The sequence below is a fragment of the Equus quagga genome, chromosome 10, assembly GCF_021613505.1.
Source record: "Equus quagga isolate Etosha38 chromosome 10, UCLA_HA_Equagga_1.0, whole genome shotgun sequence".
NCBI lineage: Eukaryota > Metazoa > Chordata > Mammalia > Perissodactyla > Equidae > Equus > Equus quagga.
Window position 1 is genome coordinate 72,897,127 of NC_060276.1, and position 72,089 is coordinate 72,969,215.

General features: G+C 40.1%; 1 protein-coding gene across 1 annotated transcript; it reads left to right on the forward strand.

Annotated features, from left to right (window-relative positions):
• The first annotated feature begins 23,220 nt into the window (after positions 1-23,220).
• EDA2R (ectodysplasin A2 receptor) lies at positions 23,221-51,734 on the forward strand. The gene is given in 10 exon segments (XM_046672869.1): positions 23,221-23,482; positions 23,979-24,045; positions 25,032-25,128; positions 46,071-46,249; positions 46,800-46,885; positions 48,375-48,537; positions 51,118-51,176; positions 51,349-51,413; positions 51,415-51,660; positions 51,663-51,734. Coding segments are annotated over 10 exon segments (1,296 nt in total).
• The last annotated feature ends 20,355 nt before the right edge of the window (positions 51,735-72,089 follow it).

The following is a 72,089-nucleotide window of genomic DNA, read 5'->3' on the forward strand; positions in this document are numbered from 1 at the left end:
ATCTCAAGATTAAATTAGTCTCTATCTGCTCTTCTATTAAGTGGAAGATATAAGGGCCAGAAAAAAAATCTATTTGAAGCCAGTGTCACACATTGAAGGTGTCTGAAGTAGAGCTCTTCATAGCTATTGTAATGTTAGCTACTCTCAGAAGGCACAATTACAGTATTATTATTTCACAAAATTGCAGGGGCAAAGTCGTGTTAACAAGGAATACATGCTTTTCTTATGTAGGACTAGACTCTGGCCTGGGAAAAATTAATGCTCTATTTGGCAAGGTGTCCTTACTTCTTAGGTAATTAATGATGAAACTGTCCGTGACTTTCACTGGTAGTGTAAATGAATTGGAATCATAAGACCCACCACTCATGCACAGGACCAGAGCATGCCCCTTTTCTTTCAGGGTGGACACAAGTCAGAAAGTAGTTTTCATTATCAACCAGCCAAAGCCTGAGGTCCTAGAATTTGCAAAACAAAACAAGGGAAGGAGATGTGGAAGAGATGGGACACCAGAACTAAGGGTATTGAAAAAGAAGACTCTAAGAGCAATAGTAGGATGAAAGGTGAAAAGAAACTGAGGTCAGAAGAGAAGGAAGGAGCATTTGCTTGGGGAATGTGCCTGAAGACCTAAGTGGTAAGGTTTCCTCTCACTGAGTGGTGCAAGGAAACTAGAAAGTTGTTCAATAAAAGCACACTATAGCCCTTCTACACTATGTGGAATCCAGTGAATTTATGTCCTTCATTGTCAAGTGTATGTTTGGTCAAGGGAAAATGGGCAAGGCAGGAGGTATTGGGGGTGAGGATTGTTCTAGGCATTCAGGCCATACTCAGGAGTATTAGGTGGCCTTACTACTAGCTGTGGAGGGGCCTGTGGAGCAGCAGCTGTAGAAAAACAACTGACCAAGTGATGACTAATCTCTACCCACCTGCCACCCCCACCAAAAAGCTCATGTATAAGGTAGCAAGGAGCGTCTCTAAGAGATCTAAAAGAAGGGACACCACTTCATCCAATAAAAAAGATATGAGGTAGAATGATGATAGACTGACAGATATTAACAATTATTGAGCACTTACAAACACATTTGATTATCACACAATCTCAAGAAACTTAGTATTTCTAACATATTTCAGATGAAGAACCTTGATCAAAGTCACACAGTAGATGGGCAATTCAGGGTTTGAACTCAAGACTCTCTTCACTAAAACCCATGTCCTTTCTACTATATTTTAATCCCACTTCACTATTGACTGATAACAGCCAAGATGGTGTACTTGAGAGCAAAGGATTTTCAATCAGAAACACCTGATTCCAAACTTTCTGTACTTTCTAGCTTAATGACCTTAGATCTGTCACTTCTCAAGTCTTAGTTGTGTCATCCATGAAACAAGAATATGGGATCTGTCTCACAGTTTTGTTGTATTAAATAATGCATGGAAAGGGCACATATCAAGTCTTTCATAAGTGGCAGCTAGTCTTACTGCTATTTTCAAAATGTGCCTGGCATAATACATAGTAGATATTATAGCACGTGTCATCGAGTTGATTTCAACTCCTAGTGACCCTGTATAGAGCAGAGCGAGTTCTGCCCAGTCTTTCTATGTCATTCTTTCACTTTCCAGCACTATACAGTGCTATATCAGACACTGCCCCACCGCTATTCATAGGGTTTTCTTAGCCCATTTTTTCAGAAGTGGGTACCCAGGTCCTTTTTCCAAGTCTATATAATCTGGAAGCTCCGCCGAAACCTGTCCACCATAGATGACTCTGCTGATATTTGAAATACTGGTGGCATAGCTTTCAACATTACAACAACACGCAGCCACCACAGTAATAACAACTGACAGATGGGTGGTGTGGTTCCCTGACCTGTAAATGAACCTGGGCAGTGGTGGTAAGAGAACAAAATCTTAACCAATTGACCAGCAGGGATGGCTATAGTACATATTAGACAGTGATTTAATAGTAGTTAATGTTATTAAGGGGTTTATTGTCAGAACAGAGGGTATGTTTAAACTTGATGTTGCTACTCCCTAACTCCATATCTTTAGATAAGTCGCTTAAACTCTCAGAGCCTCAATTTGATTACTTTTAAATAGACCTGTGGATAGGTGTACCTCAAGATTCCCTTGGAGCTCAGATAATTCAGGTAAAGTACTTAACATAGTCCTAGATACTCAATTTATGCACAAAGTTATAGCTGTTGCTATTATTGCCAGGATAATGAATTAAAAGACTTCAGAGTTTATGCCATATGCAGTAGGAAGCTGCCATGCAAGTTCTTGGGGATGGTGATGGTAAAGGAAGTGGACGAATGCTTATTCTCAGTTCTTAAGTGTAGAGGCTCCTCAGGAGGGCTGACATGACAACTAGTGGTGTTTTGGTGTTGAAGAGTGGTTTCTAGGTGGATTTAGTTGGGGGACCTCTGAGCTTAGTGAGGCAGGTTTTCCATAGGTAGATAGCTGGGTGGAGGGAGATGAGTTTGTCAGAAGGAACTGGCTGGGTGAAGGTATGCATGGGGTGATTGCTGGAGAATCTTAAGATCTTTGTAAATAAACCCAGAGGCACAGTAATTCCAGAAGGAATCAAAGTAGAAGGAAGAGTTTCCACCTCACTCTGTGGGAGGAATTTGAATATGTTTGTGAGTAGAGGAGCTGAACACAAGAGGGAAGGTGACTAATAAAAGTCCCAGTGAAAGAGAGACTAAAAATAAAGGATGATCCCTAGGGGTCAGGGGAGGGGGAAGAGGTTCATACTCTCCTCCAAGAGGAAAGGTCAGGATGGGTGGGGAGGGACAGAACCTTACAGGTATAAGGGAAAGAGATGAAAGGACTTCATGCCTAATAACATCTGTTTTCTTGATGATAAGGAGAGGGGTCCATTTTTCTGGAATGATAACTAAGTGTTAAAGTAGGGACTTTAGGGAAAAGGTAGAAGTGTAGAATACCTGTACAGGGAGGATGGGAAGAACCTGTGATTGGGAAGGAGAGAAAAGATTTTTGAAATCTGGTGGCATAGAGGCTTGTTAAAACATAGGTTTCTGGGCCTACCCCTGGAAATTTGATTCATTAGGTCTGAGGTGGGACTAGAGAATTCACATTTCAAAGAAATTTCCAGGCAATGATGATTCTGCTAGTCAAAGACCTGAGTGAGATTTCTTGAATCCTTTGCTGCTTTTTGGCTGTATGACCATGAACAACCTCCTTGCCCTCTCTGTATCTTGGTTTCTCATCTGAAAGATAAGGATGATAATCCAAGTACCTATCTCATAAGGCTGTTGTGAAAATTAAATTAGTTAAGACACATAAAGACATGAAGCACTTAAAAAGGGCCTGATGGTAGCTTGGCAGCGATGTTGAGGACTCAGAGTAGTTGGAAATTCATCAAGAGTGGGTACTCATTTTTTTTCTGGCAACCTCTCCTCTCTGCCCTACCCCTATCTCTAAGTACAAGCCCTAAGACTGCCTTCACCTCACTCCTAGGTGCTGACTGGTTTCTAGGGATATCACTGGAGAGACTCACTCCCTGAGGCTCAGTAGTAACTGCCTGTAGCTTCTTAACTTAAGCTTGCATCCACTCCCTCCTTAGATCATCCATTAGAATGGCTTCAAAGCAGACTGTAAGAGCCCCAACCTGCCTGGTTAACCTTGAGCTTTCCCATGAGGGGCCAACTTGCCCCTCACTGAGTGGAGACACAGCCAAGGCCTGCAAAGCCCTACTGGGGAGAGGTGTTGATAGGTGACTAGAGGGGCATCTTAGGTCTAAACTCTCCCTTGGAGAAATCACTCTAAATCCAGACAGGCTGGAGGCAGACACTGAGGAGAATGACCCTGGCTGCCTGACTCCAGACTGGTAACATTATATTAGTGAAGATAAATGGAAGAGACTATTATTTGGAGGCCTGGAGACTCATCTGACCCTTCACTGTGATTATTGGAAAACCATTTCTTATATTGAGCACAAATCTGTCTGCCAGTACATTCCACCCACAAGTCCTCACTTTGCCCCCTTAAGCTATAGAAATCTCATCTGTTCTTTCTATCTACCCTGTGACAGCCCATCAAATGTTAACAGAAAGTGGCCAAATCCTCCTGAGTCTTCTCAAAGGAAACACAGTGGTAGGGGGTGGCCGTGCAATGACTGTCTGGATGTCTTACCAGTAAGGAGAATAAGAATTTTAGAAGCTGCCCTGTGGACACTAGATAAATCTCTTATATTATTATGGATCTTTTATTTTTTTATTTTTATTTTTTTTAAAGATTGACCCTGAACTAACATCTGTTGCCAATCTTCCTCTTTTTTTTCTTCTCCCCATATCCCCCCAGTACATAGTTGTATAGTCTAGTTGTAGGTTCTTCTACTTCTGCTGATTATGAATCTTTTAAATAGTTACATATCCCTTAATGTTGCCACTCATCACAATAATTTTTATTCTTTCTTTCTCACATTTATTTATTTATTATTTATTTTTGTGCCAGGCATATCATGCTGCAGATTCCTTTTGAAATTGAAGTGAGCTAAACATCCTAAGATTTTGCAGAAATGCTGCTGCAAAGCCATATGGCCCTCATCCTGTAAGTAGAGATTTCAAGTGAAGTATCTAAACCTTTCTTTGCAGCCCCAGTGATAGTTTTCTATCCCCACAAGGCTATCTGTAGGTGAGAAGTAGCATGGTACAGTGAAAAGAGCTTTGGGGTTGACCTTAGAAAATTTGAGTTCAAATCTTAACACTTCTACTTAGCAACTGTGTGTTCATTTGGATGTCACTTAATATTTTATATATTCTTTTTTTTTTCATTTTTAAAATGGAGCTAATAATCCAGAGGAGCAAGTTCTGAGATAAGAGACAAGGATACACTTGAAGGTGGAAAAGTAAGTAGTTTAGAGGGTTCTAGCCTGGTGCTCTTTTATGATCTCAGTGAAACTAGAGGCGAAGTCATCTACTAGGAGTTTGGGGTAAGATGTATTAGTGTTGGGCACTTGAATAAGAGGAGTGAGTTTGAAAGAGCCATCTTTGGCAGGTGGAAAGAAAGATAATTAGAGAAAAGACTGTTGAACTATGCTAGGATCCAACTGAAGTTTGAAGAATCCCAGGGTTTGGAGTAACTCTTTCTTGTACCCCAGCTTTCTAATCCAGAAGATCCAAGCCTGTATATGCCATTGCTTCAGACATCTATGGCCAAGGTTATCTACACACATCCCACTGGCTGACTAAAGGGTGCCAGGAGCTAACCTTGGTATTCAGGGACATCTCCAAAGATAGTGGAGTCCATAGGGACTGCCCAACAGGCCTCAATATCCCCTGGTGCCTTCGGTCTCTGCTTGTGCTTTCTGTTCCAAGCCTCCAGAGGAGCTTTAAGGGCCTCGGTCTGCCTGGATAATCATGAGGCTGTCCCGTGAGAGGTCATTCCGTCTATATTGAGCCCTGGAACTAGAGGCTGTTCAGACTTCTCCAAGACATAGTCAAGGTGAATGTTCCTCTGAGTGACCCTAGGTGACCTCTGAGAGAGAGCTGAGAGTGGCATCAGGGAGCCCTGAATCTCTCACTCCATAAGAACATCTCTGACTTGAGAGATATGCAGGGGGAAGACAGGCTAGTCCTGTCTATCCTTGCTATCAAGTCAGACTGATTCTAGTGGTGAAGTGCAATCAGAGAAACTCTTTACCTGGGAGTACTTGGCTTGAATTCACGAAGTGACTCTTGCCCATCTTAAGAGGAGGGCACGGGGAGACCTCCTAAGAAATGAGCTGACCCAACCTCATTTCTACTGTCTAGGCACATGGGGCCAGAGTGACTCCCCCATAGAGGACAGAGCTGAGAGCTTAACTCTACCATCCTCCACATTGCACCTAAGGCCCTTGGAGCTGGTGCTGAGGAAAGTCCAAAAGGCACTGGCAATCCTGTTACCTTATATTAGATAAGGTGTTTAGGAAAGTCCTCTCTGATAAGGTAAAATTTGAGCAGAGACCTGGAGGAAGTGATGGAAGGAGCCATGCAGATATCTGGGGGAAGAGTTGTCCAGGTGATGGAACAGCAAGTGCAAAGACTGAGTCTAGAGAAAGCTTTGAATGTTGTAAGAAACAGTAAGGAGACCAGTGTGGTTGGATATGGTGTTCAAAGGGCAGTAGTAGGAGATGACGTTAGAGATATAGGAGTAGGGTGGTAGGCATGGGATGCAGTAGGGCAGACTTCAGACTATTGTAGATCCTTGTTAAGGACTTTAGCTTTTACTCTGAATAAGAAGCTAGCCATTAGAATAGTTTGGACAAATTTGGGCTGATTTAAATTTTCAAAGGATCACTCTGGCTGCTGTGCTGAGATTGAGTAGAATGGAGTAAGGACATGAGCAAGGAGACCCATTGGAGTCTATGGCAATAATCCAGGTGAAAGGTGAAAGTGGCTTACAACAGAGTAGTTGCAGTGAAAGTACTGAGGAGTTATGGGAGTCATAGTTTTTTTGAAGGCAGAGCTGATCAGTTGTGCTACTGGATTGGATTTGAGATGTGAGAAAAAGAAGAGGCAAGAATTACTCCAATGTTTTTGGCTTCACGGGGTTTTTGTGAGGATGAGATGAATTAATCCATGCAAAACATTTGGAACAGTGCCTAACAAGTGCTTGATGAGGCTTAGCCACTATGATAGTATTATTGGACAAGTTATGGTGGAGGGCAGTAGTTTCATGTTTGCTGCTTAAGATCGTTTTCCAAATAATGAAACAACAGCGTGTGGACCCTGAAGTTTCCCTGGTATCTTTATCTCAGGCTTCCTCTTATCTTCCAGGAAGCATCATGGACTACAACGAGCCTCTCCATCTGTAAAGTGGGAATAGTAATCCCTATCTCGTAAAACTTGTAAGCTATGAAGAGGCACATTTGCATGAATTCTGATGATGCTGTCCCCTAGCCAATGCATCAGCAAATGTCCTTCTACTTCAATTCACTGAGGTGAGCGTTGTCAGTGGTCTAGACTGGCTCCCTGTCCTTGCACTCAGTGTGCTGAGCAGAATCAAAACAGCAGTATATCTGAGAGCACAAAGGTTGGGTGAACACTTGAGAGTTGGGTTGTCAAAAGGCCCCTAATTCTGGATTTATACCAGGGACACAGGAATGGTTCAACATTCACAAGTGAATCAACGTGATACACTGCATTAACAAAATGAGAAACAAAAAACACATGATCATCTCAGTATATGCAGAGAAAGCATTCGACAAGATCCAACATCATTTATGATAAAAACTTTCAATAAAATGGGTATAGAAGGAAAGTATCTCAACATAATAAAGGTCATATATGACAAAGTCACACCCAACATCATACTCAATGGGCAAAAACTGAAAGCCATCCCTCAGAGAACAGGAACAAGATAGGTGTCCACTCTCACCATTCTTATTCAACATAGTACTGGAGGTTTTGGTCAGAGTAATCTGGCAGGAAAAAGAAATAAAAGGAATTCAAATAGGCAATGAAGAAGTGAAACTCTCGCTGTTTGCAGATGACATGATCTTATATATAGAAAACCCCAAAGAATCCATTGGAAAATTATTAACAATAATCAACAATTACAGCAAAGTTGCAGGGTATAAAATCAACATACATTAATCAGTGGCATTTCCATACTTTAACAATGAACTGACAGAAAAAGAACTCAAGAACACAATCCCATTCACAATTACAACAAAAAGAATAAAATACCTTGGGTAAATTTGACCAAGGAAGTGAAAAACCTATACAATGAAAACTACAAGACTTTCTTGAAAGAAATTGATGACGACATAAAGAGATGGAAAGACACATGAAAACGTGTTCATCATCACTAATCATCAGCGAAATGCAAATCAAAACTACACTAAGATATCACCTTACTGTTAGAATGGCAAAAATAACCAAAGGAAAAAGTGACAAATGTTGGAGAGGTTGTGGAGAAAAAGAAACCCTTCATATACTGTTGGTGGGAACGCAAACTGGTGCAGCCACTATGGAAAACAGTATGGAGATTTCTCAAAAAATTAAAAATAGAAATGCCATATGACCCAGCCATCCCACTACTGGGTATCTATCCAAAGAACTTGAAATCAACAATTCCAAAAGTCCCATACACCCCTATGTTTGTTGCAGCATTATTCACAATACGCAAGATGTGGAAGCAACCTAAGTGCCCATCACCTGATGATTGGATAAAGAAGATATGGTATATATATATATACACAATGGAATACTACTCAGCCATAAAAAGGATAAAATTGTCCCATTTACAACAACATGGATGGACCTTGAGTGTATTATGTTAAGTGAAGTAAGCCAGATAGAGAAAGACAAACTCTGTATGACTCCACTCACAGGTGGAAATTACACATGTAGACAAAGAGAACTGATTTGTGGTTATCAGTGGAAAGGGGGGGTGAGGGGTGGGCACAAAGGGTGAAGTGGTGCACCTACAACATGACTGACAGTAATATACAACTGAAATTTCACAAGGTTGTAAACTATCATAATCTTAATAAAAAGTAAAAAAAAAAAAAAAAGGCCCGTAATTCTGGCCTTCAAAGATGTTCCCATCTTAGCGGGAAGGGACTTGTGTTAAAAATAAAAGACAGAACAAAAAAAACAGTAAAGAGAGTTTTCAGGCTAATGGAAAATAATTCCATGTGGAGATATATAACTCCAGGAGTGAACATCAGCAGGAAACAAAATGTGAAGTAACTATAAATGAATATTGACAATATAAAATAACCCTGCAAGTTTTTTTTTTAAATTTTATTTTTCCTTTTTCTCCTCAAAGCCTCCCCCCCAGTACATAGTTGCATATTTTTTCTTTTTAGTTGTGAGTCCTTCTAGTTGTGGCATGTGGGATGCCGCCTCAGCATGGCTTGACAAGCGGTGCCATGTCGGCACCCGGAATCCAAATCTGCGAAACCCTGGGCCGCCAAAGCGGAGCACCCAAACTTAACCACTTGGCCACAGGGCTGGCCCCAACCCTGCAAGTTTTGCAACTTTTATTTAAGTGTAAACTTTTTCAAAATAAAATGCTTTAAAAACGCTAATAAATTAATTAAATTAAAAAATAAAAGGCAGTGTACTTGCGTCAGGTGGGAGAGTGTCCCCAGGCTAAAGGACCCTTCTTGCTCCCAGCTTACATTTCTTCATTTGTGAGACATTTCAACAAAGAGAGCTCCTTAGCACCTCATGTTCAACATATTCAAATCTTTCTGACCTCTCCCATTTTGTCCTTCGCACCCTGGTCCCCTTGTTAATTTGTTTATTCCTTCTGCTGTGTACTGGACTCCTTCCCAGTCCTGCCACTTACTAGCTATTTGACATAGCAACTCAAGTTGTGCCTCAGTTATCTCTAAACTGTGAGTAATACTAGGGTGGTTATAAGGATTACATGAGTTAATAGATGCAAAATATTGAGAAGAGTGCCTGGCAGATAGCAAGTGTTCTGTAAGTTCTAGTTATTAAGTATTAGCTCATGATGCTTACCCATTAGTGGAATGGAAAAAACACACATTAAACAAGTAAGCAAATTAATTAATTTAATGATTACAAATTGTAATTCAGTGCCAGTAAGGAAGTAAACAGGGTGCAGGGAACAAGGAGAGAACTGGACAAGTGAGCTTATATGAAGAAGCGACACTCTGCCATGAAGACTCAAATCCTCCATTCACACCACAGATCTTAACTTCAGTTCCACAGTCTTGCCTGCTTCCATTCCCTCCTTTTATCACCATAGAGCATAGTTTGGTCCCAGCTCTAACCAGCAGCCATATTTGGAGTTCATTCAGGACCTATTCAAAGTCACCTCAAGGCCTAGTTAGCCCTTTTTTCCACCAAAGTCTTTGCACCCCGTATACTGAGACCTCACCCTAAACTCCTAGCATATAGCCTCTACCCACACCAGGTGAGGCCCCTCAGAGTCTGATTATGGCACATTGCTTGGTCCCCTCCCTCATGCCTTTGTTCAAGCTTTCCTTTCCCTCTACCCATAATGCTATTTGCTCTTCCATGTTTTTTAAATCCCTCAATCTATTGAAGAGCATTTGCCATCCCTGGTGCACTCTCTCTCTCTCTCTCTCTCTTTTTTCTTCTCCCTGCTTCCTTGCTGCCCTTCTAGCCTGTACCCCATAGTTTGACCCTTCATTCTATACTGTATGCTTTTCTCTGACTGTGTCCAGTCTGTCTTATCTCCCCAACTCTTCTGCAAGTTCTTCAAGGTCAGGGACTAGTAACATTCCAGGGCTTCTCCACTGCTGCCTCTGAGATCATAAACATAAATTCCTATAATGTCATTGCTGGAAGAGCTCTTAGACACTATCTAGTCCAATCCCTTCTTTGTACAGAGACTCTGGGGCCCAGCGTAGGTGATTCCACAATTCAATTCAATTCTCCCTGATTTTTAATGACCTTTCCCTTGCTTTATGTCTCCTCTCTTCCTCCTGTCCAAATCGTATCTACCCTTAGAAACAGAGGAGTGTAAAAAAAAAAAAAAGCAGGGCCAGAGTTGGGAAGTGCCTTTTCCATGTGTCTGAAAAATCAGTACTTTTCCAAAACTAATTTTCCCTGTCAAACTACAGGCTTGCTAACACTCTGAGGAACTTTGAGGACCTGAGTTGCATCCTACTGTGAAATAGTCAAAAGAAATGGAATCTGCATGATGCTTCCAACAACTTGACCCTCCCTCTGTTCCCACAGACAAGGCAGGACCCAACTCCCTGCCCATCCACCATCTCACTCTGCTTCAGTCCCTGGAGCTTTTTGGTTCCTGCTGTAGGAGTGGCTTGGTCACTGTTTAACCCTCCTTCACTGTCCACCCCACCCCGGACCCCACACAGTGTCCCTCTCAGGGGTGGGATTTCTTTGCATAGCCACACCTAGACACTGGAGTAGTCCAATAGGTGCCTCAGGAACCTCATGGATATGGAGAAGTAAGGGTAACATGAAAGGAAAAGAGGATGGGTTGGGGCTGTTGTTGCTATACGTGGAGTGGATGTGAAATGAGTCACTGGGGAGCTTTGATTGGAACAGATTTTGTCTACTGTGAGTGTGGTATGCAAACTGGGGGTTGAAGGGTTGGAGCTTGGTGGGATGTCTGGCCTGCACTGAGGTATGTTTGTCCAGGAATTCCATTGCTGGAACAATATCCGTCCATCCATCCATTTACAAGGTAAGTGTGAGAGCACCCCCTGGCATGGCATGGTGGCTCAGACCTGTGGGCCATAAGGATGGAAATTCAGGATCAGATTGGGATGACCTTGCTAAGGTGCTACAAAGTCAGAATGGCTGGGAAGGTGTCCCATGGCTATCTGTCTGTCTACCTATCTGTATCCAGAGAGCACTGTCTAAGGTACCAGAGACCTGGGCTAATACTCAGATGGCCCTGGCAAGCCAGGTCCCCCATGTAGGCTTTTACTGGACTTGTACAGCCTCTGAGAACATGCCTGGATGCATCTAACCACCCTGAGCATCTGAGGTTGGGAGATAAGGAAGAGAAGGAGGCTAGAAGCCTAGGGGAGGAAGGAAGGGTTTGGATCAGACATGGAAGTTGAGCTGGCAGCCCACCCACGTTGCACCTGGGTAAGTCAGGGCTTGTGTAAAGAGTATGCCGGCTTTCAGTCTGCCCCCTCACTCACCAGGCTGGGTTTCACTTGAACTCTTACTCGTGGAAGCTGAGCCCAGGGCAGTGATCTTTTGATCCTGCCTTACCCCAAACATTGGCCAAGGCCAAGGCAGCTGTAAGAACTGGGAGACAAGAAGAGACCCACCATAAATCAGACTGGGAAAGAAGAAACTGCAAGATCTGGTATGGACAGGTGCTGACAGTGCTGGCCAACGTCGTGTCATGCAGAGTGGCTAAGGCAGGAGAATGTGGGGCATCTTCCTCTACACAACTCTCCTGTCCCCTCCTTCACCCAAAAGTACCTTCAATTTAGCATAACAGACTCACTGATGTCGGTGTCGCAATCCAATGTACACATCAGGATAGATGTGGAGAGGGCTGATGGCCACTCTGAGTTTATTATAACCAGTGTTTCAATATATACATAGCTTACATCTGTTAAACATACACAGGTGTTCTGGATGAAGTAATTAGCGAATGCCAAGAATTCTTAGTGATTTCTCAAGGTGCCCTCCCTTGGCCTCTGTTTTGATATTATCATGTTATTGCTGTGCTCCTATATTTTTATCTCGGAGCAGGCAAGGTCTCTTAGGCAACGGTCCCTCCTGCTCCCGATATCGATATCTTTTCTCCATCTGTGCCCCTGGGCGGCCGCCGCCTGGCTTAGGTTGCCCCCCCAGGGGGTCTTACCCGTCATTGGCTAACCGGCCTTCTCACCTCTGGGTCACAGTTTGTTGGCAAGCTTTTTCCAGTGATTATTAACCCTTCCTGTGTCAGGGGCAGCTACAGCTGAGCACCTACTCTGTGCCACCACTGTGTGAGACAGAGAGATACCTAAGACAAAGGTTGTGCTCACTGGCACCTAACAGTCTCATCATGGGGATAAGAACACGTAAATATAGCAGAAGATAGGCTTTAAAGGTTCAGTCAAAATGCTTTGAAGTTGTCAAGTAAGAATCACATCAAGTTGAACCAGGAAAAATCATAAAGGTTTTTTGATTGCTTTTTGACATTGTAACACATTTCAGGGCTCCAGAGCCAGACTGCTTGAGTTCAAATCCCATTCCCAGCAATTATTAACTTGTTTGACATTGGATAAGCAGAATTACTTCCCCCTCTCTGAACTCTTGTTTACTCTAGGCTAAAATAGAGATAATAATAAAGCTTACTTCATCAAGTTTTTGTGAGGAATAAGTTAGATAATCCATGTAAAATACTTGTACACGCTTAGCACAGTGGCTGGATCAAAATAAGCACTCAATAAATGTTAACTATTATTAATACTTAAGATGGACCATGAAGCACAGATAAGATTTCAACAGGCGGAGACAGGAAAGAAGGTGGTCCAAGCAGAGAAAACAACAAGAACAACTTTTTGGAGGCAGAAAAGCTCAGGGCATGTGAAAAGAACACCAGCAGAACTGGATTTTAGAGTAGAATTACGGAAAAAGTGGAAGTTAAAGTTGTCATGGAAGATTGGTGGCAAACTGTGGAAGAATTTTGGATGCTAGACTTTCTGTTTGATTTGGTGGGCGGTGAAAAGCCTTTGAAAGTTTCTGAGGTAAAGAAAAAAGTCAAATCTGTGCTTCAGGAAGAATAATCTGGTAAACATGAGTAGACTGGATTGGAATAGGAAAATACAAAGGGTAGATAAACCTGATGCAGAGGGAATGAGACCTTGGAACTGAGATAGTGGCTGTGGGAATGGAAAGGAGTCAATGAATTTAACAAGACAACACAAAAGTTGAATCTACAGAACTCGGAAGTTAATAAATTATATGAGATTGAAAAAGGAGGAATGAGAGAATCAGAATCTCTTGGGATTGGCTTAGACTTTAAAAGGTTGTGCATTCCAATCCCACTTCCATCCATTTCTGTGGATGGCGCAATAGAAAAGATATCCACTTTCCACGTTATACACTGTATTCAAGTCCTGGGTCTGCTACTCCTACTTATCTGCTGTTTGTGATCCTAAGTATATTATTTATTCATCATTCTCAATCAGGATTGTATTTCCATAGGACATTTAGAAATATGTATAAGCAGTGTGAAATTCTTTTACACAGACACAGAGATACTACCGCATTTGCACATGTGCCAACCAATTTGGTATAACAAAAAATTGTTCCTCCTGATCACTTACAATACCAGTAGTAAGCCCTGTGAGAAGCATTGAACTTCTCTGGGAATCAGTTTTCTACTCTGAAAAACAGGGAAAATAGCACCCACGTCATAGTTTTTGTTGGGAGGATTAAAAGAGAGAATCCCCGTAAAGTATCTAGCACAGTATCTGACACATAGTAGACTTTTATGATCATAATTTGCTCTCACCCCAATTGACTTCACCTTAAAACATACTTGCTAGACTCTGCCTGAATATTTTCAGAGGGAGTATATTTACTGATACCTAAGACAATCCATTCTCTTCATGGAAAGCCTTGATTCTTCAAAGGTTCTTCCTTTTGTTAAGCTGAAATCAGGCTCCCTGTGGCTTCCACTCAGGGGTACCAGCCATTCTCTTTGGGGCCACTCAGAGAAGTCTGCTCATTCTCTACCATGGTAGTTCTTTAGAGATCTAAAGGCCAGAGACCAGATACTCCTGAATCTTCTATTACCAGGTCAAATAGCCAACTCTTCCACCATTTCTCATATGGCATGATGTCAAGTCAAATAATACTCTGAGGTTTTGAGCTATACAAATTAGGGTGATGGTGGTGCCTTCAAAGTGATAGGAAAGACTGCAAAAGGAATGGGTTGGGTGAATGTGACAAGTTCCTTTGTGATTTATTTCTTAAGTTTTCACTATGTGCCAGGTACTTTTAAATCTATCATCCCACTAACTCCTTACCCCAACTTAGGGAAGATGTAGATCTTGTCTTAATTGTACAGGTGGCCAAATAGTCTCAAATAAATTAAAACCTGCTAGAGATTGTTTAGTTAGGAAGTGACTGAGCCAAAACTGGAAGCCAGATTTTTCTTACCCCACTGTCAGTGTGTTTTTTTTTTGGTTTTCCACAGGTCTTTGGGTTTAAAGTTCAGGCTCTGCAATTAGACTAAATTTGGCACTAAAGAAAGAGAGAAGAGAATGGATCTTCTAATTATCTTACACTGGTTATTCCTTTTGAAAGACCTCATTTAGAGAAGCTCTTTAAGGGGGACAAAAATTCCATACTCCCAGAGGAGAGGCAAACGATACCTCTACCTGGAAGCATAAGTCAGGGCACAAAACTCTCCTCTGGAGATCTTCTTTACTTGAATGCCTCCTACAGAGAGTGAGGCATCTTTTGGAGCCATTCCTCAAAGCTAAAGCTTGACATTGAAGCAAAAGCTATTTTTCTCTGCTTTTTTTCTGGAGACAAACTTCATCCATCAGTTCTCCCCTTGGGCGTGAATGGAGGGATACGAGTCAGTTTCACCATCAGTCTGTATAACGGAAGGAATATTATTCTGTGCTCATGAGAGATATGAAAGTGGCTATAGTTTGTACTGGATTAGAGTTAACTGTGTATGTTTTCTATGTTCTTCCCAAGACTATGATTTCCTAAAGGTAGAGAAGATGCTTTATTCACTTCTGGTTCTTCCTCTTGCCACCAAGTCCTAACAGAATGCCTAGCTTAAAAGGCACTTGTTAAATTTTTTTTGAGTCACCAGAAATACATCCTTCCCATCCCAGGGTGACTACAGATATGATATCCTTAAATTACTCCAAAAGACATCACGGCATTCTCAAAAATAAAGGAATTGTCAACTACCATATATGATGGAATCAGAGTCAGATATCTTCACTTCCGAGGGTGTTAGTCATCATTATGGATAAGCCAAAAGGAGTGGACAACACCACTTCCGCTTTCATGGGCCACCTCTCCCTGACCCAGCCCACCCATTGGAATTGTTCCTGTGGAGGGTAAAATGAGCCAAAATTAGGCTGTGTGGGTATGGGAAAAAATGAGAAGCTAGAACCTTGGTAATATACTCACTGAGTAATCAGTCCTGAACCAGGGCCTATTCATCTCTTTAATTATAGAAAATAGACGAACTACTGGGCCCTGATTTCAGAGACTTGGATTCCAGTCCTGGCTCTGCCCCTGACCAAAAATGAGACTTTAGGAAAATGCTATCTCTTCTCTGGGCCTCAGTCTCCCCATCTGGATCATCAGGGAATGGGGTTAGGTTGTTTTGAAGAATCCATTTGGGATTCCATGACAATAGGTTTCCAATTATCTGATGGTTTGAAGTTTTACCCAGTTACCAAAGAGGCTAAAAAAAATAAACCATAATGAAATGTTCTGGCTTGTGAGTATTGAGGTGCCTATTACTAAAAGAGTTCAAATAGAGCCAGATGGTATTTCATTATTGGGCAACAGGCAGCTGGGACTAAGATGAGTTTGAAAGTCTCTTCTAACTCTAAGATTGCAGGATTCTGAAAATTGTCTTCCAAAATGCACATTTACGTATGAGATCATAGGCTTCTTGTTATATCAGTTTCATCTTTTCCACACTACCCCACGAAGCCCTATACCTTTATTCTTTTTCTTGGGCATCTGAAAAAAAAAGGGCAAGAAATATTTTGGCATCAGTATCTCATCCTGCACAGACAGGCTTCATTCTATGGACTGATTCTCCCATTCTTATTAGAAATATAAGTGACCTTGAGCTATGCTTGCAATATCCATCAGTTTGTTTGTCTACTTCTTTAGGATATTTTATTCCCTGGCCTATGAGCAAGGGATAGTATACTTGATAGAATTTAGATTGGTATGGGAGAAAAGGCACTGTTCTTATTAACATCTTCAGAGAGATACAGCTACTCCAGATTGCTTGATATATTGGAAAGGGTGGAGAGAATGTGAAGCAAGACCAAAAAACATCAATGGAAATCAGAAATTAGTACGCTTGACTGAGTTTTATCCAGTTCCCAACTCTGCAAAGAAATAATACTATGAATCCAATTCTCAACTGGGACAACTCAGCCAAAAGTATATCATTCTTGGGAAGTCAACAAATATCCACCCCTAGTACTGTTGGTGGGGTAACTAATTTTTGATGATACCATAATTTCATGATATTTTTTGGTGCTCAGTACATGAATAAGTGACTCACTTTGCTAGGGCCACAGTAGAGCAAATCAGGGGATTTGAGTATTGGCTGAGTGTTCATCTGGCCTGTGGCTTGTCTCCACTGCTCTTTGCTCCTCAGCTCTGGGTGGAATAGTATCAACAATCATAGCAACCCCTCACATGTGTAGCAAAATCCAGAGTTTCCAGAGCACTCTCACATACATTATCTCATTCTTCCCTTGTACATTGTTCCGGGTAGTTTCTGTGCCTTTTCTTCCACTTGAAGAAGACTGTTTCAGCAATCATTAAAAGGATATTTTCCCCTCATAATCAGCCCAAAGTTTTCTGGTCTTAATTTCATCCCATTTCTTTTATTAATTGTATCACTATACTCTTGGCTACACAGTTCTTTTCTCCCCCTCCTTTAACAATTCTTTCCCAGTAGTTGCCAGACACTAATCTAATATTTACACAGTTTTTAGCTTTTGCTTCTCTTCAATTTATAGTCTTTTAAATTATGTTTGTCTTTTAGGTTTGTGCTTTTTTGTTGTGAATGTGTATGCTCACACACATTTTGAAGGAAAATGTATTTAACTCACATGGTTAGTATTTTCTTTTGGCTGAATGGAAATGACACAGTTCTATTGGCTATTAATTCTATCTGTACAATGACAATTGCTTTTAATAAGTTTTTTTTCTTTTTCTATCCCAGCATCTTTATTCTTCCTGAGGCCTTATCTGTTGTTCTGTACACTGGAATAAAGGACAAGGTAAATAAATGAGGCTTCTTTAATTTTGCATAGCTCCCTTCATTCTCCTCTGCTGATCTACTAATTCTGACGTTACTGGACCAGATACTGCTATCACTAGCAGTTGAAATTCTTCAGCCACTTTGGAAATGGAAAGAGAAGCCCATTAAAAACTGTAATAACCACCTGTGACCTCTGAAATATTTCTATTCCAAGCACATATTATAATATACTTGAACATTAAAAGACAGTTTATTTTTATCACATTCCCACAAAATAAAATCAAAATAATGCATCCCCAGTCCTGATGCCCCTCCACCTACTTGTACCAACAGCTGACACTGTTGTGCACCCCTTACTTAGAACTTTGCCCTGTACTACCCTATCCATGCTCTGCTCTTCCTTCCCTGGCTTCCCCTTCTCAGTTGCTGCTAGCTGTTCATCTTATTCAAGCTTCAAATATGGATGTCCCTCAATCTTTATTCTTGGTGTTTTTCTTTGCTCATCCAAGCCTCTGCTGTGATTTACCTAGGCCAGTGGTTCTCAACCTCCCAGATGTTTTGATTTGATCGGTCGGTCTAGGATATAGATATTTTTTAAAAGTCCTCCAGATTCTGGCGTGCATCCATGAGCTTATCTTTTTATGCATTCCACTTATCTCTAGCCCCAACTTCTGTTCTACACATTTTAATTGCCTGTTGAGTACCACCACTGACATGTTCCTCTGTCCCCTCCAACTCTCCATAAGTAAAATGATTTGAAAAACTGAGTACATTGTATTTTTTTCTAACAAGAAACTTCCCTTTCACACTCTTCAAGGCCCTGAGGGTCTCCTGGTTTAACAGGCAGAAACCCTAAGAATCTTTTCTGATTCATGTCTTCCTCTTAGCTCTGACATCAATGGAATTGTACGGTCTTATTAACTTTCTTTGTAAGCTCTGCATCTCCCAACATTACTTCCTTTCTATTCTTATTGCTACCACCTTTATCCTGGCCCTTATTTCCTAAGCTCGGGAATAACCCTGTTAGCCATTCTTTAAAGCACAATCTGGTTAACATTCACAAAATACCTTTTTGCCCACCTAAAATATTACTGATGGAAAATTAAATTTCAGTGGCAGGCTGGGAGGACCTCCATTCTCTATTTTAGGATTCAATACTGCATTGAAACACACACCAGACTCATGGGTCTTAAATTACCTGTGAGTTCTGGCTTTATTTCTACTAGTTAAATAGCTTCAGAGGAATCTTTTCTCTTTGAGTTTCATTTTTAAAAAATCTATTAATTGATGATAATAATCCCTGGTTTACTCCAAGGGCTATTGTAAGGATCAGTTGAGCTAACTAAGATGGAACCCTTTACAAACTGTGAAACCTTTCAGTCAGGGAGAAGATTGTTACCATTATTCTATAGATTTTTACCATTCACTCTCCAACAAATATTTATATAGTGCCTACTATGTGCCAGGCACTGTTCTAAGCATAGAGGATGAAGTAGTGAGCAAAACAGGCACCATGATCTCACGGTGTTTACGTTCTAGTTGGGAGAGGAATAGGCAATAAAGAAGTAAATAAGTAAGATATATAGTATCTCAGATGGTCATAAGTGGTATTGAGAAGAATGAAACAGGAAAGTGGGATAGGGAATAGGGAGGGAAGTTACAGTTTTAAAAGAGTGCTCAGAGAAGCCTCACTAAGAAGATGGTATAAGAACAATGAACTAAAGAAAATGAGAGAGGTAACCATGTGAATATCTGGGGAAAAACATGCCTGAATAAGGGAACAGCACATGTGAAGGCCTTAAGGTGGGAGCATTCCTCATTAGTTTGAGGAATGTCAAGGGAGGCTGGCATAGCTGGAGGTAAGAGAATAAGAGGAAAAGTAGTAGATCATGGAGTCAAAAAGGTAACAGGGTAAGGGGAGGTAGGCAGATCATCTAAGGCCTCATTGGCTATTCTAAGGACTTTATTTTTATTGAGTGAAGTGGAGAGCTATTGATGAATTTTGCGATTGGAAATGACATGATCTAACATGTTTTAAAAGAACCACTCTACCCTCAGCCTCTTTATCTTTATTGCCCATTCTTTCTAGAAAAAAAAATGAGTAGGTCCTAGGTTACTCCTTTACCAAATTCCCTCGGAATGCAGAGGAACAGAAAAATCTTTTTCTGATTGCAACTTATATTCAGGCAAAACAGACAACAGCCAAAAAGTGCCCTTAAAAGAGTGATTTTAAATTTGGTTGCAATGAGAATTACCTGCTGAAAGTTAAAAATTCCAAATATTCAGGCCACACTCCTAATTACATCAGAATCTCAGAAATAAGACCCAAGTATCAGTATTTTTGTAGCTCTTGAGTTGCAGCCTATACTGAGAATCACTAGTCAAAGAGATTGGCCAAACCCTCATGGTGCCAATGGGGACTATGAGTCTAACACTGGGGAGGTACATGTTTCTGATGGCAGAGTTGGACCTGGGAGCATTCTCCATACTTAGGAATACAAAATTCACAAATACCAGGGTAGGAGGAAGATAAGATGTTTGATAATTTGGAAGCAGGTTATAGGCTAGAGAAAGCTGGAATAGGAGTGGGCCTGGGCCAGATCAGAAAAGAGAAGGCTGAGTGCCAGCACCAAATGATAAAGCAACATCTGGACTAAAGGCCAAACGTCTGGAAATTAAGGCACCGTACTGAATAGAAGCTTGATTTTCAAAGAAAGTAGTGTTCTCAAGGCCAGGCTGAGCAACTGCTTTGATTTTTGCCAGTCCATTGCACATAGGCAACAGGGTAGGCTCACAGGAAAGGAATGGGCAGGGTACAGACCAGCTGCTGTCTTCCTCACCTTCTTTAACTCCACACCTCCTGCACCACCCAGGCAAAGCAAGTGTCTTCCCTGAAGTCCTGAGTTCTTAATTTAGACTTGTTATCCTGTCCTGCCTGCTCATCCTAGATAAAGAGAACATGGTTCACCCCACAGGCATGTGCAAGTTGAGAAGAGCAGCAGCCACAAGCTGTGGCCAGAGTCAGCAGCACCAGCAGTAGCCTGAGTACCTAACATCCAGCAGAAACGTGGCCAACATCAATAATTTAGGGCACAATGAGCTAATATGCAGATTATTATTAATATCAGCCTCATCGCTTCTTCCCTTCCATGTGTTCTTTCACTCTTACTCTGTAGAGTTTATTTATTTATTTATTTATTTGAGAAATCAAGACAGAAGGATGGGCAGGAAGAGTAGAGACAGATGAAATATAGACACTGAAGTCATTTTGCTGCTTGTCAACCTCTCTGGTTACACCCAGTCAATATAATCAAATAGCACTTATGCGATAAATTTTGGTGAAAAGTTTGGTGAAAAAATCACAATTGGAGGCATATATAAGAATATTCAGATTAGCTTTTAAAAAAATTTAATTTGGGGGATAACAGGTAATATCTACTGAAATAATATAGGGAAGTTCACAGTATTAATGAAAAAGATGAAGTACCAAGAAAAAACTCAAGAAGAAAAAAAGGGTTGTTTTCAAAAAAAACCCCTGAGATATAATTCACATAGCACAAAATTTTCCTTTTAAAAGTCTACAATCCACTGGTTTTTAGCATATTCACAAAGTTGTGCAACTATCACCATCATCTAGTTCCAGACCATTTTATCACTCCAAAATGAAAGTCATACCAATTAAGCAGTCATTTCTCATTCTCTCCTTCCTCCAGACCCTAGCAACTATTAGTCTACTTTCTGTCTCTATGAATTGCTTATTCTGGACATTTCATGTAAATGAAATCATGCAATATTTGTTCTTTTGTGTCTGGCTTCTTTCACTTAGCATAATATTTTCAAGATTCATCTGTGTTAGTAGCATGTATCAAGTACTTCATTTCTTTTTTTGGCTGAATAATATTTCATTATACGGATAGACCACACTTCGTTTATCCATTTATCAGTTGATGGACATTTGGCTTGTTTCTATTTTTTGGCTATTATGAATGATACTGATAGAAACATTAGGGTACAAATTTTTGTATGGATACATATTTTTAATTCTCTTGGGTATATGCCTGAGTGGAATTACTGGGTCACATGATAACTCTATGCTTGACATTTTGAGGAACTGCAAAACCATTTTCTAAAGGGACTACACCACTTTACATTCTCACCAGCAATATGTGAGGGCTCCGATTTCTCCACATTCTTGCCAACACTTAATCACCCCTGTTTATTTTTAAATCATAGCCACTGTAGTAGGTATGAAGTGGGATTTCATTGTGATTTTGATTTACATCCCCTAAGTGCTAATGATGTTGAGCATCTTTTCATGTGCTTATTGGCCATTTGTATATCTTGGAGTAATGTATATTCAAATACTTTGCCCATTTTTAATTGAGTTATCTTTTTATTATTGAGTTGTAAGATTTCTATATATATTTTACATATAAGTCTCTTATCAAATCTCTATGATGACAGTTTTTTTTCTCCTATTATGTGGGTTGTCTTTTTATATTCTTGAGTGTCCTTTGAAGCATAAATCTGTAAATTTTGATTACGTGCAATATATTTATTTATTTTATTTTTTTGCTAGTGTTTTTGGTGCTGTATCTAAAAACTCATTGCCTAATCCAAGGTCACAAAGATTTATACTTATATTTTCTTATAAGAAAACAATTAAAATTGTAAACATTTTTATGTTTTCTTATATGAAAACTCTTGTAAGAGTTTTATAGTTTTAGCTCTTACATTTAGGGCTTTGGTCCATTTTGACTTAATTTTGTGTTTGGTGTGAGATAAGGGCCCAATTTGATTTTTTTTCATGTAGATATCCGATTGTCACAACACCTTTTTTGAAAAGCCTGTCCATTGTGTTGTCTTGGTACTATTTTTGAAAATCAACTGACCGTAGCATAACAACTTTATTTATAATGGCCATAAATGGGAAACAACTCAATGTCCATCAACCAAAAAACGTATAAATAAATTATGGCATATCCATGCAATGGGATACTACATAGCAATGGTAAGGAACAAATGTTGCTACACACAACATATTGGATAAATCTCGTAGACATTACATTGAGCGAAGACAGCCAGAAACAAAAGAGTGCTTTTGTATGAATCTAATTTATATGAAGTTCAAGGACAGGTAAACCTAATAATGGTGATAGAAGCCAGAATAGAAATTACTTTGGAGAAGGGGATGATATTGACTGGGAAGGGACATGAGGGAGCTTGCTGAGGTAAGGGAAAGCTTCTGTATCTTTATCTGGATAGCATTTGTGTGAGTGTATACATATGTAAAAAATTTATAGACCTGTCTAGATTGCTGACTTATCAAGCCACATCCTCTGTGATACTTTAGAAGAGTGTCCAACTGCAGTTATGGGACACCAGAGTAGTTCTCATTTTCTCAAAACTTAATTATTCTCTGTTACCTTCTCTTAAAATAAAAAGGCAGTTATAGCTGCCACAGGATACTGTTGACCACAGTGGAGAATTTGACATAAGGTCTGAATGTGTCCCTTGATAATGACATTTAACCATTATTAGACAGTTTTACCCATATGCTTTGACTTCTTCAGAACAGACCAGAGTCTATGTAATTTTGTTTTCTTTCATAAAGGCAATTTGTTAACCTTATAATTAAAGACAATTTAATTTTGTATGCTTTAGATAAACAGTTTGAAAAGAGGGAAAAAAGCTGTCTTTTCATTCCCTAGGTCCTGATATGGGGATGGGCAATAATCCTGCTTTGCCTATACATAGGTCTCAAAGCCAGGGTTAGAGGGATGTGTTAAGATTTCATGCCACATGACGTTTATTAGATGGATGGGGCTCTGGAAACCAAACAAAATAAGGTATCTCGACACCCAAAGTCCAGAAGAAGCTGTTATGAAGATTTCAGATGCATATGTCAGGGCAGAGCTCCTGACAGTGTTTTTCTGGTTTTGTGGGCAAGAAAAAATACAGACGAGTTGTCCAGACCAGTATGCTGGCTCTTTGTCCATGACACTTAATTCCCTTTTCATGAGGGCTTTGAGACCACTGATGGTTTTTGTCCTTAATGAGAAGGGTTGGTAGGGAGGGGAGCATGCCTACTGAGGCTGACACTATGGACACTATGTTTAGTGATGAAAATAACACAGGGGAGAGCATCTTCAGTTTGTGCAAAAATTGATTTTATAGCTCACTTTCTTCTGAATGAACCAATGGGAAAGAGTGGTCCGGTTGATGGTGGGAAAAGGTGCATTCAAGCAAGAATGCCATTCAGGATGACTTATCTCATTATCATTGGGGACTTTTGAGGGAAGAGTGATGGCCTCTCAAGGTACACATGCACATTCTCCTCTCTTCTGACTGGAAGTACACACTTAGGACTTTCAGTACTTTGAAACGCCATCTGAAATTCACCTTTGTATGAAGTTAAGGAGTGAGCAGAAGAATCTCACTCCATCTTTATCCTTGAGCAGTGATGCCCTGTGTATCAATTACTTGAGTCTCCCTCATTAAAATTCATATCTGTAGAAAACTATCTCTCTGCATGCTTAACTCTGTCTTATTTTGTATAGCTTTTCAAAGGCTTCAGACTGATTTGGTGGAGCTTAGCTCATTTAATCCGCTCAAGAGCTATATAAGGTAAGTGAGGAGCACACTGTCCCCTTTCTTTGGATGAAGTAACTGAGGCCAGAAAAGGTAAAGTGACTCATGCAAGGTCTTGGGTTGAAAAAAGAAGAGCCAGGTAAGTTGACCAACCATCCCAGTTTGCTTGAGACTATCTCAGTTTTATCCTTGAAAATCTCATGTCCTAGGGAAGCCTCTTAGTTCTGAGCAAACCTGCATGATTGCTTATCCTATTGCCAGGAATAGAACTCATATCTCCCAACTCTCATACCAATGCTAGTGCTACTGTCCTATGCTCTCTGTGTTCCTAGAACTGCTATCTTAGTAGTGTTTCCCTTCTCTACACCTTAGTATACCTGGGCATTTCTTCATGCTGAGTCATCCTCTCTTCTCACTCTGCCTAAGACATAAGCAATGACAGCTATTGATCCTCAAAGATATGTAAGATAGTTTTGGCAAAAGAGAACCATGCCTCAGCTTTCTCATCCACAAAAGAAGGATGATAATCCTTATGTTACTTATCTCACATGGAGGTTGCATGGATCAAATAATAAGGCATGTAAATGTGCTTTCTAAACTGTTAGTAGTTTGTCAAATGTAAGAGACTGCGGTTATTTACTGCCCTGCAGGGAAAAGCCAGGTCCTTGTCTTATCATTTTCTTTTCAGTTCAGCAATTGTTGCAGCCACTGTGTGAACTTTGGCAAATTCCTTGGACGCTGTGCCTCAGTTTTCTCATATGCAAAATGGGGCTAAAAATAATCCCTGATTTGGTTATTTTAAAAATTGAGTGAATTATTACAGGCAAAGCATTTAAAAGAATTTCCAGCACGTGGTCAGGGCTACATGAGCATTAGCTGTTTGGGGTTGGCTTCCTCAACCCCTCTAACTCAGAGTCAGAGACTAGATTAAGAGAACCTATAAACCAAACAACATGGAAGCCACTACCTACCTTGAAATCCCTTTCCACTAGCTCCCTAGTTTTTGTGTTCTTTACCTATAGCCTTCCTACCACAGATTGCCAAGAAAATGAGTACTGGGACCAATGGGGACACTGTGTCACCTGCCAACTGTGTGGGTCTGGACAAGAGCTCTCCAAGGTAAGTCTCTTGGTCAGGATACTTATTTCTGTTACATCTTAGGAACCAACCTGGCAACTGAGACTGTCCAAGATTAGGAGAGTCAACCCCTCCTTTAGCTAATCCAGTTCAGCAGGCAAAATGTGGAATCCAAAGATTATGACAATAACAGTCACAGCTCCAGCAAGAAGTCAACCTGGCAGAATCAGGGTCAGGGGACGATTCCATGAGATAATGGGGTATCTCAAGAGGAGACATGGAATGCAAAGGCCTAGGAAGACTGTTTGGTATTAGGGAAATCTGCCAACAAAAGCAGAGCCCATCTACTTGGAGTTCAGGATCCAGATATCAGGTCTTGGGAATGGGAAAGACAGAACTGAAAGCTGAAGTGTTGTCTATGTCTTAGAAGGACTAGGCCACTAAGGAAGCTGCGCAAGGGAGGATTCAGTGATGAGGAACTAGGGAGGGTCTAGAATCCCAATTACTGGTAAGGGTCAGAACAAAATGACCGGCAAGGCTCATCCCTGGTTTGCAAAGCTGAAGCTGCTTAATTGTTCCTGCTTCAGGCCACTGTTGGTCCAAGAACCTGGGGGTGGTGTTAAATTTGAAGTACATTAGGGGCCACAAAGGCTGGAAGCAGACAGCTAGCAGATGTTTTCTTCACACACACACACACACACACACATCTTATTTTATACATTTGTTCATTAACTCAGCAATCACTTATTGAATACCTCCAAAATGGCAGACATGGTTATAGACACTGTGGATATGGCAAAACAGACAAAAATATTTGCCCTCGTGGACCTTACATTTTAATTAGTGAAACAAACAACAAACAAGTTACACACATAGATAAATGAAGATTTTAGATATGAAGGTATGACAAGAATTATATTGTGGTGATCCAATATAGAGTTATTGGGTGGCTACTATAGATCAGGTAGCATGAGAAAGTCTCTCTAAGGAGGCACCTTCTGGGGAGAGGATACAGCAAGTGCAGAGTCCCAAGGTGGGAATGAAGCAGACATGTTCAAGAAAGAGGAAGAAGATTAGTGCCGCTGATGTATGGTGAGTGAGAGGGTGAGTGGTACTCAGTGAGGTCACAGACAGAGGTATGGGCCAAATCATGTGGAGATGGTGAGAATTTTCATTTTCTCTTTAAGTGCACCAGGAACCCTTTGGAGGGTTTTGGGTAGGAGAATGACATGATCTTCTGAATGAAAGAAAATATGGCAATTATTTAGCGCAACTCCTTCCTACCTCCCTATTTCATAGCAACAGATACATCATTAACTCTAAATTTAACTCTCTACTCATAAAATTCTGTACCATGATCTGGTGCCCACATGGTTGGTAAGGGATCGCAAGACCAAGGAAAGGTCATCAGAGATTAGGTCATGCTGGACATTAAGATAGATCCAATGAAATAAGCTGCTTGAATTGACAAAATCTTTTCTAAATATCTCATTGATCTTCATGATAAAAAGTCTTGACACTCCCATAAGAACAATCTCTTACAAATGTTCCTGTCGTGTACATGGCCATTACCTTTAAAGCCATTTGTATTTACAAACCTGAACTTCTCCAAGGGAGAAAAATAGATCTTTCCAGCTGTCAAACTGCTTTTACCAAACTCTCAAAAAGTGGCCCATGATGAAATATACATTTGTCTAGATACGTCTCCGGTTGCCATTTATTTCAGCACCATTAGAAAGCTCAGAGAACATGAATGAATTGCAATATAGTGCTCCTGCAGAAGCTTTATATATAAACAGCTTGTACTTGTATAGCAGTCTGTACTTTATAAAGAGCTCTCATGTGCGTTATCTCATTTGGCTTATAGTCCCATCAAGAAGGTATTATTAATCTCATTTTAGATGAGGAAATTAAAACTCAAAGAGGATGTGTGACTTGCTCAAAGTCACAATGACTCAGTAAAAATAAACACGAGACAGATACACATGGGTGTGAGCTCCAGCCTTGCTGTGGGCAAATTAGTTCATCTCTGACTCAATTAGAATGTACTAAGTTAAAAGTAACATAAAACTTGAGAGTGACTTGAGCTACAAACACATTTATTTATGTAACGCCTGGAGGTAGGGAGCCTTGTGGCTGGTTGAGCAGATCAACAATGTCATCAAGGACCCAGGCTCTTTTTATCCTTCACCTATTTTGTCCTCATGTTTGTGGCCCCTCAGTTGCCACAACGCAAATCATCACATCTTCACACCGTAGTCAAAATCAGGAAGAAGGGGAGGGACAAAGTAGCTTGACTTTTATTAGGGAAGAAGTACTTTCCTATAAGCTCCTCAGCAGATTTCCCCTTATATCTAATGTGCCAGAACTAGGTGCTGTAAGTATCTCTAAACTGCAAGGGAGGCTAGGAAAGAAGTATCTCACAAACAGGAATGGGATTGCCATGAATGACTCAGAACAATCAAAAATCAGTTCTTGAGGCTGGTCATCTTGCCACCCAGAATGAAATCAATGTTCTATTAGTAAGGAAGAAAATGGGCAATGACTTTCAGACAAGTAACTAAAAGCATCTGACACAGCCTGGTGTTTTTTTTTTAAAGATTGGCACCTGAGCTAACATCTGTTTCCAATCTTCTTTTTTTCTTCTTCTTCTGCCCAAAGCCCCCCATTGCATAGTTGTATATTCCAGTCGTGAGTGCCTCTGGTGGTGCTAGGTGGGATGCTGCCTCAGCATCGCCTGATGAGCGGTGCCATGTCTGCGTGCCCAGGATCCAAACCAGCAAAACCCTGGGCCGCCAAAGCTGAGCACACAAACTTAACCACTCGGCCATGGGGCCTGCCATGTTTAGTTTTAAAGTTCACTTACATGAATTGTAAACATCACTGTAAATAAATTTTTACAGAAAATCAACACTATTTCCTCAATATATATTCTAGAAGTGTAATTACCAAGCTAAATAATGCATACAACTTTAATATTCTTGCAATATATTAGCAGATAACATTTGTGAATTTTTAAAAATAATTTCCATTACAATTAATTTTCAACAGTACATGGAATTCTTATATCTTAGAAGCCTGAGCACATATGAAGAATTCATGTTTCTATCATCTATTAATTTTATGCTTTCCTTTGAAACATTAAATTGCTAATTTATGAGAACTTTGTGATAATTTTTTAAACTATTTTTTGTATTTGATAGGGAAAAACATCAACTTTTTTGTGTTTATTTGTTCATTTGCATTTCCAGTTTTGTGAACTGTTTCTGATTGCTTCTTTTTCTGTTTTATTCATTGTTTATTGTTCATTCTTTAATCAAGCAATGCACTTGAGTAGAAAGACATATACCAGAATATGGAATATTATTTAAGTCTTTTGTATAATGTATAAGATTCTTAAAAGTCAGAGATGGTTTTGAATTTTGTTTCATTTTATCATCATCTCTTGACTATTACACGTCTTCCCTTGATATATTAATTAGATGACATGTATTAATAAATTCCAAAAATTAAAATATCTTGCATTCCCAGGATAAACCATTTTTGTTTGCGGTTTTGAGTTAAATACCTTTTTATGTTTTATAATATTTCATTTATAATAAATAAATATTCTTATAGCACTATCAGCATCAAAATTTGTATCAGAATTGTACTAGCTTGGTAAAATTAGTTAAGAGGATCAATACTTTTCTGGTTATAAAACTGATTAGTAGCAAAAGAATTTTGGGGGCCTTGATTATTCAAAATAATTTCCTTTTCCTCCTAATTAGGAAAGAGGCTCTCAATAAAATTTTTTCATGATAATTTGTTTTTTAATTTCTTAAGAAATACTTCTTCCATTTATTCAAGAAATTATTATGGAAAACAGTTTGATAGTATTTATTTTTATCCACTATGCTAATCTCTGCTTTTAATTGGTGTGCTCAGACCATTATATTTAAGGTAATTATTGATACATTAGAGCTTAGGTCTACTATTTTTGTTTATTTTCTGTTTCTTGTATCTCTGCTTGTCTTTTCTTACATTCTTGTGTTTACTTGCGCATTTTTTTTAGATCCCATCTTGATTTATTTGTAGTGTTTTTGCATAGCTTTATTAGAGGTCATTCTGCGTATTACAATATACACATGTGACTCAACACTGTACCGGGATCAGTATTTCACCATTTCAAGCAAAGTATGGAAACATTACTTCCATTTAGATTCCTTTACTTCCCCTACGTTTAAATATCATTGTCTTGAGTATCAGATAGTGTTGTGATTTTTCTTTTAATCATTAAACACAATTTATAAAACTCATGAAAAAGAGAGTTTATTTTTGCTCTTCCATTGTTGTTTATTCCTTCCTGATGCTCCAAAATTCCTTCTTTTATCCTTTTTTAATTTCTTTCCTGTTTGAAATTTTCTTTCTGTTTGAAGAACTCCATTCTTTAGTCATTCTTTAAGGGTAGATCTACAAGCAACAAATTCTTTTAGTTTTCCTTTCTCTTAGAATGTCTTTATTTTCCCTTCATTCCCTTCATTCACTGTATATAGAATTTACACTTGTAACAGTTCTTTCCTTCTAGCACTTGAAAAATGTTGGCCACTTCCCTCTGGATTCTTTGGCTTCAGAGAGAAACCTACTGTCACTTCAATTGGTGTTGTCTTTAGGTAATGTCATTTCTTTCTGGCTATTTCCAAGATTTTTTCTTTATCTTTAGTTTTCAGAAGTTTCAATATAATGTGTATTAGTGTACATTTCTTTGAATTTGTTCTATTTTGGATTTGCTCATCCTCTTGAATCTATAGGTCTTTTGCCAAATTTGTGAAGTTCTTAGCCTTTCTTATTATGAAAATTTTTTCAGACACATATTATTTTCATCAGACTTGGATGATATTTGGTTGATATAATTGTTTGATCTTTTGTTATTGTCCCACAGGTCCATGAGGCTTTACTCATTTTAATTTTAGTCTATTTTCTCTGCCTTGTTCAGATGGCATAAATTCTATTGTTCTGTCCTGAAGATAAGTGATTCTATCATCTGTCATCTCCTCTCTACTACTGAGCTCATCTCGTGAATGTTTTTATTTCCATTTGTATTTTTATAATTTTATCTGAAATTATGTATTTTTACAATGGCTATTTCTTGGTTGAGATTTTCTAGCTTTTATTTTGTTTCAAAATAATTTGTAATTGCTTGTCGAAGCCTTTTTTTTGGTGAGGAATATTTGCCCTGAGCTAACATCCTTTGCCAATCTTCTTCTTTTGTTTTTGCTTGAGGAAGATTAGCCTTGAGCTAACATCTGTGCCAATCTTCCCCTATTTTGTATGTGGGATGCTTCCACAGCTTGGCCGATGAGTGGAGTAGGTCTGCGCCCAGGATCCGAACCCTCGAACCCAGGCCGCTGAAGCAGAGCACAGGGAAGTTTAACCACTCAGCCATGGGGCTAGCCCCTTGTTGAAGCATTTTATAATGGCTGCTTTAAAATCCTTATCAGATCATTCCAACATCTGATTCTTCTAAGTATTGGTGTCAGTTGATTGCCTTTTCTCATTGATGTTGTGATTTTCCTGATTCTTGTTATGATGGGAGATTTTATTTTTTATGTCTTGGGCATTTTGTTTAGGCTTAGCAACAGATCCTGGCCTATTTTTGTGAGTATGGTTCTATTGACAATTTAATTTTCAGGGCCTTTATGTTATGATTTTGGTCTGTGTGGTTTATCTGGTGCTGCTGTGGCTCTCACTACTCTTTGCTGGTGCTGCCTGAGGAGTGAAGGAATTTCCATGGGCCACATCACTGGCACATCCTGATTAGAGGAAGGAAGTCTCTGAGTTGTGGAGAGGAAGAGCACTTCCCAGGGCAGATCACTTGTTGTGGTAGAATATCACTTACCAGTGCACCATGGTCACCTGTTTCTAAGCCAGGGAGAAGAGTCTCAGACCCACAGAACAAAGATTCCCCTTGAAAGTAAGCCTTACAGCCTGGTGTCTCTGGTTGTGGATGAAGAGTCTCAGGGCCACAGGGAAGAGGCTTCTCAGCCTGGGTCATTGTTGTGACACAATCATTTATGTCTCAAGTTTGCTTATTTGTGAAACATAGATGATTCTGCATACCTTACAGAGTTTCATGGAGAATAAACAAGAATATAAGCCCATGAGGGCAGGGAATTTTGTCTGATTGATTCAGTTATTTAGTCACAACATCCAGAATAGCATCATGGCACATAGTAGTTGCTCAATAAATATTTTCTGAATTAATGAAGAAAATGAAGATGCGTGCCTGACACATGGTTGATTCTCAGTAAATGCTAGCTAGCTCTCTCCCATCATAAGCTTCTCTAGCAAGTCAACAAGCAAGGAGTCAGGATCGGGTCTTCTGATTCTAGTGCTCTTGATATAAAAAACTTGCCTCCTGTAAGAATAATACCTAATGGTCATTGAGGACTTCCTATGTGCCAGGCATGATGACAGCATATTACACACACACACTCACACATACACACAGACGCACATACTCTCTCTCATTCATTTTAGTTTAAATTGTTTCATTTAAATTTTTAGATTGCTTTATTTTCAATTTAAGCTTGTTTCATAATTATGTAAAATATTTACATTCCTCCAAAGTCAAATCTAGAAAACAAAGAATATTCAAAAATTCTCACTTCCTTCCTTGTCCCATCCAACTTATTCCTTCCTTCCCCTTATAGGTAATTTCCTTCCTCCCTATTTTTTCTAACTTTTAGTTTTATGGCTTATTCTTCTATTATTTCTTTTTGGAATACAAGCAGAAGTGTACGTTTGTGTGTGTGTGTGTACTTGAACCAAGTTCAACTCATCCTTTTTAGATAAATACAGCATACTTTTTTCTATCTTGTTTTTTTTTTTCACTTAGTATGTGTAGGAGATCCTTCCATTGCGTTATATATAAATAGTCCTCATTCCTTTTCACACCTCCAAAATACTCCATTGTATATCTTCCACAGTCATTCAACCAGTATCCTCTTGATGGACAATTTTGCTATTACAAATAGTGCTGCAATGAGTAGCCTCATGCCTGGACCTTTTTGTATTGTTGCCATTGTATCTGTGGTATAGATTTCTAGAAGTGAGTTAAACTGTAAATGCTTATGTAATTTTATTAGATATCGCCAAATTCTCCTCCATAAGGCCTCTGCCATTTTGTATCACCACCACCAATATGTCCTCACAGCCTTACCAACAGAGCATGTTGTCAAATTTCTGGATTTTTGTCAATCTAATAAGTAAAAAATGGCACATCAATATTGTTTTATATTTCATTTCCCTCATTATGAGTAAGATTGAGCATCTTTCATCTGCCTAAGAACCATCTATGTTTCTTTTTCTGTGAAGTTTATGTTTAGCTTTCTATAGGGTTGTTGTTTTCTTATTTTTACCAGTTCTATATATTAAGGATATTAATCTTTCATCTGTGGTATAAGATGCAAATATTTTCCCCAGTTTTTCATTTGTCTTTTTATTTTGCTTATAAATGTCTCACACTGCAAAACTTCTTTTGAATTTTTATGTAAGTAAATTAAATTCATCTCTCTCTGTCATATTGTTTCTGGACTTTGAGTTATAGTTAATAAAGATTACTCCTAGATTAAAGAGCAATTCACTTATATTTTCTTTCAGTTACCTGCAGGCTTTCAATTTTTATATTTAAAATCTTGGACCCATTTGGAATTTTTTCTGGTGTATAGTGTGAGAAATGGATCAAATTTTATTGTTTTTCACATGGCTATCCGGTTATCCAAAATGACCCATTAAAAAGGACAACTTTTCCCCATTGATTTAAGGTGCTCCTTTTGTTCATTTTGTCAGCTCATTTAATCTTAACAACTCTATAAGTTAGGTAGCATTATCTCCAATTTGACTGACAAGAAAATTCAGACCTAGTAACTTGCCTGAGGTCACATGGCTGATCAGTGGTAAAGATGGGAGTTGTAGCTAGGTATCCTTGACCCTGGAAACAGGGCTTTGTATCACTACACTGTATTTTCTATTACTTTGATCCTAAGTATGCCCTGTAAAACAAATATGGCATCCATCACCACTCCAATGCTGCATATAATGTAGCAGAGGCTCCAAGAAGACCCTTGCCTTCCTGAGAAACCCAGATCATGAATAAAATGGCCAGTGCTCATGTCAGATAACCCCAAACTATGGGGCCTGTCAGATGCCTGGTATCCAGCAGAGTCAGGTTTTTATGGATGGGATAATTGAAAGTGGAGCTGTAAGGCATTGACTAAGGCCAAATTGAGCAAGCAGAGGGAGAGACTAGTAGGAGTAGTTAGTAGCTGTCTGATGCTCTCTTTTTCCAACCCCTTGGAAAGTACAGCTTATCTGGTATTGCTCTAGTTAGTTCCTGTAACAGATTTATACCAAAAATTTAGTGATATAAAAAATTAGAGGTTCATTTCTAACTCTAGTAAACCCCAATCAATGATGGGGAATGGGAGGATTCTTCTCTGTCATTCAGGGACCCAGACTTATGGAGGCTCTGCCATTTTCTTAACTGTGTTATTGAAATATAGTTCAGATATCATATAATTTACCCATTTAAAGAGTATAATTCAATGGGTTTGGTACATTGAATTATTAATTTTTAAAGTTGTGGTAAAATATAAAACATAAATTTTTGCCATTTTAAGTGTGTGGTTCAGTGGCATTAATCACATTTACAATATTGTACAGCCATCACCACTATCTAGTTCCAAGACTTTTTCATCACCCCAAACAGAAACTCTGTCTTCATAAAGCAAGAAGTCCCCCAATCACACCTTCCCCCAGCCCTGTGTATAACTGTTATTTTACTTTCTGTGTCTACGGATTTGCTTAGTCTAGATATTTCATATAAGTGGAATCATACAGTATTTTTCCATTTGTATCTGGCTTATTACACATAGCATAATGTTTTCAATGTTCATTCATGTTGTAGCATGTATCAGTACTTCATCCTTTTCACTGTTGAATAATATTCCATTGAATGTATATATCATATTTTGTGTATCCATTCATCTGTTGATGGACACTTAGGTTGTTTCCACCATTTGGCTATTGTGAATAATGCTGCAATGAACATTGGTATACAAGTATGTATTTGAATACTTGCTTTCAATTCTTTTGGGCATATAATTAGGAGTGGAACTGCTGGGTTATATAGTAATTCTATGTTTAGCTTTTTGAGGAATGACAAAACTGTTTTTCTCAACAGCTGTACCATTTTACATTTCTAGCAGCAATGTACAAGGATTCCAATTCCTCCACATCCTCGCCAACACTTGTTTTTGTTTCATATTCTCAAAAATATCCTACAAGCCATCCTAGTGGGTATGAATTGCTATCTCTCTATGGTTTTGATTTGCATTTCCCTAATGACTAATGACATTGAGCATCTTTTCATGTGTTTATTAGACATTTGTATATCTTCTTTGGAGAAGATTCTTTGATGAACACAAGTTTTTCTATTTTTTATGAAGTCCAATATATCCATTTTTTTTGTTGTTACTTCTGTTTTTGATGTCATCTCTAAGGATCCATTGTCAAATCCAAGGTCATAAATATTTACTCCCATGTTTTATTCTAAAAGTTTTATGGATTTAACTCTTATATTTAGGACATTTATTCATTTTAACTTCATACTTTTGCATGTAGAAATCCAGTTATCCCAGCACCATTTGTCAGAGATTGTCTTTTTCTCATTGAATGGACTTGGAACTCTTTCCAAAAATTAATTGGCCAAAGATGTATGGGTTTATTCTTGGACTCTCAACTCTATTCTATTGGTTTATATGTCCAATATAGTGGAATCAGACTGTTTTGATTAATGTAGCTTTGTAGTAATTTTTTAAATAGGGTAGTATAAGTTCTCCAAATTTTTTCTTCTCTTTCAAGATCGTTTTGACTATTTGGGGCCCCTTGCAATTCCCTATGAATTTGAGAATAGGACTTTCCATTTCTTCAAGAAAGGTGATAAAATTTCGACAAGAATTGTGTTGAATCTACACACGACTTTCAGTAGCATTGACATCTTAGCAATTTTAAGTCTTCCTATACATGAACACAAGATGTCTTTCCGTTTATTTATGTCATATTTAATTTCTTTCAGAGGCGTTTTGTAGTTTTTAGTGTATAATCCTCTCACTTCCCTGGTTAAATTTATTCCCAGGTATTTTATTCGTTTAAATTCTATGAAATGTAATTGCATTTTAATTTTCTTTTTGAATTGTTTCTTCTTTATGTATGGAAACAAATGATTTTTGTGTGTTGATTGTGTAACCTGCAACTTTTCTGAATTCATTTATGTATTCTTTTTCTAGGGCTGCTACAACAAAATATGATAGATTGGGTGACTTAAACCACAGAAATGTATTTTCTCACAGTTCTTGAAGCTAGAATTCTGAGGTCAAGGTGTAGGCAGCTTTGGTTTCTACTGAGGCCTCTGCCCTTGGCTTGCTGATGTCTGCCTTATTGCTGTATGTTCACATGGTCATCTCTCTATGCCTGTATGTGTCTGGTGTCTCTCTTTCTCTGTCCCAATCTCTTCTTATAAGGGCACCAGTCATATTAGATTAGAGCCCACCCTAACTACCACATTTTAACTTCTTTCTTGAAAGGTCCCATCTCCAAAATACAGTCACATGCTGAGGTAGCAGGAGTTAGGGCTTCAATATATGAATTTTAGGGTAGGACACAATTCAGCCCATAACAATTTATTAGCTCTAGTAACTTTTAAGTGGAATATTTACAGTTTTCTATGCATAGGATCATGTCATCTGCAAATAAAGTTTTAATTCTTCATTTCCAATTTGAGTGCATTTTATTTCTTCTCCTTCTTTTGAAAATAGTTCTAACTAGATCTTCTAGTACAATGTTGAATTGCAGTGGTAAAAACGGCCATCCTTTTCTTGTTTCTGATCACAGGGGGAAACATATCAGTCTTTTACCATTGGGTACAGGCATACCTTGTTTTATTGCACTTCACTTTGTTGTGATTCGCAGACATTGCAATTTTTGCAAGACTCTCCACCAGCAGAAAGATTACAACTTGCTGAAGGCTTAAATGATAATAAGCATTTTTAGCAATGAAATAATTTTTAATTAAGATATGTACATTTTTTTAGACATAATGCTATTGCACACTTAATGGACTACAGCATGGTGTAAACATGACTTGCATATGCACTGGGAAACCTAAAAATTTATGTGACTCACTTTAGTGCAATATTTGCTTTATTGCAGTGGTCTGGAACCGAACCTACCATATGTACAAGTTATGCCTGTATGATGTTAACTGTGGGTTTTTCATATGTGTCTTTTATCATGTTGAGGAAATTTTCCTTTATTTCTAGTTTTCTGAGAGTTTTTAACATGAAAAGGTGTTGGATTTTGTTAAATACTTTTTCTGTGACAATTGAGATGATGGTGTTTTTTTTTCTTTCATTTTATTAATGAGATGTATTACATTGATTGATTTTGTTATGACAAATGACACTTGCATTCTTGTGATAAATCCTACTTGGTGCATAATCCTTTTAATTTGTTATAGGATTCACTGTGCTAACATTTTGTGGACAATTTTTGCATGAATATTCATAAGTGATATTGGTGTGTAATTTTCTTTTCTCATGATGTGATTTTTGTCTGGTGTTTTATCAGTTTATTGCTGGCCTCATAGAATGAGTTAGGAAGTGTTACCTCCTCTTTAATTTTTTGGAAGATTTTGAGAAAGATCAGTGCTAATTCTTTAAATGTTTGGTAGTTTAAATGTTTAATGTTACTGGTTCACCATTCACCAGTAAAGCCATCTGGTCTTGGGCTTCTCTTCATTGAGAGGTTTATGATTACTGATTTATTGTCTTTACTTGCTACTGGTCTGTTGATATTGCCTATTTCTTCTTGAGTCAGCTTAGGCCATTTGTGGATTTCTGGTAATTTGTTTATTTTATCTAGATTGTCTAATTTGTTGGTGTATAATTGTTCATAATACTCTTTTATAATCCTTTTTCATTTCTATAAGGTTGGTAGTAATATCTCCACTTGCATTTCTGATTTTAGTTATTTGCATTTTCTCCCTTTTTCCTTTGTCAGTATAGCTAAAGGATTGCCAACTTTGTTGAACTTTTCAAAGAATCAACTTTTTATTTCATTGATTCTATTATTTTTCTACTCTCTATCTCCACTCTAATCTTTACTATTTCCTTCCTCCTGCTAGCTTTGGGTTTAGTTTGCTCTTCTTTTCAAGTTCCTTGAGGTGTAAAGTTAGATTATTAACTTGAGATTTTTTTTCTTTTTTAATGTAGGCATTTACAGGTATAACTTTACCTCTGAATACTACTGCCTTTGCTGTATCCCATAAATTTTGATATGTTGTGTTTTTATTTTTATTAATCTTTAAGTAATTTCTAGTTTCCCTTCTGATTTTTTTCTTTGACCCATTGGTTGTTCAAGAGTGTAGTTTTTAATTTCCAATAGATAGCCTTTTCAACAAAGAGTAGGGAAACAATAAGACGACGATATGGAATAAAGTGAACATTGACACAAACTACAATTTTCACAAAATTCACGTAGTATTATTTATAATTTTATTTATTTTTTCAGCTTTATATAGGTATAATTGACAAATAAAATTGTAATATATTTAAAGTGTGCAATATGATGATTTGACATACGTATACATTGTGAAAGGATTCACTGTTGAATTAACACATTCATCACCTCACATATTTACCCTTTTTTTGATGAGACACTTAAGTTCTGCCCTTATGAAATTTCAATTGTACAGTACAGTATTTTCAACTATAGTCATCATGTTATACATTAGATCCTCAGACCTGATTCATCGTATAACTAAAACTTTGTATTCTTTTATCAGCCTCTCCCTATTTCTGCTAACATTCTACTTTCTGGTAACCACCATTCTACTCTTTTTTCTATGACTTTGACTTTTTTTTTCCTTTTTAGATTCTATATATAAGTGATGCTATGCAGTATTTGTCTTTTTCTGTCTGGCTTATTTTACTTAGCATAAAATCCTCCAGGTTCATCTACATTATGGCAAATGGCAGAATTTCCTTCTTTTTTTAAGACTGAATATATCTCACATTTTCTCTATGCATTCATCTGTTGACACTCTTAGGTTGTTTCCATGCTCTGGCTGTTGTGAGTAATGTTGCAATGAACATGGATGCTTTTGAATGTCCTAATTTCCCAAAGAATCTTTCTCAGGTTTGCTCCTGGATTTATGCAGTCTATTGTGTGTCTTTATCCAACTTCTTGCCCAGGCATCTGTGGTTTTTTGTTTTCTTTGTAACATTTTTTAACTAATATCCACTCCTTTTTCAGTCTACATTCTGAATTGAGTGAAACAGAGGTGAGAACCTGGTATCTATCCTTCAGGCCCCAGACAAGTTAGAACAGACATACACAATAATTTGTGAGTAAGTTTTGCTCAGCACTCTGGAACTAGGGATGAGGGTCTCACACTAGGAACACAGGCTCCTGCTACTTTAAGACTGCCTCCACTTTAGGACCAGTGCTGCTCTGTGAAGAAGGGTGCAGTAATGGAAAGTAAAAATCGCACAAAATCTTCCCATCATTTTCAAATTGCCTTTTTCTTGAGTCAGCATTTGCTTCATTGCTGTAAGTTTTTAACTGTTTTCCAGAGTTCTGAAAACATTGAGTCTGAGAATTTCTGCTTGCATTTCTGTTTCTGTGAGGAAATGAGAGATTGGAGCTGCCACCTCTTCCATTTTCCTGATGTCCCCTGTCATTTTTAGTATATTGATTTCAGCATCTCCTTGGGGGTCCCTATGAACCATAAAATTAAAGTATAAAGAAAATTAAGGAGATTTTACATATAAAATAAGTATAAAGAAAAAAACAGGCAGTTTTGTGGCCAGGCCTGGGACAGGCATACATCAATTTACTCATATTCCATTGGCTAGAAATTAGGCACATAGACCCACCTAACTGCCCTGGGGTTAGGGAATTTCAGCTAGTGATATTTCCAGGAGGAAAAAAGAATGAGTTTGGTGAACAACCAGTCAGCTTCTGCCACAACTAACAAATAGCTAATATCCTTTGATAACTAGAGTTGTGTCTTTGAGAAAGAGCTATGACATATCAGGCAGGAGCCTTGTTCCCAGGTTAGAGTGTCAGAGATGGAAAAATATTTAGAGACCATCTATTTCAATCTCCTCAGATGTTGGTGCCTCTGATGCCCAGAAATGGAAAGGAGTTGGCCAGAGTCACACTGAGTCAATACTAAACCTGAAACAACAGCCAGCTGGATCACTCATCTCTCCTCTACACCATTGGCATTCAAATTTTTTTTTTTTATTGAGTTAATGATAGGTTACAATCTTGTGAAATTTCAGTAGTACATTATTGTTTGTCAGTCGTGTTGTAGGTGCACCACTTCTCCCTTTGTGCCCAGACCCCACCCCCCCTTTCCCCTGGTAGCCACTAATCTGGTCTCTTTGTCTACATTTTTAAATTCCTCATATGAGTGGAGTCATACAGAGATTGTCCTTCTCTATCTGGCTTATTTCACTTAACATAATTCCCTCAAGGTCCATCCATGTTGTTGCAAATGGGACGATTTTGCTCTGTTTTACGGCTAAGTAGTATTCCATTGTATATATATACCACATCTTCTTTATCCAGTCATCTGTTGATGGGCACTTTGGTTGCTTCCATCTCTTGGCTATTGTAAATAATGCTGCAATAAACATTGGGGTGCATAGGACTTTTGGAATTGCTGACTTCAAGCTCTTTGGGTAGATACCCAGTAGTGGGATAGCTGGGTCATACGGTAGTTCTATTTTTAATTTTTTGAGGAATCTCCATACTGTTTTCCATAGTGGCTGCACCAGTTTGCATTCCCACCAGCAGTGTATGAGGGTTCCTTTTTCTCCGCAACCTCTCCAACATTTGTTACTATTAGTTTTACATATTTTTGTCATTCTAATGGGTGTAAGGTGATATCTTAGTGTAGTTTTGATTTGCATTCCCCTGATGATCAGCGATGATGAACATCTTTTCACGTGCCTATTTGCCATCCATATATCTTCTTTGGAGAAATGTGTGTTCATGTCTCCAGCCCACTTTTTAATCGGGTTGTTTGATTTTTTGTTGTTGAGTTGTGTGAGTTCTTTACATATTATGGATATTAAGCCTTTGTCAGAGATATGACTTGCAAATATTTTTTCCCAGTTAGTGGGTTGTTTTTTTGTTTCAATCCTGTTTTCATTTGCCTTGAAGAAGCTCTTTAGTCTGATGAAGTCCCATTTGTTTATTCTTTCTATTGTTTCCCTTCTCTGAGAAGACATGGTGTCTGAAAAGATTCTTTTAATACACATGTCAAAGAGCGTACTGCCTACGTTTTCTTCTAGTAGCCTTATGGTTTCAGGTCTCACCTTTAGGTCTTTGATCCATTTTGAGTTTATTTTGGTGAATGGTGAGAAAGAATGGTCAATTTTCATTATTTTACATATGGCTTTCCAGTTTACCCAGCACCATTTGTTGAAAAGACTTTCTTTTCTCCATTGTATGCCCTCAGCTCCTTTGTCAAACATAAGCTGTCCATAGATGTGTGGTTTTATTTCTGGACTTTCAATTCTGTTCCATTGACCTGTGCACCTGTTTTTGTAGCAGTACCATGCTGTTTTGATTACTGTAGCTTTGTAGTATGTTTTCAAGTCAGGGATTGTGATGCCTCCCGTTTTGTTCTTTTTTTCTCAGGATTGCTTTAGCAATTTGGAGTCTTTTTTTGCCACATATGAACTTTAGGATTCTTTTTTGTAATTCTGTACAGAATGTCATTGGGATTCTGATTGGGATAGCATTGAATCTGTAAATTGCTTTAGGTAGAACAGACATTTTCACTATGTTTATTCTTCCAATCCACGTACATGGAATGTCTTTCCATCTCCTTATGTCATCATCCAATTCTCTCAGAAAGGCCTTGTAATTTTCATTGTATAGGTCTTTCAATTCCTTAGTTAAATTCACCCTGAGGGATTTTATTCTTTTTGTATTGATTGTGAAAGGTATTGTGTTCTTGAGTTCTTTTTCTGTTAGTTTGTTATTAGCACATGGAAATGCTACTGATTTATGTAAATTAATCTTATACCCTGCAACTTTACTGTAGTTATTGATTACTTCTAAGAGTTTTCCAATGGATTCTTTGGGGTTTTCTATATATAAGATCATGTCATCTGCAAACAGTGAGAGTTTCACTTCTTCCCTCCCTATTTGGATTCATCTGATTGCTCTGGCCAGGACCTCCAGTACTATGTTAAATAAGAGTGGTGATAGAGGGCATCCTTGTCTCGTTCCTTATTTCAGGGGGATGGTGCTCAGTTTTTGCCCATTGAGTATGATGTTGGCTGTGGGTTTGTCATATATGGCCTTTATTATGTTGAGGTAGTTCCTTCTATCCCCATTTTGTTCAGAGTTTTTATCATAAATGGCTGTTGGATCTTGTTGAATGCTTTCTCTGCATCTATTGAGATGATCATGTGGTTTTTATTCCTCAGTTTGTTGATGTGGTGTGTCACATTGATTGATTTGTGGACGTTGAACCATCCCTGTGTCCCTGGTATGAATCCCACTTGATCATGATGTATGATCCTTTTGATGAATTGCTGAATTCTGGTTGCCAGAATTTTGTTTAGAATTTTTGTATCTATGTTCATCAGCAATATTGGCCTGTAGTTCTCTTTTTTCGTGGTGACCTTGTCAGGCTTTGGTATCAGTGTGATGTTGGCCTTGTAGAATGTGTTAGGAAGTGTTCCATCCTCCCTAATTTTTTTGAATAGCTTGAAAAGGATAGTTATGAAATCCTCTCTGAAAGTTTGGTAGAATTCCCCAAGAAAGCCATCTGGTCCTGGGGTTTTATTCTTTGGGATATTTTTGATTGCTGTTTCAGTCTCTTTCCTTGTGATCGGTCTGTTCAAATTGTGTGCTTCTTCTTGAGTGAGCTTTGGGAGATTGTAGGAGTCCAAGAATTTATCCATTTCCTCTAGGTTATCCATTTTGTTGGCACATAATTTTTCATAGTATTCTCTTATAATCCATTGTATTTCTGTGGAGTCTGTTGTTATTTCTCCTCTTTCATTTCTGATTTTGATTATTTGAGCTTTCTCCCTTGTTTTCTTTGTAAGTCTGGCTAGGGGTTTGTCAATTTTATTTATCTTCTCAAAGAACCAGCTCTTTGTTTCATTGATCCTTTCTACTGCCTTTTTCGTTTCAATAGCATTTATTTCTGCTCTGATTTTTAATATTTCTCTCCTTCTGTTGACTTTGGGCTTTGTTCTTCTTTCTCTAATTCGCTTAGGTCTAGTTTGAGATTGCTTATTTGGGATTTTTCTTGTTTGTTAAGATGTGTCTGTATTGCAATGAGTTTTCCTCAATACGGCTTTTGCTGTATGCCATATGAGTTGGTATGGCATGTTATCTTTTTCCTTTGTCTCCAGGTATTTTTTAATTTATTCTTTAATTTCTTCAATGATCCATTGCTTGTTCAGTAGCGTATTGCTTAGTCTCCACATCCTTGTGCCTTTATCAGCTTTTTTCATTTAATTAATTTCTAGCCTTATAGCATTATGATCGGAGAAGACACTTGTTATTATTCCAATTTTTTAAAATTTGTAGAGGCTTGCCTTGTTTCCCAACATATGGTCTTTCCTTGAGAATGTTCTGTGTGCGCTTGAGAAGAATGTGTATTCTGCAGCTTTTGGATGAAGTGTTCTGTATATGTCTAGTAAGTCCAATTGCTTTGGTTTTTCGTTTAGCTCCACTATTTCCTTGTTGATTTTCTGTCTGGATGATTTGTCCATTGATGCGAGTGGGGTGTTTAGGTTCCCCTACTATTATTGTGTTATTTTTGATATCTTCTTTTAGGTTTGTTAATAGTTGCTTTATGAACTTTGGTGCTCCTGTGTTGGGTGCATAGATGTTTATAAGTGTTATTTCTTCTTGATGCAGTGTCCCTTTGATCATTATATATTGCCCCTCTTTGTCTCTCTTTACCTGCCTTATTTTGAAATCCGTTTTGTCTGATATAAGTACTGCAACACCTGCTTTCTTTTGCTTGCTATTAGCATGAAATATTGTCTTCCACCCCTTCACTCTGAGCCTGTGTTTGTCCTTGGGGCTGAGGATGTGTTTCCTGGAGGCAACAAATTGTTGGATCTTGTTCTTTAATTCATTTTGCCTCTCTGTGTCTTTTTATTGGAGAGTTCAATCCGTTTACATTGAGGGTGATTATTGATACATGTGGCTTAATGCTGTCATTCTGTCACTTGTTATCTTGTTTTCCTGCATTACCTTTGTTTCTCTTCCTGTGTGTTTTAGCCTACCCATTGACATCTGCAATTTATTATGCTAGGTTTCTTAGATTTTTCCTTATTTATGTTTTGTGTCTCTGTTCTGTTTTTTAGTTTAGTGGCTACCATGAAGTTTGTATTTAGAATCTCATGTATAGTATAGTCTATTCTCTGGTGGTCTCTTACTTACTTGGCCTAGACTGATTAAGTTCCTTTCCTCTTCCCCTCCTAAATTATTATTTTCATCTCTTATTTCAACTCGTGTTATGAGTCTGTAGTCAGAGTGATAAGATCGTCTTTACTTTGGTGGTTTCCTTACCTTTATCCTAATGCTATAGTTGAATATTTGCTATCCTATTCTGGTTCTATCTATCTGTCTCCCTACTCTGTGGTTTGTGACCCCTTTCTCTTTTTTCTTTTTTCAGGTATGAGAGCCTTCTTGAGGATTTCTTGTAGTGTGGGACTTTTGGTTACAAATTCCCTTAACTTTTGTTTGCCTGGAAAAGATTTAATTTCTCCCTCATATCTGACGGATATTTTTGCTGGATAGAGTATTCTTGGCTGAAGATTTTTATCCTTTAAAGTTTTGAATATGTCACTCCATTCTCCTAGCTTGTAAGGTTTCTGTAGAGAAATCTCTTTAAGTTTGATAGGAGTTCCTTTGTAGGTTATTTTCTTCTGTCTTGCTGCTCTGTGTATTCTTTCTTTGTCTTTCATTTTTGCCATTTTTACTACTATGTGCCTTGCAGTAGGTCTTTTTACATTGACAAATCTAGGAGATCTGAAAGCTTCCTCCACACACATTTCTCCCTCAATCCCTAGATCTTAGAAGTTCTCTTCTATAATTTCCTTAAGCACACTTTTTGCTCCATTTTCCTTTTCCACGTTCTCAGGAATTCCTATGATCCTCAAATTCATTCTCCTCATTGAATCTTCTATCTCTCTGATACTTTCCTCATTCATTTTAATCCTTAGCTCTCTTTCTTCTTCTGTCTGGAGCCATTCAGCCTGTCTATCTTCGATTATGCTAATTTTCTCCTCTATGGTGTCTACATGGGCATTCAGGGAATCTGTATTCTGTTTCATCTTATCCATCATATTTTTCATCTCTAGTATTTCTGTTTGATTCTTCTTTATAATTTCAATCTCTTTTGTGAAGTAACTCCAGAACTCATTGACTTGTTTCTCTATCTTTCCCTCTACCTCATTGAGTTTTTTGATGATAGCTACTCTGCACTCATTTTCACTTAGTTTACCTATTTGCAAGTCCTCAGGACTTAATTCTGTATTTTTATTGTTTTTCTTCTGGTCTGGAGCTTTTATAAATTGCTGAATGGTAGAGCAGCGGTTTTTGCACATGATGGTTGTAGTCGGTTGCAGTTACAGCCTGTTGCCACTAGATGGGGATCGAGAGCTGCGAGTTCTGAGCTCTCTGCCTTTGGGCAAGATGGCAGCACAAAGCGTGGTCGGCAGGGAGGAGGTGAGCTTTTTCTCGTGCGCCGATCTGGATTCTGATCCGCTACCGTTCTGTGGTCTCCCAGGGCCCTGGCATGATGAGGTCCCTGTGCACGGAAGCTTTCCCCTGTCAGTGGGTTTCCACTACACTGGCGGCGGGAGTCCTGGACAATCCCCAGTCATGCGACCCCTCCCCTGCTCATTCCCACACCCTCAGCAGTGACCCCAGTCTCTAGAGGAGGGAGCGAAGTTCTCTCCTACCCTGTTCCAGCTCTTCCGAGGCCGGCTGCAACATCTCCATCCTCTGTGGTTTTGTTTCTGTAGTTCTGTGACAGTCTGGCATTAGGATTATTGGCTGAAATTCAGTTTTTCCAATCCTTTGTTGTAGTTTGGAGGGGAGAGAGCCCCAGGTCAGCTCACCTGCCATTTTGCTCCGCCGGCATTCAAACATTTTTGACCACTGACCAAGAGTAAGAAATAAATTTTCATCACAACCAAACACATACTTACCTATATTTTATCTGTAAAAGTTTCACAAAACAATACTGAGGTAGGTGGTGATTACAGCTATTTGTCAAGTATTTCCAGCTCCCCACCTTCAAGCATATTGTAGAATTGCACTTTCTTTTACTCTCGTAGTTATTAATGAACAGGTGATATGTGTGGTCAAGGACAGGTTAGCCAAGTGAAATCAGTCATTTCTGGAGAAAAACTTTAAGAGGCAGTGCACAGTTCATAATGTTTTCTTTTCCTTTATGCTCCAATCATAGAAGCACAAAAATGAAGCTTCTGTCACCCTGGGTATCCCAGTGAGGATAATGTAAAGCACAGCCCCCAGGAAAGCTCTAGTAGGCAAACAGTGTGAGTGAGAAGTAAACTTTTCTTCTTTGAAGATACCGAGATTTAGAGTTTGCTTTTTGCCATAGCATAGCCTAGTCTATGCTGACTGATATAAATACCTATCTTTAGTACATGCTGTGCACTCTGATATTTGATGTTGTTATTTTATTTTCTCTTATTTCAATTTTCAATGCTGGTTGCAACCTAGTAAATTGATTTCATAACTTGGTAATGGGTTGCAACTTGAAGTTTGTAAAATACTACACTATGTAGTGTCCACTTGTCCCATAACTGATCCTCTCTCAAAGTTCCTGTAGAGCAATATTAATGACTCCCATCTCTCTACAGGATTGTGGTTATGGAGAAGGTGGAGATGCCTACCTCACAGCCTCCCCTGCCCACAGATAGAAAAGCAGCTGGGGCCACCACAGATGTCAGACTTGTATCACCTGTGCTGTCATCAATCATGTCCTGAAGGTCAATTGCACAGCTACCTCTAATGCTGTCTGTGGGGACTGTGTTTCCAGGTTAGCCCACTGTATGAGGCCAAAGTCTTCTGGGCCTTCCATAGCCCTTGGAGGTCTCTCTCATCCTTACCTCTAAGAGCCTAGCTGAAGTATTCTGTCCATATCATGATAAGTTTAAGTTCTCATGAGGAAGTAGCAGTGTCTTCCCAAGATCCCCCCGTAAAGTGTTTAGTACATGGTCTGCCACAGATGAGTACCTAACAGCTTTTTCATCATGCTGGCATGCTTAGCCCAAGCCCAAGATTCAAGATAAATCTCACTGCAAACCTAAAAGAAATTAGGAAGCAGTTGGTGTCAAAACACTGCTCCCCTCCCTTGTAAGACTATTCCCCCTTTTTGCTATAGGGTATGGTGAACAGGCAAAATTGTGGAGCGCCTGGGACTCTAAGTCAGAAACAGACATAGAGACAGAGAACTTATTAGGGGTGGTGGTAGGTTCTGGCTGTCAGAAGGGCAAGACTTTTACAAGCTACCTATGGTTTCAGGAAGGACCAGTCCAAGTGCATTGTTTGTTTAATCACCTTGCCTTTCCTTATTACTCTGACCAAAGATTCCACCAAAAGACATGCATTGGAGGCCTGCAGGACCAAGGGTGCATTCCATGCATGAAGCAAATCCCCACCTCTGAGGTTCAGTGTGTGTATCCAGTTCTTTTCTGTCCTTTCCTCCCCAACCCAATGGGTAGCAGCAAGATGGGGTAGTAAAGTCTTCCTCTACCCCCTCATAGTCCTTCTTGTAGAGTAGATTGGCAAAGGAATCAGTTAAATTTGAATCCTGGTTTCACAATGTATTGTGTAACTGTGTAACCCTCTGCAAATCATAGAAACTCATTGAACCTCATTTCCTTCATCTGAAAAAATATATAAATCATTGTTCCTCATACATTATGTGATGGTTGTCTAGGTCTGATGAAATACGAGATTTATAAAGCACTTTATAATTTATAACATTTGTACAATTCTGGATGATGATGATGATGATGATGATTATATGAGGTTTATAGGAGTCCCTAGTGCTTGGGACTAGTAAAAGCCTGAATGAAGTAGTAGGATCGAATCTATGCCCATATCACTATCCATTTATCTGTCTGTCTATCTATCATTATCTATCTACATATATGTCTACTTATTCATTTTAAATTATTGATTTTGTTAAATCATGAAATATTTCAAATATGTAGAAATATTTAAAATGCAAAAAAAATTAAAAATGCTCAGTTAACCTCCAGAATTAATAAATCTTAACATTTTGCATATTTGCTTCAGATTTTTTTAAAAGGAACAAAGATTTCACAGGTTTAATGGAATTCTCTTTTTGCTCCTCTCCCTAGAGGCAACCACTATCACAAAATTGTATGTATCTTGTTGGTAGGCTATGCTACAGTAACAAACACACAAATGTCAGTGACTTAATACAATAAAAGTTTATTTTTCACTATGCAAAGACCTTCTTCCATATTGTGACTATACCATCTAGACCATGTAGCTTCCAGGTTAAGGGACAGGAGAGGCAATGGAAGAAACATACTACATCTTATCTACTTCAGTCTGCAAGTAAGACACATTACTTCCACTCCCACTATGACTCTGCCATACTCTCCACCTGTGTTTTAATATTTGTATTCTTTTATGGTGTATGTATATATTTATAGGCAAGATATGTTATTATTTTATGTTTTATATAAATATCAAGGTATATACTCTCTTTCTAAAATTTGCTTTTCCCCTCTGGGTTATTTGTATTGATCCACACAGGTCTTTTATTTTAAGTGATATATTATAATATTACATCATAGGATTATACCATGACTTATTTATCCTGTGCCATACTGATGAACATCTTAGTTTGTTTCCATTTTCTAGGTTATATAACTAGATGTAACATGGAGAGACCATAGGATATGTGTATCTTCAAATAATTGTACTAATTTATATGGCAGTATATGAGTTCCTCTGCTTTGTTCTTCATACTTTAGCCTGCTCTACAAAGAAGTAAAACCAGGTTAGCAGGCCTAATTGAGGAAGGCTCTAGGTAGAGGCAATGTCCTGAAGAAGTCCAGGCCCAGTGTCAGGGTGATTATTGACTGCCCACACTGACTGACCTCCCCCACTTTCTTGTCTCACAGGTGCCTTCCTGTTGAGCTTAGTGGAGGCAGATGTACCCACGGTTCCCCCTCAGAAGGCCACACTTGTTGCACTGGTGAGCAGTTTCCTCATGGTGTTTACCCTGGCTTTCCTGGGGCTCTTGTTCTTCTACTGCAAGCAGTTCTTTAACAGACATTTCCAGCATGGTAAGAATAGCTGCTTCACGTATTACATGAATCACGAGCAAGGCCCTAATTATCAAAAGAGAGAAATTTTCTGGGGTTGAGAGATAATGGGCCTTCCCTACAGTGCTGAAAAATCCCAGGAGTGGACTATTTGGAGGTGGCAATAGAAAGCACTGGACTTCAGAGATGACCAAGACCAAACCTGCTAGTTTATGGGACCTGGTTCATTAACATACAGGGATTCATAAAGGAACATAACATCACTGGAAAATCCTTGGGAAAGGAATTCTGGAGACCTAGGTTCTAAATTTACCTCTAAATCACTGTGCAACTTTAGACAAGTCATCTAGTTTCTTTGAGCCTCTTTCTCCCTGATCTTTAAAATAAGAGATGGAATTTGATTTATTGGTTTCTTAGTTCTTTTCCAATTCTTCATTTCTACTGATAGGTATAGATTCTGGAACATATCAGAAATGGAGGAAGGCTGGCTGGATTTGAGATATGACTGTAATAAAAGTAGGTGAGGTCTTAGGCAACTTTTATCAGTATGGTAACATCCAAAATGTGGGTAACTGAGAGCCCAGTGTCCACAGGAGTTGGCAAACCCAGACTTTTTACCCCAAACAATAATGATACCCAAAGGGGCCTGGCTCAGCCCATAGGTGATGGTCATGTGAAATTCCAGATGGAAGGTCGTATTTAAAATCAGGAGTAACATTGTGATCTGTTTTCAGTAAAACTCCAGCCATTAGCCAAGATGGAACAGAAAGTCCAGGTCACTGAAGGCAAAGATGGAGGAGGTGGGATAGTGGCTTGCCAGGACTGGGCAAGGGGTTATAACTCTAGCCAATTGTACTGAGGCTCAGTGCAACTTCATTGCCATCAAGAGAACTGAGAGCTAGGCAGAGACATCAAAACAGGAACCCAGGCTAATGAATGGAGTTAATTTAATAAGGAAGGGGGAGCATAAAGTACTATATACATGAGTGCTCAGTATTCTTCCTCAGGCCACTGTATACTGGGCCCAAAACAGCATAACTTTTTTTTAAACTCTATTTGTGTAGTAAGATCCTTCTTATATAGATCTGCCTTGGTCAGTTTGGCTGTAGGGTCTGCCAGATGATATTCAAAAAGCCTAGAAGATATGTTTTGCCATACCTCTGGCTTGAGGGGAAGTTAATCTAGCATTTTGTCGGCTGCAGGGAGCTGAGGGAACACTGTTGTCCCTTTATGATCCTTCTCAAACTCTACTTCTCTCTCTTCTACACTTTAGTGGCTCCTGAAACGTTTTGGCTCAGGGTAGACCATCCATCTCTGACCTTGAAGGCCAGTTTCTCATATAAGTGCTGTTGCCCATTCCATGGGCATGGGCATGAAATGCGGGCAATGAAGCATTTGGGGCTCAGGGCCCAGACAGAAGATAAGGCAACATCTGAGAGCTGCCTGTTTCCCTCCTCCTGCCTCAGGAGATGAGAAATGAATAACCCTTCTCTGCTCATCCTGTGTCCTCAAGATAATGATTCAGTACCTTTCTCTGGGGATATGAGGGCAGACAGATCCCTCAGGATCTCCATAGGGGAAAGAGAGTTAGACATTTTCTCGTTTCGGGAAGGTGTTTATTAGGAATCACTGACTTACATGCATACTAGAGTTGTATAGGTGAGATTAATATGTGAATTAGATCCAATAAGATGCAACAGAGAGGAATAGGATCTGTGGCAAATTGAAAAGTTCATCCCCTATCTAAAGGGGAATCTACCATTAAGCTCCAGCTGTTTGTTACCATGTGAGAATATTCAGTATTTCAAGATCTTCTGAATTTTCAAGAGAAGCCAAAAATCTGGAATTTTGTATGACATAGTTTTAAGCTCTGGCAATGAGTTCTAACAAAAACCAAAACCACAGCTATGATGTGGAGGTGAAACAAATACACACCCCATAGGCTTTCAGTTTGTAACCTGATGTTGAATCAGACTTATGCATGAAGGACTATTACTTTTCTATCACCGTCATAACAAGTCATCACAAATTTAAGGGCTTAAAATGACATCTATTTATTATCCCATCATTTCCATAGGTCAAAAGCTTGGTAGGCTCAGCTGGATTTCTGCTTAGAGTCTCACAAGGCCAAAATCAAGGTGCTGGCAGGGCCACATTATTTTCTTTAAGCTCCAGGGGAGAATCCACTTCCTAGATTATTCAAGAAGATGGAGGAATTCAGTTTCTTTCAATTATAGGGCTAAGTCCCATTTCCTTGGTGACTGTCAGCTAAGGGCCATTCCTAGTTTCTAGAGACCGCCCACATTCTTTAGCTTATGACATCTTTCCATTTTCAAAGCTAGCAATGGTTGGTCAAGTCATTTTCATATCACATCTCTCTGACTCTTCTGCCTTCCTGTTCTGCTTTTAAGGACACATATGATTACATCTGGCCCACTTGGGTAATCCAGAATAATCTTTCTATTTTAAGGTCTATAGTCTTAATTAAATCTGCCAAATGACTTTCACCATATAACATACACAGGCATAACACAAGGGAATGAAGATCATCTTGGAGCGTGTCAAAATCCTGCTTCCCACAAAGGGTTTCTCTTTCTCTGGAGAAATTGACTCTTCTCCCTGATCCACCACCAGGTAGCCTCAATCAGATACCCCAATGTAAGTATGTTTCTCAACTGTGTCACCTCAGCCTGGTGCTAGGTGCTGTGGTCCCTACGGAGTAAAAACAGAGCTCTAGCTCCCAGACCCTTCCCCATCTTGTGCTGAGAATCAGATGCCCCACTGAGAGAAGCCCCTGCCTTTGGGTGACCCAGTGGCTTTCTGCTTCAAGTTGCAGGATGTCTGCTGCAGTTTGAGGCTGACGAGGCAGTGGAGGAGGAATCTCTCTTCTCTGTTAGCACCTGGCCAGAAGACCAGTCCTGAGTCCACACTGAGTAAAAGCATGTTTGAAACCCAGCCACTCAACCCCAACCTGGATGATGACTGCAACTCGACTCATGACTTCCCCACACAGGAGTCTTTTACCATGGCCTCCTGCACCTCAGAGAGCCACTCCCACTGGGTCCACACTCGCATCAAATGCACAGAGCTGGACCTGCAAAAGTTTTCCAGCTCTGCCTCCTATACTGGAGCTGAGACCTTGGGGGTGGGGGCACAGCTGAAAGCTCTGGAGAAAGTCTGGAGCTCAATGTGCCTTTTGAAGTCCCCAGCCCTTAACTCTACTGAGGTGAGCTGGAAAGGTAGGGCAGAAAGACCAGAAATTGGAGACCACCCCCAAAGAATCCTCCTCTGGAGTACTGTTGTTCAACAGGGCTTGGTGTAGAGGAACAGCAAGCTAGGAACACTGGCAGATGGAGGGGCAACAGTGGTGTTGCTCATCTTTTGAGCCAGTCAGTCAGACATCACATTTCTGGGCTCACAGTTGTCAAGGAACTGGACAAGTTGACATGACACCAGTCTCTCTATTCTGGCCTTTTACAAGCTCTCTCAGGGCCGCACTGTCTAATAGTCATATTCAGCTATCTCCCCTCAGGTGTACAAGCACCATGGCACAGTGGAAAAATATACAACTCCTAGCATCTGGCAACCCTATATTTCAAATCTACCTCCATTCCTTAATAGCTATGTGAACCTTGTGTAAGTTACTTCACCTCTCTGAGCCTTGGGTCCTCCATCTGTAAAAAGTAGAAAGTACTACTCACTTCATAAATTCCCGTGAGAGCTGAACGAAAAGTGTATGTGCAAGTCCCTTTTACAGTGCCTGATGCATTAAAGATGTTTAAACAATGTTAGTTTTTCTTCCCCTCACCCACCTCCAGTCACAATTTACGCATCCCTCCACATCCACTACATTCATCAGATCTTCATAACACCCTATTGTGGTAAGCAGGACAGGGTTTGAAAGCCTCATTTTATAGAGACAGGAACTGAGACACAGAGAGGGAAAGTGATATGCTCAAAGTCATAGAGCAAATCAGTGGACTAAAGCTCAGATTTTGGTGTTCCAATCCAGAGCTTGTCCCATTCTATCAATGTGACTATTCCATAGCCAAGGTTACTTTTTCAAAGGCTCAAGTAGTATGAGGCACTACAAGGCAGAAGGGTGGGTAGAATCCTAACTTGCAACTAACCAACTACCTTTTAGCACCCATTACCATATTATCCAGCTAAGATATTGTCCAAGTTTCCCAATGACTTCTTCCCTACATCCTACCTAAGAAAAGGTGAACAATATGTAGATGAAAGCCAAGACTGCTATCAAACCAGTCAGCCTAGATACCTTAGGTCATCTAGTGCAACTTTCCCTCCAAGTTGTCCAATCCATGCCTGAGTCCCTTTTATAATATCCCCACCAAGTGTTTGTGTTATCCTTGCTGACATACTTGCAGTGTCAGAGAGCTCACTACTGCCCAACAGTTATGACTGGTGAATTCAAGCTCAATGTAAAGAAAAACGTTCTGTCTCCCTGTAGTACCCACCCATGGGACCTACCTCTGTTCCTTGGACCACACAGACCTCATCTGCTTCCTTTGCCTTATGATAGCCCTGAAGATGTCTGAAGATAGCATCTCCTCTCTGGAAAGTATCACTTTAGGTTCCTCTAAAGTATGTGGGGTTTAGAACTGAACCCAGTTTCACGAGGAATGGTCTCACCGGTATAGAATAGGGTAGAACTGTCATCACCCTAGCTGGGTGATATATTTCTGCTATTGTATCCTAAACCATTGACCTAAATCATGTTTTTTGTTTTGAGGATTGGGGAGAGGATGGAGCCAGTGAGATTGTCCCACAGGTTTCTAACTTGCTCTGACCCCTCTCTAGTCTCCTGGGCTCCTGGCAGCCTTACTGAGTTGTTCTCCCTGGATTCTCTTGCCTTGTCCCTACACCACAACAGCAGCAGGAGCCTGGGATGTGGTGTCCACAACAGCCAGTACTCTATGGATGGGGCACATCCTATCCCATCCCACCAGAAGATTGATTCTTCACCATTTTCCCAAGACTGATTTGCGGCATTTTCTACTTTCCTATTCTAGCTAGCCTGGAGAGCCATGGAACTATCAGACAGGTTCCTAGCTCAGCTTGATTATAGAGAAGAGGGGAGGGGATGACAATAAATGAGGTAGAGTTTTACTGCCTGCATCTTTGGCCACGTAGACCTGAAGAAGGGGCCACTTAGTACTCTATTGATACATGTACCTGGCACTTTAAGGACAAAATCAAACCCTTCTCCCTTTGGCTCTTCTACACCGCCCCCTCCCCAATACACATACACACACGTGCACACACACCCCTACATACATCTTAAGAGATGCCTGACACCTTAATTCCCCACTCATCTCCTAGATTTCTGTGGCTGTGATGGATCTGGAGCAAGCCCATTTGCCAGGGTCTTACTTCCCACATATAGTTCTCTACCATTCTTTAGTGGGGATTCAATACAGTGTCTTTTTGATCTTTAAAACAGTACTTCCAAAAGCTCCTTTCATTTTTATTTCTCTTCTACTCTTACCTTTTTTCTCCCTTCTTGGTGCCTTGCTTTCTAAGGCCCAAGGCTGAGTCTCTAGATCCACAGGGCCAAATCCAAAGCTCAGAGCTTCTGAGATCTAGTGGGGGACACTGAGGACCTAAGACTCTCATTGAAGCCTGGCCCTAGGGCCATTGGTGGTTTCTTGATTTAGAGAAAAACCAACCAGTTTCTGAGCACTCACCATCAGTTTCACAGGCTTCTCAGAATGAAATGGAATTTCTCTCTCCATGGCTAATGGCACAGGGCAGATGAGAACCTCAGGGCTCAGAAGTGGGCATGACGGATTGTTTTTAAGTCTCCTTTATGCCCATAATGGGCCACTTGGGCTGAGGCTCACTGTCTCACAGTGGGTCATATTTGGAAGAAAAAGTGCTCAGATGAGTGGAGCAACTGTGTCCTTTGTTTTGGAGCAATCTACATAGTCCAAAATGTTGGATGTGACTTAATTTGTAAAAACTGTGACTGTGGATAGGGCATAGTTATCCTAGAGTGGGAATGCTGGAATTTACCATATATATGGGTGCTGCACTTACAGTTTCAGTGTGTTTTCACAGCCATCATTCATTGGATCTTTACACAGACCCTGAAGTTGGCAAGGCAGGGATTACCATCCCCAGTTTGTAGATGAGAAAATTTGAGGTCCAGACGTGAAAAGTGACTGGACTTAAATTACTCAGTGATATAGGGGTGAATAGCAAGGGTAGGAGTCTCTGTGATACCTTGAAATCTTCATTTGCTGGACAACAGAATTTTGGTTTTCTGGCATATCTGTTCCAGAAAACAACCCTCTTTGGAAGAAAAAAGGATGGAGAGAAAAATAAGGCCCTTATACTTGGATATGAGTGAGATAATGTCGTTGCCCACCATACCAAGCCTATACTCTTCCCTTCCCACCAGCTCCCTGACCCTCACCCTGCAGCCAGCATGGATATACATTTTCTGCCAGGTCTGACCCCAGTGGGAAGCTAAGAGACTTTCTATTCAGCACTGTCTCTCAAGAGGTCAAAAAGTGAGAAGGGCTGCAAGGTCAGACAAGCCTCTTTTTATCTGTCTATCTTGTCTCCTTTTGTCCCTGGAGCATGAAGAGAAAGGATAAAGGCTTTTTATCACCTGGGGAGTTTCAAAAATACTGATGTGTTGTCTTCATCCTTAGATATTTTGACTTAATTGTGCTAGAGTAAAGCCTGGATATAGATTTTTAAAAATATCCCCTGGTGATACTAATGAGTAGCCAGGGTTGATAAGCTTTGCCCTATAGGAAAATGCTCTCTCCTACCAATTGCTTTCCTTATCATGGTTACAGGTAATCTTTTTACTCTGCTAAAAGGTCCTTTTAAAACTTCCTCCAACTGTCTGTTTCTTGCCTCCCCATCTGCAGGCAGAAGCTGAGAGATGAGCCTCTATAGGACTATTGGTCTTCCTTAGGCCATACGTTTTACCTTTTTGGGTTGAAATTGATATTATTCATAATCTGTATCAAATGATCCTCTACAAATAATCCTAAGTACAGGATCAAGTATAAACTTATGGTCAAATACAGATGACTTACAATATGTCAACTTCCTGGGCAAAGTCTACAGGCTGCAAAATCAAGCCACATTCAAACTTACCTTAACAAAAACAATTAAAGGCTTCAAGTTACAGACCAAGGAGGAACGGATGCATTTCTCTTTTACTCCTTCTAAATACAGCTAATAACACTGGGCATTATATATAAAACAAATATGAGAAGGCCCTGAAAGGTGTAGAGAAGAAGGCAGATTACCTAGGGGCTACAGAACCTGAGGAATGATACAGCAGAGTTCCCTGGGTTTTCTTTTTGTCACATATATCTCAGACTAGGTGAGAGAAAAGCCAGCAACACATAAATGCCAATGAGCACAGACCAATAAAGCCCCCAAGAAAAACCTGCTCTCTCCAGCCAAAATACAAGGAAAGAGGCAACCTAGCAAGATAGAAATCTTCTAGATAATAACTGCCTTACATCATGGAAATAACTGTGGCCCCATCACCATCCCTGTCAATAAAGGCAATGTGGGGAGCCAAGATTTCTACCCTTGCCTTGCTGTAATGAGGTATCCCTCCCCTTCCTGCCAGGGTGGTATCAGAGAAGATCAAATGGGGAACTTGGAACATTTATCACTACCCTAACAACAAGCATGGTAACAAGCACTCAGTAGAGGCCTAGTGACTGGCTGGAATTCCACCCATACCCAGTGATAATAAGACACTCCTCCCATTACCTGCCAGTGTCAGTGGAGGATGAGAAAGAAGCCAGAGCATTCACTACCATCAAGAAGTAACAAGTCATCTCCCCACCCAGAGATGTCAGTGGAGGCCACATGGGGAGCAGGAAAATGGTGCCACTCCTCCTCCCAGCCAGGGTGGTGTCATCAGAGGCCTATTGAAGAGCTGAAACTTCTCCTTTTCCCAGCAGCAAGGTGGCACCCCTTACCTCTTGGGTGTCAAGGAAGGCTGAGTGGGAGACCTGGATTTCTATTCCCCATCTATCAGTAATGAAAGAGTGACTTTTTTTCTCCCACTGATGTGATTTCAGAGGAAGTCTTCTAAACGGAATATATTTAAAATATCCAGGGTCTCATAATAAAATGCACAAAATGTCTAGATACAATAAAAAAAATCACGTTCATAACAAGAACCAGGAAAATTTCAACTTAAATGAGAAAAGACAACTGATGTCAATGAGATGACATAGATGTTGGCATTATCTCACAAGATTTTAAAGCAGCCATTATAAAAATGGTTTAATGAGCAGTTATGAACTTGCTGAAACAAATGAAAAATAAAAAGTCTCATCAAAGAAATAGAAGAGCCAAATAAAACTCTTAGTGCTGAAAAATACAATACCTGTAATAACTCAATAGATGGACTCCAGAGCACAATGGAGAAGACAGGGAAGATCAGTGAACTTGAAAATACAACAATATTAATTATCCAATTTCAACAATAGAGAAAAAAGTGAACTGAAAAATAACCAGATGTCAGCAATGAACATTTTGGAATTTGTGGAATTTGAAATTAAAAAACACGATATCATGGGGCCAGCCCAGTGGCGCAGCAGTTAAGTTTATGAACTCTGCTTCGGCGGTCCAGGGTTTGCAGGTTCAGATCCTGGGTGCAGACCTATGCACTGCTTGTCAAGCCATGCTATGGCAGGCATCCCACATATAAAGTAGAGGAGGATGGGCATAGGTGTTAGCTCAGGGCCAGTCTTCCTCAGCAAAAAGGGGAGGATTGGTGGCAGATGTTAGCTCAGGGTTAATCTTCCTCAAAAAAAAATGATATAATTTATATTAGCATTCCCCAAAAGGAAATACATAAGATAAATCTAAGAGAATAAGTACAAAATCTATATGAGGAAAACTATGAAACTCTGATAAAAGAAATCAAAGAACAACTAAATAAATGGAGAGATATTCCATGTTCATGGATAGGAAAATTCAATATTGCCAAGATGTCAGTTCTTCCCAATTTGATCTATCGATTTAATGCAATCCCAATAAAATCCCAGCAAGTTATGCTGTGGATATTAACAACTTGATTCTACAGTTTATATAGAGAGGTAAAAGACCCAGAATAACCAACACAACATTGAAGAAGAAGAACGTTGGAGGACTGACACTACCTGACTTCAACACTTAACATAAAGCTACAGTAAACAAGACAGTGTGGTATTGGTGAAAGAACAGACAAATAGATCAGTGGCACAGAATAGAGAGTCCAGAAACAGACTCACATAAATATAGTCGACTGATCTTTGACAAGGGAGCAAAGGCAACACAATGGAGCAAAGAGAGTTCTTCCAACAAATGGTTCTGGAACAACAGGACATCCACATGCAAAAAAATAAATCTATACACAGACCTCACACCCTTCACAAAAATAAATTAAAAATGGATCACAAGTGAAAATGTAAAATGCAAAACTATCAAACTCTTACAAGATAACATAGGAGAAAATCTAGATAACTTTGGGTTTGGCAATTACATTTCTTTTACTGTGGTAACACTGGTTTATAACATTATATAGATTTCAAGTGTACATCGTTATAATTCAACTTCTGTATACACTACACATGGTGTGTGTTTATGTGGTATATCTCTCTGCCGTGTATGTTTATATAGTATAAACATGGTACTATTATACAAGGTACATGCTTGTGTGGCATGTGCTTATGTTGTATATGTTGGGCAGAGGGAGTTACAGACTTTCCTCATTTCCTTGTTTTTCTAGACCTTTTCTTCCAACCTCCATCTGCCCCCTCCCAAAAAATAAATGTGCCAAGGGGCAAACAATAATTGTCACATCCTGGGCTAGGATCTAGGGTCCCTCAAGGCCAGTGAACTCAGCATTTTCCCTGTTGTGCAGATTCCCCTCTCTAAGGTTACACCATCCTGATTGAAAAACCTCACAGTAGCTGCCCATGCAGCAAGGGAGTGTGTGTTGTTAGGGAAGGGGTTTCTGTCTAGTGTCAGGAATTGGGCTTGATTGTCTGTCTGCTCCAGGGGAGGCTATGTTGTTTCTACATCTAATCTGGATGAGGGAAGGGGTCAGGAAGCTCACCCCAATGCTCCAGTTACAGCTCTGGCCTGCCCCAGTGCTCTCCAATTGGAGGAGCTCTGCCCCTCATTGAAAAGACCTCTTCACTGCCCCCAGAGGAGAAGGCAGATAAAGGAGTGCAACTCAAATTTCCAGCTAATATACCTTTCCAAATTTCCAAGTTGAGGTGAGGTTGGGGTTAAGGTTAGAGTGAGATTCCTTCACTAGTATGCCCAGGCAGAATAGGAACAGGTAGCGTGGAGGAGTACACCCTCTTTTCCTGATCCTACCCCTTCTCTCAACTTTCCTATCCCTGGCTGCGGGCGAGGGTGTGGCTCCTCTGAGAGACAGCCGCTTCAGTCGGGGAGGCGGGATGCAAGGGGGCTATGAAAGTAAGTGCCTCCGTCCCTACTCCCGTTGCTACAGAGTCTGTGTAAGGGGTGAGGGCACAGCACTCTTCTGGAGTTTTCATATACCTGGAGATAGGGATGGGGATCAAGAACTTAAATTTACCTAGTTTGTGAAGACTCATTCCTCATCAATAGGACTTCTTTTCCAGCAAAACAGACAGAAGGGGGCAGTAAAGAATGCATCCTCCAGCTCTGCGCCACTTCTCCAAATTACATGAGGGCGGGGCTTTAAAGAAACCACGTCACGGTAAGAGACCTCGTACCACCCGGCAGGCGAGGGTCGCCATACCTTCTACCAGTCCTCTAACCTCCAGCTACACCAGGGAGATGGGCACGTTGTGAGGGAGCTCTAATTACCGAGATTTGCTCTTTTCCACCTTGCGGGCAGAAGGGATGGAGAAGACGGATGCACCTTCATCCTGGACTAGAGCCCTTTCCTCAATTTCTGAGCAGGTAATTCTGGTGGGGGTGGGGCTCGTATGAAAGGAGCCTTAGCTTGGACGTGAGTCCTTTCCAGCCTGGCATGACTGGAGAGCGTGGTGGGGAGGAGACTAGGAAGATCAGCGCGTGGGAAGGTTGGCAGCTCCAGATCTGGACGCTGGCTTTCCAAGACCAAGGTGATGGGGTTAATCTAATAACGTGTGTAGTTTGGTGAAAAGAAAAATTTTTTCCAACGTGAAAACATCTGGGGAGGGGCGCGGGGGTGAAAGCAGCCAAAAGAAACAGCCACTGGATGCTAGGAGAACGCAGATGGGGTATAGGGAATGGGAGAGTGGGCTTTCCGGAGGCTTTTGGGACAGACATCCTAAATTTTCGTGAGTAGTACTATCTCCAGTGACCATGAATAGGACTCTCCCAGAGCCTTTGGGCACTCACCTTGGAGCGCTTTAGCCCAAGCACGACAGGGAAGCCAGGCACCTTCCATCCTCAGTTTGCCAGTCAGGAAAAAAGGGAAGGTGAAGGCTCATTGCCTTACTCCTCTAGCAGAATTGTTTCACCAAGGGAGCTGTCTCCCTGGCGCTGCGCACGGCAGCAGAACGCGGCGGCCAAAACGGCTTGAGCGCTGGAGGGCAGCTGGAGGGCAGCTGGAGGGCTGCCGGAGGGCTGCCGGAGGGCGTTCGGAGCGCGACCGAAGCGCTGAGAAGTAACCTTCCGCGGTGAGGCCAGGGACCCGGCGGGTGGGCCTGCAGAGCTTTGACGTAGACTTGGGTTTCAGCCTCAGCAAGAAGATGCAGTCTTGGTCTGCAACTCAGAGAAGGGCACAGGTAGCTCACGCAGGAGGGAGGACGAGCCGATTTTCCAGATGCCAGCTGGGGCTCCGTTAGCCCCGATCAAAGGCGCAGGCATTTTGAGTGCCAGATTAGATGAAGCATTTGTTGGGGAAGAGTGTTTGTGGCCAGTAGGGCGCATTCATCACTTTTTAACCTCTCCAGTTCTTTAACAACCAGCAGGCAATTAACATATATCCCCTGTGGCTCCCTTTCTTTCATTCGCCTCTCCTGCTCTTTCCTCCCTAAGGCATCTCTGCTTTCAGATTCGGTTTTCTCAGACCAGCAGCCTGTCGGGGCCAAGGTAGCCCTGTGGAGCCCTCTGGGCGGCAAGAGCTTGAAAAGGAAAGATTGGGAGTGGTGTATGGAGGGGATAAAAAGGCGGTTTGGGAAAAGGGGCTCTTTGAGAAACTTCATATGACTAAGTTTCCGGTGATGCAAAACAGCATATGAGGAATCACAAGAGTGTGCGTCGACTTTTGCAACAACAATGTGGTCAGTGATGCGGGGTCAGTGAGCCGAAGAGTCGAAAGAAAGATTTCTTAGACTCTCAAGATCTGGCAGTAGTGCTCTTTTATTTAGAGAATAGTGTGGAATAGCATGGGGACAGGACCCATGAGCAGTCAGAGCTGCTGCTGCATGGGGACAGGACCCATGGGCAGTCAGAGCTCCTGCTGCTGCCCTGAGTTGAGGGTTAGGGCTAATTTTATAAGGCATGGGTACGTGACTTATTTTTACTGGAAAAAGAAAAGATGATGTAAAAAGTCATTAAATGATTTCAGTGCAGATGGGGTCTGGTTATTGTGCGGTCATATAACTTTAGATACGAATCTGGCCATATAGATCGGCATGTAGGTGAGGATGCCCTGGGCTTCTCTCCCTGGGGCAGCCCTAATTCATACCATAAAAAAAATCCACCGGGTCATATAGTTTGGCATGTAGGCCAGGTCACCTTGGGCTTCTCTAGCTGGGGCAGCCTTAATCCACATCAGTCAGTACTTACCTGGCCCCTGTTTTCTCCTGAAAAAGGAAAGTATGTGTGTGAGGAGGGGCATGAGGAAGGCAGAGGGGGAAGAAAAACCTGGGAAAGCAGATGATTTCCTACGTTAAAATCCACAGCAAAGAGGCTTATTTCTTGAAGCTCCTGAGGTTCAGTTATTTTTTTTATTTTTAAAATTTTATTTTTCTTTCTTCCCTTTTTTTTGGTGCGTGTGTGTGTGTGTGTATGTGTATGTGTGTGTCCTTCTGGAGAAAATAATCTCCCATTGTGTCTTTTATTTTCTCAAATGGATTCCTTATTTCCCCTGCACCTGAGTCTTCCCTAAGGGATGCATAAAACTCCAAAAACTCTTATTCACACTGAAGTACTCACTTCCCCCTGAGTAGAGTGGGGGCACCATCAATCTTTTTTCTGCACATCTGATTTCCCTAATAGTATGAGAGCACAGCAGACTTCTTCCATAAAGCTTGATTTTCTGTTGGACAGTTGCAAGAACCTGGTTTTCCACTTGTACTTTGTATTTCTTGCCAGAGAGTGTTGTTACTAAACCCAAACACAGGTTCATTTACCTGTCACATAGTAGGACCAATAAAAAAAAACTGAAACACCAAGCTTGTGGCAAGGAAAGAGGTTTACTGTTATCAAAAGGCAGCCAGATGAGGAGGTGGGAGTTAGAACTCAGATCTGCCCCCTTTAAGGGAAAAAGCTAGCAATTTTTATCTGGGGGGGTTTCGGTGGGGGAGTGAGGGCATGTGCTGGGGTTTTAGGTAGAGGAGGGAGAGCATGTGGCCATACTGGTTGGCCCCTTCCCAGCAGCCTGCCTTTGGCCTTGAAGGCTGCATTTCTTTTTCCTTGAGTGTCTGGACTTTTCTGGTTAGTTTTCATGTTCAGCCTGTGTTTGGACTTGTGAGGCTGAATCTTGATATCTGGATCTCAACTTCCTGGGAAAGACAGCTCACTCATATACTAAGGAAGGACAGAAAGACTTAGTCAGTTTTACACAACAGTTGATTATCCTAAATATGCCCAACTGCAGTTAGCAAAGCTTATCTCAAAGTTTTTTGGTCTAGGAAAGATTTTTTTTTTAAGATTTTATTTTGTTTTCCTTTTTCTCCCCAAAGCCCCCCAGTACATAGTTGTATATTCTTCGTTGTGGGTCCTTCTAGTTGTGGCATGTGGGACGCTGCCTCAGCGTGGTTTGATGAGCAGTGCCATGTCCCCGCCCAGGATTCGAACCAACGAAACACTGGGCCGCCTGCAGCAGAGCGTGCAAACTTAACCACCAGGCCACGGGACCAGCCCCGGTCTAGGGAAGATTTTTTAACTTCTTGGTGCTCCATTTCAGTGTGGCAACACTTCACGTCTGCCATATTCCCAAGATTTCCCCCTGGCAGTGAAGAACACTGGATATCTTTCTCATACACCATGAATTTCCTTTGGAGAGAGTGGGAGAACCCTGCACCCCAGATTTCTCTGGGTGTATGTGATAGTCCCCACATTATCTCCATTTGGAGTGGGGATATCATAAATTTCCCTCACTCCAATTTTCCCCTGGACTGTTTGGAAATATTTTAAAATCTAATTGAATATGAAATTTTGCAGTATCACCCTGTATTTACCCCAGTCAGGGTTAGAGCATGTGCATCTTTCCAGCACCAGGTTTCCCCCAATGGTCAATACAGCAACATTGCACTGTCTGCCAAGCACACTCAATTTACCACAAACAGGGCCAGGGCGTGTTGTGTTTCTCATAGACATTAAAATTTCCCTAGACAGTCAGAGGACATCTTGCATCTCTCCTACAACTAAAATTTACCAGCAGACAATGCCGGAGAATCCCTTATCTTCCCCTACATTCCATAACCTCAAATATCCTCTTTCAAAGAGCCCAGACAGTCTGCTCCAGAACCTAAGGGCAGACAAGATCTCTGGAGACATTTCCAACCATCTCTCCATTTTGGTACATCCCAACATTACTTCCTCAGTCAAGCACTGACAGCCACTAGCAGACTCTCACAGGCACACAACTCCTCCAAGGACTCAGCTCCTCCCCCAACAAACAATGCAAGATCCTAGCTCTGCCAGCAGAAGTGCATTGGCTGGCCCTCAGCAGCTATACACATCTTCAGAATGAAATCAGTTATATTAGGTGTATCTGGGGGCAAAATAATCCCAATTCCATACTGAGAATGCAGACTTTTGGATAAGCACAGTGAGCCCGACACCTTTACAGCACAATAGCCCAGCAAGTACCTTCAGGAAGCCCTCCCTCAGTGCCCCAAGGCCTAGGATCTCCATCCAGCCAAGGCATTTGTAAGACCTTTCCCTCCCTACCACACCCTCTCACCTTTACCAAGGCTTGCTGCACTACGACTAATCTAGCAGAACCTGCAATCCCAGCCCAGCAGAGTGTCAGCCCAGGGAGGGCAGAGCACCCCTGCCCTTTGCGGGTCCAGGATTCTGCTTTGGATCCTCTCATTGCCTCTGGGCTCAGCTTTCTGTAGCACACAGAATTCTTCTGAAGTTCCTTTTTCTCCCTAGAGCTCCCTAGAGTGGTTGTACATGGTGTTCCCAGAGAGGTAGCACAAGCCTGCTGATTGGGGCTGGGGTGAGAGAGCACCAGGTTGCTGTGAGATTTTGCTTGGGGGGACCAATAAAAACCTCTGGTAAGCAATTTATAGGATTTCACAGGGAAGAAAGGAGAGTGTGGTGCTGCAGCGGATTGGTGCAGAGAGGAGGTGACAGTTCTGGGCATTGGGTTCAGTATCCTCTCCTTCCTTGCTGCCCATGTGGTACAATTTGTAAAGACTTTGAGCTGTCACTCAGTTTTCCAATCCATTCGTTTCCAAAGTTCAACTTCTAACCAAGTCCAACGCTCTGCATCCCCCTACCCCCTACTAGCTCAGCCACAGCCTACCAAAAGGGATGTAAAGCAGGTGTCTTTGTTGCCCAGAAGGGCACTCCTAGGGCCTAATCTCCTAGCAATTGGGACCCAAAGGAAAATTCAGCCAGTGGCCTTGAAAAGAAAAATGGTAAGGAAAAGTATGTGTGTATGTAGTATAGACTTGTTATTTCATGGTGAAGGAGGATCTGTCGCATACATTACCTTTTTAAAAATCTCTCTGTCTCTCTCTTTTTCTTTCTCTGTCTCTCTTCCCTTCCTTCCTCCCTTCCTCTCTCTCTCTCTCTCCTTCTCTCTCTCTCCCTCCCTCATTCCTTCATCTTTTTTTTTTACATTTTATTATTTTTTTATTGAGTTATTGATAGGTTACAATCTTGTGAAATTTCAATTGTACATTAACGTTTGTCAGTCATGTTGTAGGTGCACCACTTCACCCTTTGTGCCCACCCCCCACCCCACCTTTCCCCTGGTATCCACTAAACTGTTCTTGGTCCATAGTTTTAAATTCCTCATATGAGTGGAGTCATACACAAATTATCTTTCTCTCGCTGGCTTATTTCACTTAACATAATTCTCTCAAGGTGCATCCATGTTATTGCAAATGGAATGATTTTGTTCTGTTTTGCAGCTGAGTAGTATTCCATTGTACATATGTACCACATCTTCTTTATCCATTCATCTGTTGCTAGACACTTAGGTTGCTTCCATGTCTTGGCTATTGTAAACAGTGCTGCAGTAAACATTGGGGTGCATAGGACTTTTGGGATTGCTGACTTCAGGCTCTTTGGATAAATACCCAGTAGTGGGATGGCTGGATCGTATGGTAGTTCTATTTTTAGTTTTTTGAGGAATATCCATACTGTTTTCCATAGTGGCTGCACCAGTTTGCATTCCTACCAGCAGTGTATGAGGGTTCCTTTTTCTCTGCAACCTCTCCAACATTTGTTACTATTAGTTTTAGATATTTTTGTCATTCTAACGGGTGTAAGGTGATATCTGAGTGTAGTTTTGATTTGCATTTCCCTGATGATCAGCGATGATGAGCATCTTTTCATGTGCCTATTGGCCATCAGCATATCTTCTTTGGAGAAATGTCTGTTCATGTCTCCAGCCCATTTTTTGATTGGGTTGTTTGATGTTTTGTGGTTGAGTTGCGAGAGTTCTTTATATATTATGGATATTAAACCTTTGTCAGATATATGACTTGCAAATATTTTTTCCCAGTTAGTGGGTTGCTTTTTTGTTTCAATCCTGTTTTCATTTGCCTTGAAGAAGGTCTTTAATCTGATGAAGTCCCATTTGTTTATTCTTTCTATTGTTTCCCTTCTCTGAGAAGGCATGGTGTCCGAAAAGATCCTTTTAATACTGATGTCAAAGAGTGTACTCCCTATGTTTTCTTCCAGAAGCCTTATGGTTTCAGGTCTCACCTTTAGGTCTTTAATCCATTTTGAGTTTATTTTGGTGAATGGTGAAAAAGAATGGTCAATTTTCATTCTTTTACATGTGGCTTTCCAGTTTTCCCAGCACCATTTGTTGAAAAGACTTTCTTTGCTCCATTATATGCCCTCAACTCCTTTGTCAAAGATAAGCTGTCCATAGATGTGTGGTTTTATTTCTGGGCTTTCAATTCTGTTCCATTGATCTGTGCACCTGTTTTTGTACCAGTACCATGCTGTTTTGATTACTGTAGCTTTGTAGTATGTTCTGAAGTCAGGGATAGTGATGCCTCCCGTTTTGTTCTTTTTTCTCAGGATTGCTTTAGAAATTCGGGGTCTTTTGTTGCCCCATATGAATTTTAGGATTCTTTGTTCTAATTCTGTAAAGAATGTCATTGGGATTCTGACTGGGATGGCGTTGAATCTGTAGATTGCTTTAGGTAGAATGGACATTTTAACTATGTTTATTCTTCCAATGCATGTACATGGAATGTCTTTCCATCTCCTTATGTCGTCATCCAATTCTCTCAGAAAGGCCTTGTAATTTTCATTACATAGGTCCTTCACTTCCTTAGTTAAATTTACCCCAAGGTATTTTATTCTTTTTGTTGCGATTGTGAATGGTATTGTATTCTTGAGTTCTTTTTCTGTTGGTTCATTACTGGAGTATAGAAATGCTACTGATTTATGCAAATTGATTTTATACCCTGCAACTTTGCTGTAGTTGTTGATTACTTCTAACAGTTTGCCAATGGATTCTTTGGGGTTTTCTATATATAAAATCATGTCGTCTGCAAACAGTGAGAGTTTCACTTCTTCCCTCCCTATTTATTCCTTTTATTCCTTTTTCTTGCCTGATTGCTCTGGCCAGGACCTCCAGTACTATGTTAAATAAGAGTGGTGATAGAGGGCATCCTTGTCTTGTTCCTGTTTTCAGGGGGATGGGGTTCAGTTTTTGCCCATTGAGTATGATGTTGGCTATGGGTTTGTTGTACATGGCCTTTATTATGTTGAGGTAGTTTCCTTCTATGCCCATTTTGTTCAGAGTTTTTATCATAAATGGCTGTTGGATCTTGTCAAATGCCTTCTCTGCATCTATTGAGATGATCATGTGGTTTTTATTCCTCAGTTTGTTGATGTGGTGTATCATGTTGATTGATTTGCGGATGATGAACCATCCCTGTGTCCCTGGTATGAATCCCACTTGATCATGATGTATGATTCTTTTGATGAATTGCTGAATTCTGGTTGCCAGAATTTTGTTTAGAATTTTTGCATCTACGTTCCTCAGTGATATTGGCCTGTAGTTCTCTTTTTTCGTGGTGTCCTTGTCAGGTTTTGGTATCAGCGTGATGTTGGCCTCGTAGAATGTGTTAGGAAGTGTTCCATCTTCCCTAATTTTTTGGAATAGCTTGAAAAGGATAGGTATTAAATCCTCTCTGAAAGTTTGGGAGAATTCCCCAGGAAAGCCATCTGGTCCTGGGGTTTTATTCTTTGGGATGTTTTTGATTGCTGTTTCAATCTCTTTCCTTGTGATTGGTCTGTTCAAATTGTCTGCCTCTTCTTTTTTTTTTTTTTTAAAGATTTTATTTTTTCCTTTTTCTCCCCAAAGCCCCCCGGTACATAGTTGTATATTCTTCGATGTGGGTCCTTCTAGTTGTGGCATGTGGGACGCCGCCTCAGCGTGGTCTGATGAGCAGTGTCATGTCCGCGCTCAGGATTCGAACCAACGAAACACTGGGCCGCCTGCAGTGGAGCGCACGAACCTAACCACTCGGCCACGGGGCCAGCCCCTTGTCTGCCTCTTCTTGAGTGAGCTTTGGGAGATTGTAGGAGTCCAAGAATTTATCCATTTCCTCTAGGTTATCCATTCTGTTGGCATATAGTTTTTTGTAGTATTCTGTTATAATCTGTTGTATTTCTGCAGAGTCTGTTGTTATTTCTCCTCTCTCATTTCTGATTTTGTTTATTTGAGCTTTCTCCCTTTTTTTCTTTGTAAGTCTGGCTAGTGGTTTGTCAATTTTATTTATCTTCTCAAAAAACCAGCTCTTTGTCTCATTGATCCTTTCTACTGTCTTTTTCATTTCAATAGTATTTATTTCTGCTCTGATTTTTATTATTTCTCTCCTTCTGCTGACTTTGGGCTTCATTTGTTCTTTTTTCTCTAGTTCAGTTAGGTGTGCTTTAAGGTTGCTTATTTGGGATTTTTCTTGTTTGTTAAGATGTGCCTGTATTGCGATGAATTTTCCTCTTAATACAGCTTTTGCTGTATGCCATATGAGTTGGTATGGCATGCTATCATTTTCATTTGTTTCCAGGTATTGTTTTATTTCTTCTTTAATTTCTTCAATGATCCATTGCTTGTTCAATAGTGTGTTGTTTAGTCTCCACATCTTTGTGCCTTTCTTAGCTTTTTTCTTGTAATTAATTTCTAGCCTTATAGCACTATGATCTGAGAAGATGCTTGTTATTATTTCAATTTTTTTAAATTTGTAGAGGCTTGCCTTGTTTCCCAACATATGGTCTATCCTAGAGAATGTTCCATGTGCACTTGAGAAGAATGTGTATTCAGCTCCTTCAGGGTGGAGTGATCTATATATGTCTATTAAGTCCAATTGCTTTAGTTTTTCATTCAGCTCCACTATTTCCTTGTTGATTTTCTGTCTGGATGATCTGTCCATTGATGTGAGTGGGGTGTTGAGGTCCCCTACTATTATTGTGTTGTTTTTAACATCTTCCTTTAGGTCTGTTAATAGTTGCTTTATGAATCTTGGTGCTCCTGTGTTGGGTGCATAGATATTTATAAGCGTTATTTCTTCTTGATGCAGTGTCCCTTTGATCATTATATATTGTCCCTCTGTGTCTCTCTTTACCTGTCTTATTTTGAAATCCACTTGGTCTGATATGAGAATTGCAACACCTGCCTTTTTTTCCTTGCTATTTGCTTGAAGTATTGTCCTCCACCCCTTCACCCTGAGTCTGTGTTTGTCCTTGGGGCTGAGGTGTGTTTCCTGGAGGCAACAAATTGTTGGATCTTGTTCTTTAATCCATTTTGCCACTCTGTGTCTTTTTATTGGAGAGTTCAATCCGTTCACATTGAGAGTGATTATTGATGCATGTGGACTTAATGCTGTCAATCTGTCACTCATTATCTTGTTTTCCTGTGTTTCTTTTCCTGTGTGCTTTAGACTACCCATTTAATACTGCAATTTCTTATGCTGGGTTTCTTAGATTTTTCCTTATCTATGATTTGTGACTCTGTTCTGTACTTTATTTTAGTGTCTACCTTGAAGTTTGTATTTAGAATCTCGTGTATTTAGAATCTCGTGTATAATATAGTCTATTCTCTGGTGGTCTCTTACTTACTCAACCAATACTGATTTAGACCCTTTGCTCTTCCCCTCCTAAATGATTATTTTCATTTTTTATTCCAACTCGTCTTTTTAATTTGTAGTTAGAGTGCTAAGATCGTCCTTGTTTTGCTAGTTTCCTTATTTTTACCCTAATGCTATAATTGAATATTTGCTATCCTGTTCTGGTTCTATCCATCAGTCTCCCTAGTCTCCACATTGTGTCCCCTTTCTCACTTTTTTCTTTTTTCAAGTATGAGAGCCTTCTTGAGGATTTCTTGTAATGGAGGGCTTTTAGTTACAAATTCCCTTAACTTTTGTTTGTCTGGAAAAGATTTAATTTCTCCCTCATATCTGAAGGAAATTCTTGCTGGATAGAGTATTCTTGGCTGAAGGTTTTTATCCTTTAAAACTTTGAATATATCACTCCATTCTCTCCTAGTTTGTAGGGTTTCTGTAGAGAAATCTGCTGACAGTCTGATAGGGGCTCCTTTATAGGTTATTCTCTTTTTTTTCCTTGCTTCCCTGAGTATTCTCTCCTTATCATTCCTATTTGCCAACTTTACTATTATGTGCTTTGCAGTGAGTCTTTTTACATTGACAAATCTAGGAGATCTAAAACCCTCCTCTACACACATTTCTCTGTTGATCCCTAGATTTGGGAAGTTCTCTTCAATAATTTCGTTAAGCACACTTTCTGCTCCATTTTCCTTTTCCATATTCTCGGGAATTCCTATGATCCTTATGTTCTTACTCCTCATTGAATCTATTATCTCTCGGAGGTTTTCCTCATTTTTTTAAATTCTTAGTTCTCTTTCTTCCTCTGTCTGGCGCCATTCAGCCTGTCTGTCCTCGATTATGCTGATTTGCTCCTCTATGTTGTCTACACGGGCATTCAGGGAATCCGTATTCTGTTTTATCTGGTCCATTGTGTTTTTCATCTCAAGTAATTCTGTTTGATTCTTCTTTATGATTTCAATCTCTTTTGTGAAGTAACTCCAGAACTCGGCTTGTTTCTCTGTCTCTCTAACTCATTGAGTTTTTTGATTATAGCTGCTCTGAATTCATTATCACTTAGTTTACCTGATTCCAAGTCCTCAGGACTTAATTCTGTGTTTTTATTGTTTTCCTTCTGGTCTGGGGCTTTTATAAATTGCTGGATGGTAGGCGAGCGGTTTTTTCTCATGGTGGTAGAATTCAGTTGCAGTTACAGCCTGTCACCACTAGATGGGGGTCGAGAGCGGCGTGTTAGCTCTCCACCTTGGGGCAAGATGGCTGCACCCACTGGCTTTGCTGGCGGGGAGGGGCTGTTACATGTGCTGGTCTGGGTTCAGATCAGTTCTGTTCTCTGGTCTCCCAAGGCCCTTGATTTATAGGGTCCCCGCGGACGGAAGCTTTCCCCCTCCGTCAGCGGGTCTCCACTGAATCAGCAGCAGGAGTCCTGGATGATCCCCCGGTCGCGCGGCCCCTCCCCCACTCCTTCCCGACCGGCGCCGCAGCGATCGCAGACTCTAGGGGAGGGAGCGATGTTCTCTCCTACCGTTCCAGCGCCTCCGAAGGTGTAAAGCTAGGTTTATGATCTCTGCCTTCTTGGTATTGTAGGTCTTTAACGAGCTGGCATTATGTTTCTTCTCTGAAATTCAGTTCTTCCAATCTTTTGTTGTATTTTGGAGGGGAGAGAATCCCGGGTCAGCTCACCCTGCCATTTTGCTCCGCCCACTCCCCTCATTCCTTCATCTTTGAGCCCTACAACACCAGCATGAATTTTTGTTTTTAGAGGGGCAAGTATTTTCTTTCTTAGGTGGGAAAACAGAGGGGCAAGTCACTTGTTTGAGATGGAAATATTAGTGGCAGAGCCAGGTCTTCACTCTGCATCTTCTGACTCCAGGTATTTCCATATTGCCTCAACCTAACTTCTCTGACATGAGACTGTGAGGTTAAGTGTTCTCATTTTGTTTCTGTGCTATTATGCTAATCATGCAGAATTGTGCATTTGGGGGCTCAGGTGCATTGTGTTTAAGGTGACTTTTTAAGTTGTGTTTTGGTCACCAAGTGTGTAATATTTGACCTACTGGAGAGATAATGTGGCAAATCAACATTTGCCATGTTCTCTTTTTAGTTGTTGTTCAATAGCTTGGGTTTTCTTGCATAATCATTCACCCAACCCTGTTGATTCCTTACTCCATAAAAGCCTCTTCCTCTGTATTTATGCTAACACTTTATCAAACTCTTCAGACTATTTTAAGAGCCTCCTAACTCACCTCCCTGTCTCCCTTTCCCTGTGTCCCCAGATGTTTATGACGCTGGCTCACCAAGGGCAGATTAATCTAAATGACAATTTTACCATGTCATGATAACTGCATAGGAAGCTGAAATGATTACCTAGATCACAAAATACTCTGTCTTTAGAGACTCCTCTGAAATTTGACTTGATATCTCCCCAAGTTCTTCATCCTCTCACCAAATCCAGCCTATTTTCAATTTCAAGCTCTAATTCCACTTCCCATTAAAGTGTTCTTTGACTTCTTTTTTTTAACAGCTTTGGTGAGCCAGAATTTATATATCATACAATTCACATATTTAAACTGTACAATTCAGTGGTTGTATAATATTCGCAGAGTTGTGCAACTGTCACTGCAATCAATTTTAGAACATTTTCATCAGCAAAAAAGATTTTGTATCTCACACTTCCAGTAGCAAGACAAATAAGATCTAAGGATTTAATGTACAACATGATGATTATAGTTAATAATACTGTATTGTATATCTGAAAGTTGCTAAGAGAGTAGATCTTAAATGTTCTCACCACACACACAAAAATGATAATTATGTGTTGTAAGGGTTGTGTTAGCTAATGCTATAATGGTAATCATTTTGCAATATAAGTGTATCAACTCAACGTGTTGTACACTTTAAACTTATACAATGTTGTATGTCAAGTATATCTCAATAAAGCTGGAAAAAAAAGAAACTCCATACCCATTTACAGTCTCTTCTATTTCTCCCCAAGTACACCACTCCCTCACACCCCCTTCGCCAGCCCTGGGGAGCCACTAATATACCTCTGTATCTATGGATTTGTCTATTCTGGTCATTTCATATAAATGTAAGCATACAA